The sequence below is a fragment of the Brassica napus genome, chromosome C4 (genome assembly GCF_020379485.1).
Source record: "Brassica napus cultivar Da-Ae chromosome C4, Da-Ae, whole genome shotgun sequence".
In the NCBI taxonomy this organism is placed as follows: Eukaryota; Viridiplantae; Streptophyta; class Magnoliopsida; order Brassicales; family Brassicaceae; genus Brassica; species Brassica napus.
In genome coordinates, this window is record NC_063447.1 from 46751028 (window position 1) to 46816240 (window position 65213).

Below are 65213 nucleotides of genomic sequence, written 5' to 3' on the forward strand. Positions count from 1 at the left end.
CCAAAATAGTGCACAAGGGCCTTATGAAGAGGTAGTCCTTCAACAGGATCCACTGGCATTTCAACGGATGTAGCAGAAATAGTTCCTGGTATGGTTATCGAGCTTTGTCCGATATTAAGGTCAACAAAGGTCGGTTTGCAACCATCTTTTGCTGCCCAACTAAGAAGCATCTTGGCTAATGTGCTCTTCCCAGAGTCAGTATCTCCGACAAAGATAACCCTTGGTCCCTGCATCATGCAAAACAGTACAAATTAACAAAACCACAACTCAATGTTGCTACATGGATATACTCAATTTTTAGTACGGAATAATAAAAGCACCTGTGAAGAAACATAATCTCTTGTTGAGGACGTAACCCGATGTCTTTGTACTTGTAGAGAGTTGTGCACACTAAGATAGCTTACCATGGGTGTCTACATCGGGGGCATCATTAGTATACATATATAATACTACTAAATTATATGAACAAATTGTGGATGAAACCATAACTTTACCTCAACAGATGTATTGTCAGTCTCTGTGACGCCATCTATTTCGAGTGTTGCACCATACCACGTAAAGACCTGAAAGGTGAGCACTCATCTTGATGAGATGTAATCATCAATATTAGAATTTACTTTCTATGCAACCAACTACCTAAGCTCGAACTTTTTAGAGCTAACCCACACGGACAGAGGATGAATGTTGTGACAGAAACTAATGAACCCATGAAGTAAAGATATTCTGAAATCTGGTTGTTACAACTTAGAGTTAGAGAAAGACTTTTATTATGTTTAAAATTACATAACCATATTATAGCATATAGAATTTTCTTTGACGCCACCAAGCTAGCTATTTATGTATCACATCTAATCATGTCAAATAAAAAAAAATTGTGACGCCTAACTACTTGATATGTAACTATATCATCACTATAACACTGTAAAAGGAAAGAGGATGAACGTGACAGAATCTCAAGAACCATAACAAAAAAAAATGAAAAATGAATAACTTGTACTTGTAACAGAAAGAGTTGAACAGAACATACGGCGAACTGCTGGAGAGGAGGAAACGTGAGCCAGACGTTTCGTGGAAGCTCGGAACCAAAAATCTCAACTTGGCCATGGAGAATACGGAGTTTCAGAGGCGAAATCTGGGTCACATGAATTCTGATTTCGCTTTGTTTCTCTAACTTCACTCGTCTTACTTGAGGACTAAACTCAGTAGAAGCCGTAGTTGCATCACTGTTCATCGACAGACCACAGTATGACATGTTTATCTCTAAGGTGTCGCACACTTTTTGAAAGAAAACAACTTTGATATCTTTTTTTCAACTATCTATTTAAAGAGGCTCCGTTTTCTGGAAGGGAAGACGAGAGGTTTGTAACTCTTTTTGATTTTCGACGTGGGAGAGAAATGCGAAGCGTTTTCATTCAATACCATTATGGCAATGACGAATTCTAGTTTTAAATTAAATGAGAAACGATTATTCTTTTCATTTAGAAAAAAATCAAAATATTTTCACTTGTTTCCTTTGCTCAAAACAAAAAAATATTCACCTGTACTCGACAGTCTTCTGACTTTAGAACATCTTCAATCTCACTCTATTTTTTTTTTCGACAACAAAAATTCATTCTAATTTAATTTTAAAACATAATTTAAAGTAAAAAAGTTTCAACTTTATTTTATCTTTTTATAATACAGTAAAAATAACTTATTTCATAAATAGAATAATCTATTTATTTATTATTTATCACTTTAGAGCATCTGCAACCCATCTCTATAATAGAGATCTCTAAAATAGAGGAAAAAATAGAGATAGTATTTTTGCTCCAATGTGTTCCTCTATAATAGAGGAATGCTATATTTACCTCTATAAATAGAGAAATGCTATTTTTTCCTCTAAATATAGAGGAAAAAAAAGCATTCCTCAATTTATAGAGGCAAATATAGCATTCCTCTATTATAGAGGAACACATTGGAGCAAAAACACCATCTCTATTTTTGTCTCTATTTTAGAGATCTCTATTATAGAGATGGATTGAAAATGGTCTTATTTCTAACTCCGAAATAGAAAACTGTTAAAATATAATCCAATTCTGTATTTTGAAAAAAATAAAGTGATATATTGGAGATGGTCTTAGAAGGAACGATGAGTTGGGAAACTTTTATAATCATCACCACCATCTGGTTTGCTTCTTCAATTGATAAACCGAAAGGGTTAAAGGGTAATAGTAACATTAAGAACCATAACCGAATGAACCTGAAATTAGCAAATCTTTTATGGGCATTGGATTATTGCTCTTGAACGTTAAACTTATCTTCTTCTTCTTTTGAACGAACCTTAAACTTATTTTTATATATGTTTTTAACATAAAAACAATACATGCGTAACTAAGACACCTTCCCAGAAACCTGTCTTACAGAAACATACTACAAAAAACGATGTATTGCAACGGTAAAAGCATGTTAAAAATCCGCAGGATTTTTTTTAATATATTTACCCCGACAAATCTGAAGTTATTTGAGCAAATCTGAAGTTATTTATGCATACAGTATAAGTATTTTTATCGATGGCGACCAGAATCTCTACGGATATAATGTATAATCAGATATTTGTCAAAATGATTCAAAATATAAATTTATTTACAAACTTATATTATAAATTTAATCAAATGCAATAAAAAACTTAAAACGATAGTGGAATTACAACTATCTCTTATGACTAAACAAAAAAAAATATAAACATTTTTTTTACAACTATAGCCCTACAAATTCTACTTGAGTCAGTGAAGTCTTCTAGAATAATTCTTGAAGAAGTTTACACATGTATTTATCCTTAAAAATAATATAAAAAATAGTGATTTAAAATAAATTGAAATCATGTAAATATAAAAAATTATAATCATGTTATTAAATTTAATAAAACTGAATTGTTTTATATATATATGAGTGAATATAGATTGTAAGTCATGATTTTCCACTAGTTAGGATTTGATAACATATGTCCAAGTAATGTTGATATTTCCAAGATTGGATTTTGAAATATTAAATATTTTTATACTAAAATTTGACATAAATGTGTTTAGTTTTGTATATATTTAGCATTTGATATGTTGATTTTATGTTTAATGAAATGTTTACTATTATCTAGTTAAATTTGTTGACTTAAAAGATTTAGAGGTAAGAGACTTGTGAAGAAGTCTGCCAAGAAACTATGTACTAGTAGACTTCTTTAGAAGTCTTCAATAACATACAGTAAATTTAAGGTTAGAAGATCTCTTTAAAACATTGTTAAACTATAATGCACTAGTAAACTTCTTCAAAAGTTTATTAAATTGTAATGAACTTCTTCAGAAATTTTTACACTGAAAGTGTTTAGCCTAATTTAAAATTTGTGTCTCCTCACTTAAAGAAAATTTATACACTTTCTCTCAAATGGATATAAGAAAAGTGCAATTTTCCTCTTTCTAATCTTTTTTAACTTGAAAGACACCAAATTTTATGTCAAATTTCATCTTTTTGTTTCATGTCTTTCTTAGAATTTGATCGTGTTTTCTGTGGATTTTACATTTCATGATTTTCATATTTCCCTCATAAAAGGTAAATCTACAAATTTGAGATAATTTTTTTTTATGTTTTAGTTTCGAATAAAACTATTATCTCAATCAAATGTGAATGTCTTCATATTATTTTAGCTTACAAGTTCTATTTAAATTTTTCTCTGTTTTGAACCATTTTAAATATTTGGATATGCATGTTTTTCAGATATGAGAAATGATGCTATGCTGTAAAAAATGGGTAAGATTTCATTTTTACCAATTATTTTTGTGTTTTGTAGGTTAAGTTTGAATAAAGGTATAGATAGATTCAAGTTAATGTGATTGTTTTCTTCTTATTTAGCTTAAAAGTATATATTTTCAAGGTTACATCTTTTTCTTTAAAACCAAATAAAACTACATATTCAAGCGAATTACCTTCTCTTTCGAGATCGTTTGCGGCATATTAAACTGTCACTTGCCGACTTGCGAACAACTAAATAGCAATACTGAGAAAGTGAGCATGCTTATGTGCATAAATGAGTAGAATGTTAAAATGCTTTCAATTTTTAAAAGTTTATATTGAAGAACGATTAATTAAAATGAAGAAGATGAGATGTGAAAAGGTTGTAACTTGTGTTATATACTTGTATGGGCAATTGATTATGACACAAGATGTAAGGTGTCATGTCCCCGATCCTAGATAGGATCGTCCGGACGGACCATGGTGCGAGGATACGCACCAGTCAGGTCGTGAGACCTTGAGACAAGCGTATCATGGTCCAAATTGATGGTTAAAGAAGTCAGGCAGCTGAGACATAACCTGGATACGATGGAGACAAGTTTAAGAGAGCTGGACAAGGTCCGGTTCAAGCTCAGTCAGCTAGGTGAAGCTTGGAGCTAGCTCACTTAGACTTGGTCAGCTCACTGGAGCTGGGAACAGCTGGTGGCCAGCTCATCTCAGCTTGGCGGAGTGTTCCGGTACGGACCAGTGTGGTCGGGATCGAGCGGTTACCAAGCCGTGCCGGCGGCTCGTGTGAGACGATGGGGCCGTGTGCAGCCAAGATCGAACCAGGACTTGGGCAAAGACCTGGGAGTTGGTTTTCGATTGAGAAAACTGTAAAGGGAGCAGTTGGGCGGTTATGGGCCGGTTATGGGAGGTTATAGGCGAAAGGGTGCAAGAGGACAAGTGGCACCATTTCGGCCAATCCCTTGCAACCGATCGCCCAAGCAGTTACCGGTTTCTCTCTCTATAAATATAAGTTTCTGGGATCAATTTTGGGCATCATATTCCCTAAGGAAAGCCTCGAAGAAATCGTGAGAGAGAAAGTAAGAGAGAGAGGCCGGCGGTGGAGGAAGAAACCGTGAGTGGTGGTGCTTGTCTGTTCCGGCGAGGACTAGACCATGGGAGACAAGGCTTGTGAACATGGATACCAGACAGGAGGAGAAAGAGAAGGAGAAGGAGGCGGTGCAAGGAGACCGCACGCCTAAAGTACTGACTTGGACCATGGTAAAGGAAATGCTCCATGAGGATTCCAACCTTGGGAAAATGTGTGGTGAATGGGCCATTCCTCGTAGATGTGAAGTATTGATAGTCTATTGTGCAAACTGTGAACTTATGATAGACTAGTATATAACTTATTTGTATGAACGAATAGATGATGTATGGATCTCATTTACTATCTATAAAATGTCGATTTGCCTTTACTTGAATCTGATTGTCTAAGTGTGATTGATTGAACCTCAGAACTCTGATAAATGATAAGAAAAATATTACACTTGAAATGGGAAGTAAAAGAATCAAACTAGTTAGGATGTTTAGGTAAGTCGCGGTCTAGTTGGATTGAGGAATTCAGGATCGGGTCTTACAAAAAGAGTTTGGTATAACAACAACATTAATATCAACCTGATGTACCCAAAGATGTGATAGGTAAAGAGAAATAAAAGATGAGTTTTTGTAGCTATGGAGATATGAGCTAATGTTGTAACATTTGTATTTCTTTTTGTCGGCAAGTTGTGACATTTATACAGACAGTGTAAATTTGGGACACGGAAGATCGATGAACAATCTTTAATAACTTTGTTACATAAATCTTTATTTTTTTATTGTTGGTGCTAATTAACTAATTTTTAGATGCAGAGGTCAGACTCAGCACTGTCCAAACATATACTCAAATTTATAAAGAGCATTATATCCAAACATATATTAAAATTTTTAAAGAGCATGTATATCATGTGTTCTACAATGCGGTGGTTTGGCCGTGAAAGCGCCTGGCCTTTACACAACCCAGAGACCCACCGTGGCCAAACGAGCTGATCAGAGATGAAACACGGCAAGTGATTTTTGTACGAGCTGGCCGTGACACCGCGTAAAAGGGGCGCTTTTCATCAGAAATAAGCGTAGAATAGATGCAGAAGGTTTTCGATCCAAAAAAAAAAAAAAAAAAGATGCAGAAGGTTAAGTAAATATGTGAAAAAGAGGAAGGCATATCTGTTTTTTCTTGTCTACAGAAATAATATGAAAAAAAAAGAAAAAAGGTGGAGCAGAACTTCAACCGAGGTTTGGTGAACATTAATAACACGTTGTAACAGCTGGACCATGTTACAATATGTTGTTTACATACCCTATATATTACTAAAAATGTTTCAGAATTATTCTTTGATTAATCTATTCATATTTCTTGGTAAGTTGCCATAAACACTCCTAACATATTTCCAAACACAGTGTACATCAAATGCAGTAGATTCCGAATAGTAAAAACAAATCAAGCAGATTATGCAAATTAAGCGAAACAAGTACAAATCAAGCGGATCATGCAGAAAAGATGCAGATCAAGCGGATTATCATGCAGATCAAATAAATCAAACAATTATTATACGTTTAAATGATAAAAACAATTCAAATAAAATAAATTATATGTTTAAATTAAAATTATAATAAAATATATCAAAACACATAATATAGAAATATAATACATAAACAACAATAAATCTTGCACTAAAACCATGTTACTACAATTTTTTTGAAATCAAAATATGAAAACATTAAAATTTAATGATATATATAGTATACAGATTTAAATTATATTACTATATTTTGCATAATGCATATTATAATTTAATACACATTATATAAATATAATAATTTAAATAAATGAAATTATATGACGGAAATAGAAAGAAAAATATATAGTCAATGATAGTTTTATATATATATTAAAATAGATAAATATATTTAAAAGGATTAATATATTTTAAAATTAAATGTTTGTAAAAAAATCATTTATTGGTTAAAAAAGAAAAAAAAAACAGATCAACACCACCATATGTTAGTGGGTGAGATTTGCATGCAGATCTCTCAATTTTTCCACAAAAAGACAAAAAATATTGAACTGCAAGCAGATTTTCTGTTAACTGTATTTCAAAAACAGAAAAATGTAAATGATGATTTTAATGCGGGGTAACTGCACTTCTCCCGCTGCCCCATTCGGAACCTTAGTATATATTGTGCTTATGTGTGGATGTAAATATTTTAGGAAGGTGAATATATAATTGTGGTTTAGAAACTAAAATGAATTTTTGTGATAGAAATAGGATTATATGATCACAAAATTAGCTGATGGGATGTTCTTTTTTTTTAGCGGTATGTTTTCTTTTACATCAAACCAATTATTATATTACTCAAACTAATTAGTAGGTTTGGAATTAATTGAATAACCAAGAAATACAAATTTCTATGAATTATATGTACAACTTTAGCTAATGAATCTGTAGTCATATTTTACGTTTGTGGTCGGTAGACAATTTTGAAATCATAGACCTTTAAAATGGCTAATTTCTTTAGTTCTGTTGAAATTTTTTGCCATGATGTTAATGTTTGAATCACTGAAACCAGATTCTTATATATAGTTTATTCCAAATTAAAAGTCAATGGGATATTATATTATATAAATAATTGTAATCCTATGTATGACAAACTCTTTCCTGTTTTCTATAAATTGACGTGAAATTTTTAGTTTTAACACACATAAAATATAGTTTAAATTTTTAAATAAGTAATCTTGTTATAAACCATTTAGTGATCACCCATTTATCAGCCCGTGTAGCAAGACGGGTCAAGCCCATCCGCAGGATTATACTGGCGCCTATCTACTCTTGTGTTTATCTACATTATAGTTGGTGTTTATCTTACGTATTGCTAATCATTCTTTAATTAAGGATAAATACGATCTCATGTCGATCCAGTACTTATACCGTCATTACCATATGTATATAAAGACCAGTTGGTCGACCTAATAATATACATAAGTTCTCCTCTTCATTCACAACACGTTATCAGCACGATAGACTCCAAAACCCTGAGACAAAACCTAACCTAAAATCCGTCACACATAAACCCTAATTCAGGTGTAACTTAAAATCAATCTATCTCTCAAACCCCGAGGAACCAGACGACGAGCTACATATCAAATTGAAGCTCTGGATAATCTACATATCAAATTGAAGCTCTGGACGAACCCTTGAACTCAATCCCGTCTTGCGTTCCCGTCACTGCCTCAGCTCGATCCGACGATTAGCCTCAACCCGTTCGCGAGAGACAACCAAGGCTATCGCGACCTAACAAACCTAACCCGATCGCATCCTCTCAGCTCGCGATCCCGAAGCAGCCAGCTCGCGTCCGTTCGAGGTTCATCTTGGTGGTCCGGTTTCTACAATCTGCAAAACAAAGGTAATTCTAATTCTGAGAACATGAATTGAACATGGTTGTTTTGTAAAGATTGAAACCCTAAAATCAGAACTCTAAAGATGAAAGCCATAGGGAAAATAGATCAAACCCTAAAGAGTAAATCGAAGCTCGAATAAGTCTGATCCCCTAAACCATAATTCGAGATTGATCCATTGATCAATTAAAATCAAAGTCTTAATGATTTTGAATCTCAAATCAAATCTCCTTGAACAAAGATCAAAGTTTTTCGAAATCTCCTAAAAACCCTAATTTTGGAAAATCGGTTTTAAATTGTTTGATTTAAACTTTGATTGTTTGATCACCTAGAGCTATTGATAAGATTGTTTAAATTCGAATCTAAATCACTCAAACTGAAACCCTAAAAGTTTAAATCGGTTTTAAAATGTCTTTGTTTGATGATTGATGATCTGAGATGTTAGGATTGATAAATTGATTAATAGATCTAAAAGATTCGAAATCCTTAAAGCCTTGAAACCCTTAATCTTGATTGATATTCCTAAAGGCCTTGAAACCTTAAATCTCTCATCACTTAAAACCTAAAAGATTGATTTAAAGAATTTACATATTGAATGAGAGTTAGGTTGCTAGATTATTTGATTGATATGGATCGTGTGGCATTGTGTTTTTGTTATCAATCATACTGAATGGTCGTGAGGAATAATGCATTGGTTCATACATGCGGCCTTGTGCCCTTGATTGAGATTAAAGCCGTAAGGCCTAAGCATCACAAAACATGAGCCGTGTAGCCTAAAGTATTATAGATATACTTATGAAATCATATGCACTAATTATTTGAATTGGTTTCAAGAATTCTAAATCATGAATTTATTAATGATTTCAGATGTCGAGATTTGAGCCTTCGGATTATGCTGCCCTAGATATCTCTAGAGATAATTATCCAGAATGGGAAATGAACACTTCAATTGCCCTGAAGTCTAGAGGACTCGGGAAATGTATCATTGAAAGAAATGATGAAGTTGAAAGTGAAAAGCATAGAGCCATAATAATTATGCGCTATCATCTCACTGAGGAATAAGTACGAAAGTATTGAGGATCCTTATGATCTTTGGATAAAACTAAAATCCATATACTCAATGGAATTATGGCGAAAGGCCATGAATGATTGGAAGATACTCAGGTTCCAGGATTTTAAATCCGTGGAAGAATACGATTCTGCTCTAATGAAAATCACCCATAGTCTTGAACTATGTGATGAAGTGGTTACAGATAATGATCTACTGTATAAAACATATTCCACATTCAATCCAAAGGATCGGTTGCTATCATATACAGCTAAAGGTTTCACAACCTATAATGACCTATTGTGATACCTATTGGCAAGTGAGCAAAGAAAGCAGAAAATTAAAGATACCATTGACAGATTTGAGAAACTTCAGAAAAGATGCATTGAGGAACAAAACAGTGAGATGAGATATCCTGAGGCATTGGATCAGGATGAATCCAAGAAAGTCGTGTGGAGTAATATAGATTGTGAGGCTGGCTTATACATTGACTAAAAGAAAGATCTCGACATGATAATTTTATTTTAAGTCTATGATTTTGTGATTTGCTTTTGACCTACTTGATGATTCACGATTTTGTTTTTATATATTATCTTGCTTGGTCTTGCTTGATGATTCTTGATTAAATAACAAATAAAACCTTAATAAAAGGATAATCAGTCCACTGATAGTTGATTTCATGCATGGTTTAACTTTACCTTGATTGTATAGGTTTAACTTTACCTTCCTGCAATCACATAAAATCAATTGTTGGGTGTAGACTAATGAGTCAGTTCACGGATAGATTGATTTCTCGCATAGATTTAACTTCATCTTGATTGTATAGGTTCAACTTTACCTTCCTACAATCACTTGAAATCAATTAATTGGTACTGACAATGGCAAAAGACACGACATTATTCAGACCCATTGAGTTATAAAGAAATCAATTAATGCCTATACCGATATTTTTTACTGATTTATTATATGCTAATGATCAGTATGAAAGAGGCATAAAGCAATGGTAACCAGTATGGTTCACCACGAAATAAACACTTATGGCATGACCAGATTAGCCATCTTGATCCAAAACATGATGAAAAATTAATTAAGGCACAAAAGTGATCCCATAAAATCTCACAATGTGTTATAAGTACACAAAAGGGAAAATCACTAAAATAATTAAGGCTCTACTGCCCTAAGCACAACAAAATTATGAGTATGTTCATGAGGGGGAGAGAGGACTAAAACCCACAGTCCATGATCATATCATAAATTCGGATTCCATGGTTTACAACCATAATATACACGGCTGGAAAGCTTTAAAGCTCTCACTAATGGTACATCACCCACGTCCAGCCTAAAGCTTAAGGACATTATGTATATAAATATTGATTTACATCAGGCCATACATGTAAGCATAGACATTTCCACCTCTGAATGATTAAGGGTCATAAACCAGACATATACACAAACCATCTTAAGAAAATACGAATATTCCACCACATATATGTGTGCCATTTAAGATGGAACCTCAGATGAGGATTGGGAATATATATTAGATAAATAAGACTTCTTCCACGAAACTATAATGTATCTTGTGCCAAACATGGATGATTTAATCAAGTGGCCAAGAACACAGATTACAAAAGATAGTAATCTGATTATCCAACTTTGAAAGGAGAAAGTTATCAGGCTGATAAAGAGTAAAGAGTAAAAGATAAATATAATGGTATCAACCATAGTTGTCTTGGCAAGATCCTCAGACCAAAGATTATGATCTAGACGTTCTAAAAGAATATGATCAAAAGATATAAAAGCTAGCAGAAATATATGCCAGACACACTGACCCGAAAAGAGAAAAATGACTATGTCATACCAGCTTAAGCACCACGAATTTGATGTCTAAGAGACACAATCAAGTTGCTACAATGTCTATTAGAGATAGACAAATAAGTTCCAAATAATAAGGAACCTCGGAAAGTAATGAAAGGTGCTCAGAATCGTACAAATCCGAGTTCATAAGAGAAACCAGTTCAGACAGAGAAATAAGGTTGCGCAACCACACATCTAAGGTACCAGACCATGTAGTTTGGGACGCCAAACTGCAAGGTATAATGGTCTTGGATAATAAGATCTCAAAATCTAATTAGATCATGTCTGGAACAGTATGAAACTGAAGATAAAGAGTGTTAACACCAAAGATGTATTTACATACATAAGAGCTCATAAAAGATTGTAGTACTTGGGATTTGAAGGATATAACCTGAGGATCATGAACCCACGTAGAGTACTCATAAAACCTATATAGGGACGTGGGGTGTTCAAAGAATTCAAAGTAATTATAAGACAGATGGGCGTAGTAACCATGTACATACAAAAAAAACATCTAAGAAAGAAACCAGTGAATGGATCTTGTGAGATAAGAAATTTCGTGAGATTATAGGACATGACCACATGGTATAGTGTGTCCATGTTCCTTCTAAATAACGTTCAAGTATAGCTTGATTACACAAGGATACTCACAACACTACAAGAAAACAGGGGGATTCTGATGGCCGAAATCGTCGGTAATTCGTCGGAATCGGTCTATTCCGACGAAATTCCGACGAACCCGTCCGTCGGTATCGTTTCGTCGGAATAAAAACGTTCGTCGGAATTTCGTCAGAAATTCCGACGACTTTCTGACGAATACCAAGAAACGTCATTCCGACGAACTTCCGACGATATTACGATGCGGCTACAGAAGACCGGAGTTCATCGGAAAACTACAATTCCGACGAACGTGGTTCCTCGGTTTATTCCGACGAACTGTAGGCGTCGGTATATTCCGACGAACCACGTTCGTCGGTATATTCCGACGAACCACGTTCGTCGGTATATTCCGACGGAAATGGGTTTGTCGGTAAATTCCGACGGATATATGTCCGTCGGTATATTCCGACGACCGTTGTCCGTCGGTATATACCCTTTTTTTTTTACAAATTAATTTTGCATTTTTATATATTTTTTGATATTAATAAATTTAAAAAATTGGAAATTTAAAACTAATAATATTATAAAATTTAAATTCATAAAAACCGAAATAGGAAAAAAACATTCATAAAGTTTAAAATTCATACAAACCGAAATAGAAAAAAAAAACATTCCGAAAGTTTTATAAAACCGAAATAAACTAAGAAGAACTCGAAGACATCAAACGATCAAGCTTCTGCATAATCTCGGTGTTGAACTTCTTCTGGGATGCCAACTCAGCAAGGATAGTGGCATTCTCCGAACGGATAGTGGCATTCTCCGAAAGGATAGTGGTGTTCTGCTCCTCCAATGCCCCAATCCGTTCATCTTTGTCATGTAGCTCCTCGAGAATCATGGGATCGGCATACGGAGCTTGCGAAGAAGATGCCGGATACGAAGAAGCACGACGGGCCAACCCAACTAAACGGCCTCCTTTCCTTTTAGGAACCGCCTACAAAAATATTTAAAGTAAGTAAATATGGAAAAGTAAGTAATCGACATTATAAAAAAAAAATATTAATAAAAAAAATTACCTTTTCAACCATCTCATTTATTTGCAATAGAGACAGGTTGGTTGAAGCTCCCGTGGAGTCGCCGTCATCAGAGAGAGGCTGAGATTGAGAAACTATCTCAGCTTCCACCAAATCAACTACACCTCTGATCACGGGGTCCTGAATTTGACCCGTCGTCTTGTTAGTGTGAGCCACCTTAATGAGTTGGAGACGATCAACGGGATTACCGTCATTTGCTTCGATCTAAAAAAACCGCCATTATTAGCCAAAAAATATATAAAATATTTATTTAAAAAATATAAAGATAAATAATAATAAAAAACTTACAAGTTCATCCTCCTTAGTAGACATGGAGCAAGCGCCGAGGTTGTGCACATACATACCTTTCCCGCCACGATCGCTCTTCCGGTTCCTGGAGTTCCTAGAAGACGTCTCTGCAGTGTCTTCCCTCTCCCAATGAGCTATCAACTGCTCCCACACCCCCCCGTTGATGAACCGTGGCTTCTTGTTCTTCTGCCAAACTGTCTTCCACGCGTTTATCTGCTTTGTGTAAGAGTCCATGGCCTTTTCGTTGAATTTCTTACGGACTGTTTCCGTAAGATCGGAGTGCCAGTTGAACTCTTGCTACAAAACAAACACAATTTAATAAGTAAATATATGTAAAAAAATGTAAAAACTTAAAAAAAATGAAGGGTTACTATACCGCAAACTGACGAAACCACAACTCTCGTTCGTCGGAAGGGATCACACTCCACTTTGGATATCCAAAACGGAGCATGGAGTACATCATCTGGTTGATGCTCCGGCTAATGCCATTTTTCGACTTGGTGAACCTTTAAAAAAAAATACAAGTTAGCAAGTTAATTAAAGCAAAAAATATAACGGTACAAATAAAAAAAAATACTAACCAAGTGCTATGGCCTCGTCGTGGGTTGGGTGGAGAAACGGGAGATGCTCTCGACCTGGTTGTTGAACCAATAGATGAACCGGCATGACCCCCGGATCCTGTTGAGCAGCAGCGTGAGGGGCAGCGTGAGGGGCAGAGGGAGCTGGAGCGGGAATATATACCGGAACCGAGTCATGAGACGATACCGATGCACGGGAACCGCTCACCGAACTACGTCGAAGACGGGCTGCGGGGCGGGCTTCATCCTCGGCCCTAAAAAAAAAAAATTAACCCATCAAACATATTTTCATTTATATATTTACAAAAGGTTTTATAAACGTTTTAAAAAAAACTATTAAACCTTTTATATATATATATATATATATATGTATTCAAAATTATAAAAAATTTATAAATATAGAAAAATGTTGTTAAAAATTTATAAATGAAGAAAATGTTGTTAAATATTTATATTTTTTAAAAAAAATGTTGTTAAATATTTATTAGTGGAAACTTAAAAAAAAATATTAAAAATTTTAAAATTTACTATACATGATTTACATATATATATATGTATACAAAATTATAAAAAATTTATAAATATAGAAAAATGTTGTTAAAATTTATAAATGAAGAAAAATGGTGTTAAATATTTATATTTTTTTCAAAAAAACGTTTTTAAAAATCAAAAAACGTTTTTAAAAATCAAAAAACGTTTTTAAAAATCAAAAAACGTTTTTAAAAATCAAAAAACGTTTTTAAAAATCAAAAAACGTTTTTAAAAATCAAAAAACGTTTTTAAAAATAAAAAAAACGTTTTAAAAAATCAAAAAACGTTTTTAAAAATCAAAAAATGTTCCAAAAAAAACTAAAACAACAATCCTAACTTATATATCCTAAACTATCCATTCAATCCTAAAATGTTCAATCAAACAACCTAAAATCCGAGATCAACTTCCAAAACCCTAAACAATTGAAAAAAAAAAAGGTTTGGGATGATTCTTACATGATTTGGGGTTTGGGGAAGAGATAGGAGGGTGAGGAGAGGATTCGCCGGTGAAGAGAGGCCGGAATCGCCGGAGAGTCGCCGGAATCGCCGAAATCGCCGGAGAGGATCTTGAGAGAGGGAGAGGCCGCGGAGATAACGAAGAAGAAAGGAGAAGGGTTTTTATTTCCGCGGATTCCGACGGACACGGGTTCGTCGGTATTCCGTCGGTATATTTAAAATATACCAAATGCCGATTCGCGAAAATTTTCAAGCGGTTTGGTTCTCCCGGGCTAATTGAAATTCCGACGGAACGTGTCCGTCAGTATTTTCCGACGGACACATTCCGTCGGTATTTTCCGACGGAATTCCGACGACTTAGTGTTTAGGGTGTTATTTTCAAGTTTCTAAATGCAAAATCCAAACCTTTGATAATATATATAGTATTTGCATAAAGATTTAACAATAAAAATGTTTTATAACACGATTTTACACAACAATATTTTTTGTAGTGTAAGCTTATATAAATATGATTGTATAAGTACATAATGTTAAGATGAGATGTTATGAAAACAATGATATGCATACATAAATATTTTAATGAGTTGTTATATTTGAACGGTTGCGATCTAATACTATACTAAACACTTATTATGTGTTATTTTCATAGTTTTGGCATCTAAATTTATAGATTTTTATGATTGAAACTTTATAGAAAAACATGTCGTCGGTATTTCGTCGGAAAATACCGACGACATTCCGACGAACTTGTCGAGTTCGTCGGAATGTCGTCGGTATTTTCCGACGAAATACCGACGACCTTTCCAATTTTCAATGAAACCCGTTGTCGTCGCTATGTCGTCGGTATATTGCGAGGGATTTCCGACGGACCATTAAAAAAAAAAAAAAAAAAAAAACTAATCAGAATCTTCTGAATCTTCATCAAACTCCCCAACCTCGGCTTCCGGCTCTGAATGTACGACAGCATCATGTCCAAACACAGTCAAATTCTCAACGAGTTGAACATTTTCCAAATCTTCAACTGCCTGGGCGTTGCTGGTAGACTCTGGTTGCAATGGTTCATCATCATCAGAAGTTCCATCCACTCGTCCTCTTGGGTTGATTTGCGTTACAGTAACCCATGGATCGTCTCTGTACGTCACCCGAGGGTAACTGATGTAGCACACCTATACATATCAATTATACAAAGTATTAGTTCAATATATAACATTAATTAATTATATTGGTAAAAAATTATGAATATATTGACATACCTGATCAGCTTGCGAACCAAGAATGAAGGGATCATAATATTGAAGTTTCCGCCGCGAATGAACTGATGTAACACCAAACGCATCAATCTTCACTCCTCTATCTGGGGTGGTGTCATACCAATCACAATAGAATACTACACAACGCAATCCAACACCAGAAGAAGATGAAACACCAGCATCATATGTTGTCTTAGAATGACCTTTCCTTGTGAATGCATATCCTCGCGTACAAAATTTAGGATATGATTTGACCACATAGTTTGGTCCCTGCACAAATTCGCGTACCCAATCATCGAACACAAGACCTCTGGCCAAACCATCATTCACCTATAAAAAAAAACATATATGATTGCAAAATTAATTAGTTTATATATATTAAATTTAAACTAATCATTTGCATAGGGTAATAGGATATATGACTCACATAACTACGAAGCCACGCAGCAAATCCGTTATCTCTAAGTTGTCGAAGCTCATCTTCTGTTGCATGCCTGTGAGTCATACGCAACTCCGCCATATATACACTATATACAAAAATATTATCAATATGAAATAAATTTATTGAATATTAATCTAACAATAAATGAATAAATATTTTTACCTCTCATATTGTAGAACATCTTCACAGTTGGTGAGCAAATATGTTTGCAAATGAGCGTTCTCAGTGTCCGTAAGTCTCCGCTTCGTGAATTTTCCACTAAGTCGTCCTATTTCCTTGAACATGCTTGGGACAGTAACATGATATGTTGCTCTCTCCCCTCTATCATCATGCCGAGCAGGTCTTCGGTGTTTTGTTTGCACTTCTGGTGGAAAATAATTTTCAGCAAAGATTGCAGTTTCTTCATTGATCACCTGTGCCACTATAGATCCTTCCACCCTGCTTTGATTTTTGACCATCTTCTTCAGATGATGCATATAACGCTCAAAAATATACATCCATCTGTACTGCACAGGACCACCAAGTTCCAATTCTCTTGCGAGATGAATAGCAAGATGTTCCATTACATCAAAGAATGATGGAGGAAATATCTTCTCAAGGTTGCACATGCTGACTGGTGCGTTTGTCTTCAAATTATTAATTCCCTCTTCAGTCAATACTCTGCTGCATAAGTCACGGAAAAAAACACTAATCCCTGCAATTGCTTCATGAACATTACGTGGCAATAATGCTGAAAAGGCAAACGGAAGGAGGCGCTGCATAATTACATGACAATCATGACTCTTCAAGCCAGTAAACTTTCCTTCGCTTCTATCAACGCAGTTCCCCAAATTTGATGCATATCCGTCAGGAAATTTCACTTTCTCTGTAATCCAATCAAAGAACTCTTCTTTTCTAGCACCATCTAGCCGATAAATGGGAAAAGGGGCCGTACCGTTCTCATCAACGTGAAGTTCAGAACGATCACAAATATCGACTAAATCCAACCTTGACTTCAAATTATCCTTCGTTTTACCTTGGATGTTAAGGACTGTGTTCATCAGATTATCGAAGAAGTTCTTCTCAATATGCATGACATCTAAATTATGCCGCAATAGATGACTCTCCCAATATGGTAGATCCCAGAAAATACTCTTTTTGTGCCAGTTATGTAGCTCTCCAACCGCATTGACTCGAATGTTTTCATGTCCACCTACATCTGGCGTCCTTTCTGCATCAAAATACCTAAACTGCTTCAACAAATCTTTCCCACTAACTTCCTCAGGTGGACCATCAAACACCTGCTTGTTCTTCGTAAACGAAGTCTTACTCCTGCGGTATGGATGATCAGGTGGTAGAAATCGTCTGTGACAGTCAAACCAACACGTTTTCCTTCCGTTCTTTAGTTGGAAAGCATCTGTGTCATCTTGACAATATGGACATGATAGCTTCCCATGTGTTGTCCATCCAGATAACATACCATATGCTGGAAAGTCACTTATTGTCCACATAAGTACTGCCCGCATCTGAAAGTTTTCTTTGCGCGAAACATCGTATGTCTCAAAACCATGCGCCCATAGTTGTTGCAACTCATATATTAGTGGTTGAAGAAACACATCTAGTGATCTTTTAGGATGATCTGGCCCGGGGACTAGAATTGAGAGAAACAAAAACTCTCGTCGCATGCACAAGCTCGGCCGTAAGTTGTACGGTGTCACAATAACTGGCCATAGAGAATACTGCCTTCCATGCTTTCCAAATGGGCTGAAACCATCAGTAGATAATCCAAGATAAACATTTCTTCTCTCTTCCGCAAATTCTGGATATGTTGACTGGAAATGTTTCCAAGCCTTTGCATCTGAAGGATGTCTAATCTCACCATTTGTGGAATGCTCTGCATGCCATCTCATTGCTTTTGCTGTGCGCTCACACTGATACAACCTCTTCAATCTTTCCGTCAAAGGCAAATACCACATTCTTTTGAATGGGATCGGAACTCTTCCCCTCGTCTCCTGATAACGAGGTTTCCCACAAAATTTGCATACATTCCGTGTCTCATCCGCTCTCCAGTAGATCATGCAGTTGTCAATACATACATCTATCACTTCATACGGTAGTTGAAGACCTGCAACAAGTTTCTGAACCTCGTAGTATGAACCCGGTGCAAGGTTATCCTCAGGTAGAATACCTTTGACAAAATCAGTAATCGCATCCATACATTCTTCAGCCAAATTATAGTCTGTCTTAATACCCATTAATCTAGTTGCAGATGATAAGACTGAATGACCATCTCTACAATTTTGATACAAAGGTTGTTTTCCTGCATCCAACATGTCAAAAAATCTCCTAGACTCGGGGTTTGGTTCTTCCCCTCTATAATGATCATGTACCATCTGCTCAGTACCTACACCATAATCTATATCCGTTCTAGATTCTTCTAACCTAATATCAGGCTGAGGTTCACTAACAGGCTGAGGTTCGCTAGTACTACCATATTCATAACCAGTTTCCCCATGAAGGTACCAAACTTTATAATTACGTGAAAACCCTTTCATATACAAATGAGTCCAAACATCAAATTCTTTTATAACCTTATTATTATTGCAAGAAGAGCAGGGACATCTTAACATACCACTTTTTGCATCCGGTTGCTGTTGAACAAGCCTCATGAATTCTCCAATCCCTTGAACGTATTCTTCCGTAAGCAAATTGGTGTTCGGATCCAAATGAGGTTTATCCATCCACGAACGATAATAAACTTCTGAAGACATGATTTTCACGGAATTGTTATGACTAAAGAGAATGAAGAGAGAATGAAGTGTGAATGAGTTGAATGAGGAGGGGTTGTATTTATAGGAAATTGCTTACGGACCTCCGACGACTTTCCGACGGAATTCCGACGGATGTAAAGAAGTCCGTCGGAATTCCGTCGGAATTGTCCAATCCCAAACGGCTATACAACGGTCATATGTATTTGTCGGCAACGGTCACATGGTTCGTCGGAATTCCGTCGGAATATACCGATGGAATTCCGACGACTTTGCTATTAATCGGAATGTCGTCGGAATTTCGTCGGAATATACCGACGAACTTCCGACGACTACAACGGTTACATTTTTTATCGGAATGTCGTCGAAAAGTCGTCGGAAAATTCCGACGAACCTAATGTCGTCGGAATTCCGTCGGAAATGGCCGACGGAATTCCGACGACTTAATTTTTTTGGATTTGGTCGGAAATTTGTCAGTATTCCGTCGCAAATGTCCGACGACCTTGGTGTCCGTCGGAAGATCCGTCGGAATTCGGTGTGTTTTCTTGTAGTGCAAGGACCAAGGAACAATTTATAAAGAGATATGCTCCTATATGGTGGATGCTACTACAGAAAATCAAGTTTGATTTTGTCTGGATATTTACTAAAAAAATAATGGTGTAGTAAGCAGCAAATGGATCACTGGATAAAAGTATCAACGTACCATAGAAATATGAGAAAGAAATTCTCATAGAACAAGCTTTGTTCCTAAGTTGTTTATGGATTGTAATATACAGCAGCTGTAAGTAATATGAAAGACTAAGTATTTACTTAGTGCAATCAGTCCATACAGAAAATATGATAATTCCTTGTGATCATAATAAAGACCAACTGAGAGAAAAAGGTTTAATAGTTCAAAGGTTCAATGATACAAGTTATCGATTGATTAAACAGGCTATGTTTTACATATAGAAAGTCTGTAGAAAAATCATAGCCGTGTGTGTGTGTATGATTAAGTCAGCATGCCTAAGTGAGAACCATAAACCAGGATAGTGACCAGAAGGATGTCTGGTCGTGGCTTAATGATTATAAGCATTGCTAAAGAAAGAAAAGATCGATAACCATGTACAAAGGACATGAGTGTATGACTGCGAATTCATTGTGTGATGAGTTTCATTGCAGCAAATAATTATTGATGGTATGACCTTAGACCCTCATGATTATGAACGAATATAGAAAAGGTCTATAGCTCAACATGGATCGACAAAAGAAAAGAAAGAATGATTGGTTACAATGGATAAAGCCATTGGCACATACGAAGAGATATAAGTCCGAATGAACGAAAGATATGAAGTAAAGTTGTTCGTATGTGTTCTGGGTCTATGACTCAATATATATTGAATGTCCACGTTTTGGGAAAGCCATATAACCAAAGATAATCTGTGGGACATGAAAAAGGACCTGCAAGTAAAGTTTTATTGCAGATTATAAAGTCCATCCGAGCATCGTTTGAAGCACCATCAGTTCAACCAAGACATGGAGTGATCAGCAGCAAAGATGTACATCCTGACCACATCTTAATGGAGTTCCAAAAGACATACCAACGTCCAAGACTTACAAGTTCATTCAAGGAGAATCCAGCTGATCATCTTCACCAAGTCATAGGCAACTTCAACGTTCAAGAAGACTCAGATACCAGATGGGAATACGTCTACTACAGTGATGCATTCATCAGGGGGAGTTCATGTGTTGTACTCTTTTTCCTGTCTTGTTTTCCCTGTTACCACATTGGGTTTTGGGTTTGTCAAGAGAGGTTTTAACGAGGCAACATCCAAAGCATGAATGAACCTTGACCGGATGTGTCGATCAAGGGGGAGTGTTATAAACCATTTAGTGATCGACCCATTTATCAACCCGTGCAGCAAGACGGGCCAAGCCCATCCGCAGGATCATACTGGCGCCTATCTACTCTTGTGTTTATCTACATTATAGTTGGTGTTTATCTTACGTATTGCTAGTCATTATCTAGTTAAGGATAAGTACGATCTCATGTCGATCCAGTACTTAGACCGTCATTACCATATGTATATAAAGACCAGTTGGTCGACCTAATAATATACATAAGTTCCCATCTTCATTCACAACAAATCTGTAATAGTAGCTTTATATTTTGAAATATTTATACGATCTTAACTAATTCTATGTAAAGCTAGAACTATAATTTTAAGTTTATAAATTTTTATCTAATTATATTGTTGTTTATTGTTTTCTATACCAATAATTAGAGATAGTAATCATGGACTTTGACCGCGGGCTTAGCCCGTAAATGACTGTCGTGGAACGGTATTACGACGAGGTTTTCTAGGCCCGTAAATTTGCGGGTCTTGCGAGACGGGTTTTTGCGGGACTGGACCTTTTGCAGGATGGGCTGAAACGGGTCATGCAGGATTACATGGACCCACATTTTTTTTCATTTCTTATTTTACCTGAAAAAAAACAAGAGAGAGAGAGTGAGAAGAAAATGATTCTTGTGACTTCTCCCCCAGAAAATATAAGGAGTTCCGGCGATGATGATTCGAGCTCCGGTGATGATGATTCGAGATCCGAAGATGACGACTCCAGCGATGACGATTCGAGCTCTGGTGGTGTTTTGATTTGGTTTACTATTTTTATTACACACAACTATGAATTGCTTTATTACAATATGAGATTTCTTGTCTAAATTGATTGGTTTTGTTTTCAGTACTGTGAAATGGTGTTTTTCTTAAATTAAATTTGGTTACAATGATGTTGTTTAGGAGAAAAGTTAGTTGTATATCATGTCACTTGTATAATTTGACAAAGTGATTCATAATTTTTTTTTGAAATCCAAAGAATTACAACGAGAGATGATTTGATGAAGACATACAACACTTGAGCCAAGTTATTACAAAGACAACAACTCAATCAGATTCAAATTTAATAAAATTTTATGCTGATAACAAAAAAAAGCATTTAACTCAATAACGCAAGCACAAACATAGCTTTATGACTTTAGTGAAGCTTAATGAGCTCTTTTCAACTCTCTTACACAACTCTTCCACTTGAATATTCATGAAGGAAGCTGTAGTAGGCGGTTTGATAAAGAGACATCCTGCGGGACGGTCCGCGAAGTCCTATATGTTATGTGGTACGGGTTTGGGCCGACATTCTGAGGACCGCAGCCCGGGCAGGACAGGCCCGCTGTGACCCGCTCGATGGCTAACCCGCCGCGGTACGGGACGGGACGGGATGGGATGGATAAACCTGTTTGACATCTCTACCAATAATTGGTGTAAATTAATTGAGTAATTAGTATTTGTTGTAATGTTTTTTTTAATGAGAAAACTCACTAACTATATATACACAATATTATCAATTTTCTTTTATGTTTATACATTAAAAGCCCATGGAATCCAATAATTTTTATTTTAATATTATACTCTCTCCGTTCCCGAAAGTAAGATTTTCTAGAGTATTCACGCTTAATAAATGTTTATAATTTAATTTATTTTTTATTTTATTATACATTTTCCAATAACTTCCCACCAATAAAATTTAATTAATTCAAATATTCTCAATTAATGTTTCTCAATTAATGTTTCTCAATTAATGTTTCTCAAAAGTATTAAAAAATACCTTAACAATATAGAAAATTTATCTTCGTGGAACAAGAAAAAAATCTAAAATATCTTATTTTCGGGAACGGATGGAGTATTATTATGTTTGAATGGGAGAGATATACGCTATAGATTGAATGAGCAACACAGAACACAATGCCACATTGCTGCAACAACCGTTCCATTTAATTCAAGCCCTTAAAACAATCGTCAGACGCCACATGAAATTTTGTAAGCTTTACGTTACAGATCATAGCGTGACGTGTTAATCTGTGAATAAATTATCTCAAGGCTTTTGAGTTTAGACGTAATTCATAACTTATAACTATTTAAAAAAAAACTAATAACTATATACAGTAAAACAATACCTTATATATGAATCACACTATAACGTGGACGATGGAAATAGACGTCGGCGTGATTAAGGAGAAGAAGAAAGAGACGATGTCGACGGGGGAGGAAGACGGAGAACCGTTAAGCCCGATGGCGCGTGTATTCCAGTCGCCAGGCAACGACTGCTGCGTTATCACCATGATCGGTTGCAAAACCAAGATCAATGCCGACGTCATTCGAAGTGGCTTGAAAGAGAATGTTTCCAAGCATCCTCGTTTCTCAAGCAAACTGGTATAACAGACACTTATTGAGTTATTGTACTATTCTCATACGAGTTGTGTGTATTTGACTTCATGTTATAAACTCCATTTTCAGTCACAAGATGGTTTAAGTTGGATTAAGACTCAAGTCAACATAGAAGACCATATATTTGTAGCAGATAAAGACCAGAATGAGATTGCAGAAGATGGAGAACTCTTTGTCGAGGACTACGTTTCACATCTCACAATGATTCCTCTCGATAAATCAAGACCTTTATGGGACATTCACATCCTAAACATCAAAACATCTGACGCAGACGCGGTATGTGTAATAAGATCTCACCATTCGTTAGGAGATGGAACATCCCTCATGTCTCTCTTAGCTGCATGCACTCAGACAACATCACACCGAGACAAAGCTACTATTCCTGCTCTTAAACGGCATAAAAGGGTGTATAAAGACAAAGTCTCATGGTTCGTAAGGTTGATACTAGCCATCTTTTCATCGGTGAGATTGATTTGGAACACTTTTGTGGATCTTGTGCTGTTCTTGGCGATTGCTTTGTTCTTGAAGGATACAAAAACGCCTCTAAAAGGCGATGTGGGCGTGAAGAGTATTCCGAAGAAATTTTGTCACCGGACTGTCTCACTGGATGACTTAAGAGTTATAAAGGAAGCTATGAGCATGGTAAGATTTCGTGTTGATTTTAATTATCAGTAACTTCTTTTTGTTAGAAATGATAGATTATGATGTGAGAGTAACGAAGAAACAGAGTATATGGTTGAATTCAAGAGATAGAGAATGAAGAAAACAAGTGAGAATAAGAGAGAGAAAAGAGTAAAGAGAAAATGAAGAAAGAAAACTCCTCTTTTCTTAGATCCGAAAAATATCATTACAATAGATTATAAGGAAGAAGAAAAAAAATAAACAAGAACTGTCTTACACAAGGAGCCATACACACTTGGCTTACTAGGGAATCTACAATAAAATATATTTCTGTTTTTTACTGTAGTTCCACGGGTACTGTTCATGCTGGCAGACCTTGTTTGTTTTTCTTTGGCAAGCTTTGCTAACATTAAACTTGACAGGCTTTGCTGGATAAATAATTCTTCATTTTATTTTCATACTCAACAATTTCTTCTGCATTCCAATACTCTCCTTCAAACTTGACCATAGGAGATTTTTGGACAAGCTTGGAACCTTGAAGAAGCTCCCTCATTAAAAACCTTAGCAAGAAAACTGTTTGGGACAAAACTTGTTAAGGAAAAAAGAGTAGAGTTCAACAAAGCATAGGGCTTGGCCAGTGAGTCTAAGGAACTTCAGATAACTCATGGTGGAGTCCTTAGACTCTGGATCATGGCCTAACTTGTGCTACAAGTGTGAACTCCACAACTTGCACACACCAACATCTCAGACTCTTCTTTAGGTCGGTTGTGTCTCCCCCTCTCTTATGACTACTCACCATCTTCAAAGAGGTTTATGGACCACCAAGTGCTTTGAAATCTCCATTGTAGCCTCTCTTGAAGCTTCATCAATCAGGTACAAGCACACGTGCTATGGGCTGATTCATAGCTTCCCAACTGAAGACAACTGTTCTAACTCCATGTAGAAGATGATCCATAGCTTCCTAACTAGAAGGTAATTGTTCTAACTCCATGCCTTGGGCTGATTCATAGCTTCCCCACTGAAGGTAACTATTCTAACTCCATGTAGAAGCTGATCCATAGCTTCCCAACTAGAAGGTAATTGTTCTAACACCAAGTTGTTGTTGTCCTTGTTGAATTCTTCTTGCATTGGCTTTAGAGGTAACTGAGACACTGGATGACTTGGACCTTCAGGATAGCTCACCATTACCTCTCCTCAATCTTGATCTGGAGAAAATGAGTGAAGGACCAAGCTTGGAAGTGAGCAACACTGAATTTTGAAACCAGGAGCGCATCACCCCTACAGTTGTGCTTAAGTCAACTGATTCCTCCCTTGATCTCTTCTCCACTGCCCCTTGTGTGTCTTTTGAACCAGGAGCTCAACAACCAAACAGTCTGCGCTTAATTCAACCGGTTCTTGCAATACATGAGGAGCTCCAGCTTGGTGTATGTGGCTGATCTTACATTGGTCTGCCTCTCCATCAATACTCCTTCCTAAAGTATCTTCAAAGCCCAAGCATGTTTTATTTCAGCCCCCACTTGCTACCACCTGGTCTCCTTACCAACAATCTATCCATGGTCAGGAATATACATCATGTGTAGGCTCTGGATCAAACATGAATATACATCATGGGTAGGCTCTGAACAGCATGGGCAAAGCCTTCTTCTTTGTCTTGATTTTATGATGGACAGAGAACAACACTTGTGTACCTGAAACATCACTCAAACTCCAGCAAGAATCAGACCACACACACTAGGATCAGACATTGATACCTCACCAATTCTGATCACAATGTTTTAAGAAAATGTAATGGACAAAATCTAAACAACTCATTCAGTTCAAATCCATGCACACAAACTCACTAAACGTTCAAGAATGATAACTCATCAGTTTCAAGACATTTAGGCTAATTTTACGAATTTTAATGACAAAATCAAAAACTAGACAACTCATCTAATCACCTTAAACAACATATAAATGCAATACAAGATCAGGAAACTCTCCTAGATCTTTAGCAATGCAACAAGACATAAATTGACTAAGTAACTCACTTAGGCCAGAGACAACACAAACAAATTAAAACAATTAAACAAGCTCATATTAAAATCAGGAGGATAGCTTACAACTCAAGGAACCTGAGCTGGTTCCTTGTACCTCCATGACCATGGTTCATCTGAACTTGGCAGGTTTGAGGTGTGGGTGAAGGACCCAACACTTCTCCTTGGTATGTCCATCTCGTTTGCAGTGCTCACACCTGAGTCTTTTCCCCTCCTCCTTCTTGTACTGAGCCTTATGAGACTGAAGAGAGGTGACTGCTTGATTTGCAAGAGAAAGAGACTCTTTTCCTTCAAATAAGCCTAGAGAGCCAAGTTCCTTTTGGACTTGGGAACACACTTCATCCAGAGTCAGAAGCTTCTCTGACCTCAAAATGTGCTTAATGAGGTCAGTGTACATCGGACTGAGGGTGAGAAGGAGCCCAAACACCTTGTCTTGCTCTCTTCTTTCATGGAGAATGATTGGGTATGTTGTAAATGGTCTCAATGAACAAGCTCACCCCACAGAGAGTTGAGCTTGCCAAAGTGATCATTAAACTCCATCTCCTCCTGAGACAGATTGTTTATGGCCTTCTTAAGCTCATACACTCTGCTTAACTTGGATGAGTTTCCATAAACCTTGTGGAGAGTCTCCCAAAGGTCTTTAGCACTCTCACAATGTGAGTAAGCCTCCATAATAGGAACTGCAAGTGAGCTTTGGAGAATAGACAAGACCAGTAGGTCTTCTTGCTGCCATTTGTCTCCACTGTCAAGTTTAGAACCAGCTTGCTTTGGAGCTGCTTGTGAACAATGTTCCCACAACCCTTGTCCTCCAAGTGCCGTCTTCATCAGTCTGGACCAGAGGAGGTAGTTTGACCCCTTTAGCACCATAGAAATCGCAAAGCTTCTTGTTTTCTCCATCTTGAAGAGTTTGGACCAGTGAGCAATAGAGAGCACCCACTGGTTTGCAAGAAGCTGAGCTTGAAACTGGACTTTGATGAAGCTTGCTTAACTGAGCTGAAGCTTTCTAGAGTTCCAGAAACTAAAGTCCTCATTTATCTTGAGTTCTGGTGAGTCTTTTTTTTCCTGGAAAAGCTTTGGACAAGAGGATACAAGGATGAACAGAAAGATATTTGAAAGAGAGATATGAACTCAAACAGATTTGCAGAAGTTTTATAGGTTTTCAGGAGCTTGAAGCTCTGATACCATGTTAGAAATCCCTTAAATATTAAAAGAGAAGCATTGTAATAAATGCGTTCACACTAAACTGGACACATGTCAAGTGTAGAAACATTGTAATAAATGCGTTCACACTAAAATGGACACATGTCACATGTAGAGAGCTTCTCAGCCAAACTCTACATAAATATGTTCACACTATGTACTTTACGTTTTTATAATATAAAACTCACATGCATGGTTATTCTTTACGTTATTTTTACTGTTTACGAATAGAGCTGGACAAATTATTCATAAATTTTGATTCGATTTGTTATCTGTTTTGATTCGAACCAAAAAATCTGGATATTCGTTACTCTACGAAGCAAATCAAATAATAAAATGCAATATCCGGAAAAAAACAAATCACAAATATCAATATTTATAGGACGGATATCCAATTTGATCAGTTATATGCATATATATATACATATATTTAAATAATTATATATAAGTTATATATTATAGTTTATATAAATTTTACAATATTTTTGCTTTTAAATAATTTCATTTTAAGAATTTTATTTTTCATGTATTATTTTGACGAAAATATCATTTAATATTAATTAACCAAATCTTTATATATTTATCAACCATCTTTATATAATTTTGCATACACATACATGTGAACATTGACGTGAGCACGTTATAACTAAGTATTTACCACAACTGAAATATCTAATTTTTTGGAAGTTAAAATATTCTTTTTCTTAATGCTTCTTTCAATATCGACCAAATTGTAGTCAAATGATTTGTCTTAAAAATTTTCTTTTCTTTTTTTAACTATTATCCGTTTAGAAACTATAATATGAAACCATTGGTTCGACATCATGACTATCTAAAATTCATAACATGAAAACAAACAAATAATAGTAATTTTTTATTATCACAGAAAAAAAACCAAAAACATCAAACATTTTAACTGAACAAACCAAATAAATATTGATTTAAAATGATAGTTATATTTTAGGAGATTAAAAACAAAAAAAAAACCTAAAACCGAACCGATATCCAGATTAAACAGATTAATGTCTACTTATTAAAAAATAACGAAACTAATAATCACATTCCGTGCAAGGCGCGGTTATTACCTAGTGATAGATTATGATCCGAGAGTAATGAAGAAACAGAGTATGGTTGAATTCAAGAGATAGAGAATGAAGAAAACAAGTGAGAATAAGAGAGAGTAAAGAGTAAGGAGAAAATGAAGAAAGAGAACTCCTCTTTTCTTAGATCTGAAAAATATCATTACAATAGATTATAAGTAAGAAGAAAAAAAAAATCAGAACTGTCTTGCACAAGGAGCCAAACACACTTGACTTACTAGAGAAGCTACAGTAAAATATCTGTATATTTTTACTGTAACTCCGCAGATACTGTTCATGGTGGCAGGTCTTGTTTGTTTCTCTTTGGTGAGCTTTCCTAACATTAAACTTAGTAGACCTTGCAGGATAAATAATTCTTCATTTTATTTTCATACTCAAGTTCCAACATTTTTTAGGGTTTCTCTTTTTGGTCTTTTTGTGTGTTTTTGGCTAGACTATCAACGATGTTCTACTTGGAGTTACACAAGCTGCTCTTTCACGCTACTTGAACAATTTTCCTGGTAAAATACGACTTACCGCAGGTGTTTTTGTAAACCTAATGCCCGACACTGGAATCCAGGTTAGAAACGTACATACTTCATCACCGAAATATTCGAAAAAGTCTTTTATGAGATAAAATTTGTTAATCTAATACTAATTTAATCAAATAACTAGATTTCGACCCGCGCAACAGCGCGGATTTTTGTTTTCATTTATTTTTATATAAATATTTTGTTTTCAATTATAAATTGGTATATATTATAATATATATGTGTCTATTAATTTTTAAAACATAATAAGTTTACTGTATATTTTCATTGAATAGATTGTTTCAAACTTTCACATGTATTTGTATATTCTTCTATATATATATTTTTGGATTATTATTTCATTATTAAAATCGTAACTATATATATAAAGATTAGTAAAATATTGTTTTATTGTCATATTCAAAGATATTGTAACATTTCACAAATTTAGAAAGTTTTTTAAAATTAAACTTTTCGCTTCATAGATTTATATTATCGAGTAAATAATTAAACATTTAGTTTTTGTTTAATTTTTAAAATAAACTATATAGTTTAAAATTTGTTTTCATTGGTTTAAGGTAGTAAAGATTAATCATTGTTAGATAATATGATTTTTGTTATTTTAAAAAAAATCATTATAATTTTAAAAGTTAACATCGACAAATATTTAAATATTTAGCATATAGAGGTATAGTATTACAACAATAAATTATATCTATTTAATTTATAATATCCATAAATCCAATGAATCATCTATTGTTTAAATCCAATTATTGATAGCCCAATAAAAATTTCTGGTATACCCAAAATTCAAATAATAAAATTAGGTATTAAATGTAATATGACTTTCTAGGAATATGTCCATTAGGTCCATTTTAAAAAAAATCACACATGAATCAAGGTTGTGACTTCTGTTTTAATATATAAAGACTAGGTGGTGACCCGCGCCTTGCGCGGGGTGATGGATTAAAAGAGATTATAACTTTAAAACTATAGAGACTAATTTATTGGGGTATTTTAATTATATTTTATGGAAATACATCTAAAAGAGTAAGTAAAGACTTATATAAATTTATTATGAATTTAAGATGAAAAAAAAAAGCAAGAGCATTATTGTTTTCATAATATAAATTATGAATATAAAATAAAATGAAACATATGCAACAGAATAATAAAATATGAAAGAAACAAATTTATAAAGAAACAAATAAAAAATTGATAAAACCACAACTACTTTTAGAAGTGTCTTCAGAACTCGTGGTTTGCAATTCTATAGAAAGTCATAACAAAGTATCAACTTACCAAACTAAACACATATATTTATCAAATTCAGTAAACGAAATGTTATACCTCTTTCTGAAAACATCGATTTCTGGAACATCGTTAGGTTCAAAAATAATTTTTGAAACCCATCATTGTTAATCACATTCTTTAATCGACCATATCATGGTAAAAAAAAATGTAAGCAAAATCAAAGACGAAATTCATGATTTTTTTTTGTATGTAGAAAAATAGTAGGTTTTGATGTGGATGAATTTCAGTCTACTGCTATATACAGAGATCACTTATAGGGTTTTGCTTATGAAAGATTAGAGAGAAAAGAGTATTATCTCGCCTAAATCAAATCGAATTAATCCCTAACTTTTACCTGCCAATTTTAAAATTATGGAAAGTAATATAATTAAGAAATCAACATATAGGAAACAAAATTAACTTTGTAAATTAATTTGATTGAATATAACCAGATTGACGTGTTGTGATGGGTTGAGTCCTTAATTTCAGAATCTTAGTGCTTAATCTAAGGAATTGAATAGAATTTGTATATGACTTTAAATTAATAAATAATTGTAGCACAAATTGTTCTAATTTCCATATGAATACTGGTCTGAGTCAAAACTTTCCTATAATAATTTTTCGAATGCTAATTTGTGAATATATAATGGAAAGTAAATAAATTTATTAATATTTGCCCAATATATATGGCATTCAATGTCGATCTTCCGCGTTCTCGTGTGAATCAAGAAATAATTTTTCGAATTCCCAATATATATGGCAATTAATTTATACATTCAATGATTTGAAATATTGGGCAAATATTATTAAATTGCATTGAAAAATTGCCATATATATAGTCACTAAATTTGTTTGCGCACCACCTAGTACATACAAGATTAAAAAGGATTAGATTATGCATTATATTATATATAATATTTAAACTATACGCTTACATAGTACGTATACCATTAAAAAAGAAGTTAGATTATGCATTATATTTATGTAGTAAACTATAGTTTATTAGAAATATAGCAACTTTCTACAACGTTGATCAATATATGGTCCTATTTTTTTCAAACTACGAAATGTGTTATCACTCCATATAAAACTCATACACCAATATTACATTTTATAGAATGTAAATCATCCAATAAGAAATATATGAAATAAAAACTTGTTTACAATGCGATAATGATTACAATACAGTTGACTATTATTGTTAGGTTGCAAAAAAAAATACAGCCAAGAAAGAATGAGAGGATATAAGTATGAAAGCAATAAATACATTTTTAAAACTCGCATGAAAATAAGAGATATACGTATAATCCATCAAAATCAATTATATTATGCATAAACATGAAACTTAAATGTCCAATGGCACTATATGTAATTAGTCTAGGCAAGTAAGGGTTATTCACTGAATGATATGATAAGAACTCTCATGATGACACATAAGTAATTGCAATCTTGATAATAACACGTGAGGCAAATGTTTATTATTTAGAATGCTCCTCGGATAATAGTAAAGGGATTTAATTTAATTTTGAAAATAGTTAGGCCACTCATGATGATTAGTACCGAGATATTTTCATAAGTTATAATTAAATTAAATTTTGTAAAACAGTTAGGCCACTCATGAGGACAAGTACAGAGATATTTTCATTAGTTTCCATAGCTTCTAAATAAACGTTTTCATCTTCTTCTTTTTTTTTGCTGAGATACTTTTTGAAACCTTTTAATTGAAAAGGTTTTCAATATATAATAAGAAACAAAATTTATTGTGACATAAGGTAAACCATGCGTATATACTATGTAGCCACTGGCGGATATGATGGCGAAGAATTCAAAATGTAGATGGGGAAATTACTTCAGTTCTATTAGCTTCCCCATCTCGATATGTTTAGAGGCTGATCCATTAGTGTACCTATCAAAGGCTAAATCAGCTATGGATCGGAAAAAAACACTCTCTTCTACCTGCTTTAGCATTTTCGAGTACAGAATTCATCTTCAATGCCTTCGGAGCTAAGGTATATTATATTAACTGATCAGATGAGCTCAAATAATTTTCACCATGTGGAGTTCTTATAAAAAAACTAGCCTCTTGTCATTGTAGTTAGGTGGGACATTACTCAAACGTCTTGTTTCGAACACAACCACATTCATCTCAAACATGATTGGGCCTACCGATGAAATCAGTTTTCATGGCCATCCTATTGTGTACATCGCCCCAAGTGTCTATGGACATGCTCATGTAAGTTTTTCTCCTTTTTTTGTTCATTTCTCTTTATCTTCTCATATCGAGTTTCTCTTCTTATTTTTGTATAGTCAATGCCCAGAGCCGGTCCTACACATTTTGAGACCACAAGCAAATAATAAATAAAAGGCTGAAAAATAAAACATTCCGTAAGGAGGTTTGAACCCAGCCTCGTTGCAATCCTTTGTGACAGCGTTACCACTAGACCAGAGGCACATTTATAGGAATATGTGGCCGATAAATTAGATAATAATATGACGGCCGAAAGCACATGCTTCCTCCGCTTGTGTCAAGGGCCGGCACTGTCAATGCCTATACAAAAATTTCTTAAGTTATGCGGAAAAGATGGTAATCTCCATTGCGGTCGACCCAAATGTCATACCAAGTCCCCACCAGCTTAGTGATGAAATAGAGGACTCTCTGAAAGCTATCAAAGCCGCTCTCCTAGAAAGAGGATTACTCTAGTAGTGTGGTATTATTTTTATTTTCTAATCTATATTTAAAAGTGGTAACGGGCAATAAGACTTTTTTTGTAAACATCATTAACTATTTGTTTGGACTGTATAAAAACAGTCATGAAATTTGGAGCTCTTTTACAATTACTAAAATTTGGAGTTGATAGCTCAAACACGGTACTACCATTTAACTATCAAAGAAAGTGCTGCGAGTATTCTAAGTTCGGAGTGAGAGTCCACTGGCATGGAACAATAGGTATGTAGAAACGCAAATTCTACGGACAAACTGATAATTGTAACATTTTACATAAATCTCTTTGTATATTAATTGAGAAATCAGTTTCATACAGACACTCTCAACAAAATCCTTATAATTTAATTGGTCGATTGTTTTTGTTTTTGTTTATTTTTTACATCACCGAACATTAAAAATTTGTTTTTGTCGTTCATTAAAGAAATACAGATTTATCTTTCTTCAATCTCTTTTTTTCTGCAACACCTAAAGCCGCCGGAGATTTGCAAGATCAAACTCGCTTCGTACAGCTTCGATATCTCTGATTCAGCAATCATCGAGCAGCCTCAAACGCCAGGTCCCTCCCTCGCCCTTCTGTAGACACTCGCGGTGTTTTGATTTGCGATGACGATGTGGAGGTAGACAAAAAGTCGCTGGAGTTCGCGCTATCCGTGTGGAAGTCGAACCTTGATCGTTTAATAGGGGTATGTTTGTGAGATCGCACGGTTTTGACTTCAGATTGTTTAATTGGATTTGGGGATTAGGGTTTTTGGGTTTAATTGGATTTGGGGATTAGACTCTCTTGTCGAATCTTGCTTATTATTTGGAACACGATTGTGTGTAATTGTTTTGTCTGAAAATCTTCTTTTACATTTCAAAAAAATGTTTTTTTTTTGGATAATGTTTGTCCTTTAGGTTTCATTGGATTTTAGATAGGTCTCGTGTGTCATTGATTTTGCTTGTTTGTCTGGAGACTTGAGGACATGATCTTTGATATAATTTAAAGTGTTTCAAATCTGTTTTGGAATTTGTTACAGGTTGGAAGTTTTTGATCATACGAAGTTTGATAAGTAGGTGAGGAAAGTAGCTGTCTCTGCAATAGCACCAAGCTTGAAGCTTTATGAAAAGGTTCAAGATTTAGGGTACTCTATGGTTTGAAAGTTCTTTATTTTGAAATGATGATTTGTCTTGCAGCTCACTCTTGGATGGAGCATTCATCTGAGCCAGGACAAGGACAATATGATCAAGATGGGGTTGGATATGAAGGGTTGGAGAGTGGTGGATGTTCTTTCTCCATAGAGTATGTTTCTCGGGAGCAAGACTATACCTAGGGCTGGGCAAATAAACCGAACCCGAAAATCTGAACCGAATCCGATCCGATAAAAACGAATCCGAACCGATCTGAACCCGACGTAAATACCGAATGGATCTTGTTTTGTGGTATTTCGGGTTATGGGTATTATCCGAACCGAACCCGAATCTAAATGGATATCCGATAGAACCCAAAACATTCAAAACCTCGAAAAGATCTTGTACCAAACATGATCTCAATTCCTAATATGTATCCAAAATACACTAAGAAATATTGAAAATATAAAATACGTATCTATTACATGAAGGTTGGTGGTTCTATTACATGAAGGATGATTGTTGAAGATGGCCGTTGAATTTTGAAGTATTTAGATTTAGATTTTGTTTTCGTTAAACAATGTTTCTCATTTCATGAGAACTTGGTTTTCGTTTTATGTTTTTATTTATTTGGTTTTCTTTTTATCAATAAATATATTTTACTTTTCGTTTGATTTTGAATGATCACGGTTGATATTGCTTATTTTTGAATCGATTTTACTTAAGTTTTGGTTACAAAATAGGTACAAATCAGGTATTTTAAAACTAAAGAACCGATTTTACTCATGTTTTGGTTATAAAATAGGTAAAAATCAGGTACTTTTAAACCGAAAAACCAATTGGGACCCGAACCCGAAAGTATATTGGGTTGTACCGGTTCTTTGAAGATTTACTAACCCCGACCCGAACCCGATAGAACCCGAACCGATCCCGAACCGAACTTTCATATAATCCAAATGGGACTGATTTTGATCAACCCGAAAAATCGAAACCCGATTGGATAAAACCGAAACCCGATTGGGACCCTAAATGCCCATGCCTAACTATACCTTTAGCATGGGGCAGTTAGAGGAATCGATTGATATTCAGGATATATCATCATTCTCCTCTTTCTTACCCGCGGATAACAACAGTGCACCGCCAACTTCTGGTTTTGGTGGGTTTTCTTTTGTTGGGGAACAACCTGAATCAACACTCCCATCTATGCCAAGCTTTACCTTCTTTAGTCCGAGCCCAGCGACGACACAGAACAACAACACTCATGAAACAAATGAGAAACTTTGAGGTACTTCCTCCCCTTTCTTTCTTCCTGGATTGCTATTTATAGTTTATATACCTTCTATAAATGGCAAAGACATGAGCTCAAACGTGCGAACTAAACTTTAGTAGACACTGAAATCTGTTCTGCTGATATTAATGGATAACTCATTTCCGGTTGTTTTTTCACTAAATTATTTTTTTCTAAACTGACCAGGTGCCTTATATGCCATTTATAGAATCATTTCCGTTTAACTCACTTCTGTTTATATGACTGATTTCATTTCACCACTTGTGTTTATCTCCCTCGTCTTTTCCTCATGTTTAGTGAAGAAAAGTTTTATATCCATGCTATGCTAATCACAAGGTGTTCTTGATGCCAGGGAGTAAGCAAAACTCCAGTGAAAATAACACTGCAGCTTGAAGAAATCCAGTGCTGCTCACTTATCCTGAACTCATTGATGCTGCAGTCATCCCGTAAGTCTTTTGTACCAGAAACAATATTAAGTGATTAGGATTACTTGCGCAAGTTGATTAACCATCTATAGCCTATTTCTAACTTAGTTTATTCGCGGACATGACAACGAATTATGTACGGGCCTAGATTACTTGGAAAAATATAAACGGGCCTAGGTTTACCTTAATGTTGGTACGGGCCTAAATTAGACAAACGAATTTATGTACATGCCTAAATTAGACACAAGGTAAAGGGCCTAGATTACTTGCGTAAGTTGGTCAACTTACCTTACTTAGGATTACTTGCGCAAGTTTATTAATATATCAATGATAGTTTCAATGTAATTTACCTTAATGTTTCTAATTTGTTAATTCATTTATTAATAACTTACCTTATTTTGAATTATAATTTAATTTCGCACCTTGATATCATATTTATTACATTGTTTAAATGCAAATTTGTTAATTCGTTTTTAATAACTTACCTTATTCTGAATATGAATTACTTGCGCAAGTTTATTTCATAATTATTGCAAATCATTTTATGACAATATAACTTTAATATCTTTCTTCAATTGTTTCATTATTTATTATGTAAAATATTTCCTAAACGTCATTTATTATGAAAAATATCCCCCTAATAACACAAAAAAGTAAGGTAGAGTATATATAAAGAATACCCTTAAGGGATGTCAATACAAACGTATTTCTCTCACTGAACGTTTTAAAAAAACAATGGCAATGGTTCTAGCCCCCAAAAACAGAGTTTCTTATGTTAGAGAATTAAAACCGCGTAGAGATACATGTCGTATTGAAGTTAGGATTCTTCGCTTGTGGAGAAACTATAACAAAGAATCCGGAAACACCTTCGAAATGGTTTTCGTTGATGGAGAAGTAAGTAATGATATTACTACATTTTTTGCAACTCAGAATCGTCTCTTATTTTATTTTTACTTTACAATGAACTCAAATTTACAATTGCAATAATGTTTCATACTTTCTTATTCTGTTTTCACGCCACTATTATCATTTAGTTGTCTAACTCATATAATTTTTATATGTTCAATCAGGAGACAAGAATTCATGCTTCAGTTGGTGAATAGCTCATCAAAAAGTACGAAGACAGACTAACTGAGGGAGATGCAGTGGTCGTCCATTTATTCAAAGTGTATGATGCTATTGGTGATTATCAGACAACCACACATCCGTACAAAATTGGATTTTTTCAGACAACTTTTGTTGGAAAAGCCGATGATATTATAACTTCTTATCATATTTTATCAACTTTTGTCGGAATATTCCATAGTCAACGGTATGTAATTTTAACCTATTTTGTATTCGATAAAAAATTTAAATTAATAAATTCTTACATTTATTTGTTTCTTCTATTAACAGGTCAATAACAGAGATAAAAGATGGATTATAGTTGACTACAAAGCCATTTTCAAACTATTTTGATAATGGTATGTGAATTTAATATTATTTTATATTCAATAGAATTTAGAAATTTAGAAATCTATCAAATTATTTTATAACGTATAATTGCTAACATAATTTAATAATTTTTTGCAGGTTTCTATTAGATTTTTTTAATCAAGAATTGTACTTTTAATTTATATTACTTATGGATTATATTATAACTTTTTTATCATATTTTAGTTGACTGGTGCAAACTTCGTCAGTGTTTATGGTTCAAACTTCCTCAGTGTTTATGGTTCTTTCCGTTTTCTCAATCCGAAGTAACTAATTAAGGACCAATCAGTTGCTCTTGGTCCGTGTAGCCCCCAACAGTGATCGTATTTTTGTAATATTATAGCGACAAGTAACGGGTTAAAAAAAGGAGAATCTTGAAAATGGAACAATAATCCAAAGCAATTTTAACTTCAAAAACACTGCAATTACTAATATTCTTGCACCTTGTCCCAGAAATAGAGTTATAATCACCAGCTCTAAAAGGAAAAAAAAAGGTAGGTTTTTATTATGCCGCAACAAGATCTGGTGTCTCAGCCTCAACAGATAGCAAAGTGGTGTGAACTTTGTCGACCCAACTGTCCAATTGATCCCTCAAAGACTTGATCTGTGGAATCCCCAACACTCTCGGTTGCGCCCATGAGATATAAACTGTTCCATTCACTTGATCTATAAACCCCTCAATCAGATGCACCTGCATCATTCATTCTCACTTTTTTAGATTCCACAGACTTCTAAGCATACACAAGACACCATCCTTCTATTTCGATACGTCAGGAATGTTCCCAGCCCTTTGTTAAACAATGGAAAGACTATATAGTGATGTTTCCTATGTTGTTCCTAAACTAGGGAAGATTACTATGTTAGTCATTAGACATAACTCTCCTCCTTGCCCATAGCAAAATGCAAATGGTAACTGCACGAAACGAGGGAGAAATAGACAAGAAGAAACTACTTACAGAAAGACTCTTCATGAGAAGGTGCTCAGCATCTTCAATGGAAAGTTTAGTACGCTCAGCAATGACAGTCAAAGGAATGGTCCTATCTTCAGCAGGTCGGCTGCAGTAAATTTAAGAGTAACTGTCTTATAGCACAAGATTTTCTAGACACCTCTATTAACAGATCAATAACAGAGATAAAAGATCGATTGTAGTTGACTACAAAGCAATTTTCAGACTATTTGGATAATGGTATGTGAATTAAATATTATTTTATGTTCAATAGAATTTAGAAATTTAGAAATCTGTCGAATTATTTTATAACGTATAATTGCTAACATAATTTAATAATTTTTTGCAGGTTTCTATTGGATTCTTTTAATCAAGAATTGTATTTTTAATTTATAATACTTATGGATTATATTATAACTTTTTATCATATTTTTTTAATATGTCACTGTTTTTTAACAAAAATATAAAAAAAACTTAAATATAATATTTATTCCTAAAATATACAATAACAACATATATACAACACAAATTTCACTTTCTGGCGATATAAAATTTGTAACTTCTAAAACTATACACTATTATTGTATATACATATTTTGAATCTTTTTATGCCCGCACAGGGTGCGGACCAGTCACCTAGTAAATAGATAAATATAAATACCAATATACAAATTTGGATAGGAAAAGGGTTTTCATAGGAAAAATACTCTTTTTTTTTCAATTCTGTAAACGCCCCATTGTGTAAAAGTTTGCATAGAATTATAAAATTTCAGAATACAACTGCATATATTTCCATTTCACATCACTAAAGAACAAAACATGTAGAACATATTCTGTGTTGTACTCTTAAACATAAAAAAATAAAAGAATATTTGTTATGTTTGTTCGTATGAATTTGCATGATATGAGAAAGATACAAAGACTTTTTATAGCCTTATGCCCATCATATTCATAAAGTGGAAAAAGACCAAATTATAACGGCCACGAGAATTATTTCTCAAGTAATTGTCATAATTGATTTATGTTACAAAAATCAAATTTACATTAGTTTGTTATTAATGAAAATAATAACGAGATGTTATATTTGTTGACATATCAACAATAATTTACAAATTAGATGACTTTCCGCGATATCGGAAGATAATATTATTTAAATACTCTCTCCGTTCCCGAAAGTAGGATTTTCTAAATCAATCAAAAGTTTTGTATCAATTTGTATTTTTTTTTAGAAACATTACTTGTGAATATTTGAATTGATTAAATTTCATTGGTGGATAGTTATTGCAAAGTGTATTGAAAAATAAATTTTAAAATAAATTGTAAACATTTATTGTATTCTTAATAAACGTGAGAACGCTAAAAAATCTTACTTTCGGGAACAGAGGGAGTATTACTTAAGCAAGTTTTGTATATATCTGAAATTTATAAAAAATTTGATAAACTAATATGTTAATAAAAATTGATAAAGAACTTTCGATTGATTAAAAATGTAAGAGCAACATTAAATTTTACTATATTATATTAATCATCTTAACTCGTGCATCTCATAATTATGAAAAATTAAAAATTAAAAAGAGAAACTACCATATATGAGTTGTGATTTAGTATTTGTGTCAAATTCAAAAATCGTAAGTTTGAAAATCAATAATATTAAAAGAGAATCATTCTGAAAAAATTTACTTTTAAAAGTAGTTTGGACCTATTAATTATTTTTGGTCCTACAATTAATTACTTTATCTATACACCATTAATTATTCTAACTATAGTTTATATATGATATCCAAATTGTTTCATACACCTCCACGAACTTATGTTATTGGTCAAATGCTTATGTGAAAGTTTTGGAGATGATATTTTGCAACACTATATTACTCATCGTCATATTAGTGCTTTCGTATCATGTTTTAATAATTCCGACTCTTTGTATGGCTCCGCCACCGTATTCGAGAGATCTCCCTCTCCAGCTTGTGCCCTGTGGTGCTATGTGTCGATCATATCCGATCGAGCCGACGAAAAGACAGAGAAAGAGAACCGAAAAGGAGATAAGAAGCAATTCCTCACTAGAACTCAAATCGAAGAAGAAGAATTTCCAACATCCAAAATCTTATTCACCGAAAAACCTTCTTTACCAAAAAATTCTTATTCACTAACAATAAACCTCGCTTAGCGAGGAAAATCATGGAAAGTCATGTACGATGAATACGATGGATTCAACGGTTACAAAACATATAATTTGAAATGCATAATATAAATACAATGCATTTACTTTATATGACAAATCAAATATTTTATTCTTTTATTTACTATTATAAATTATATGAGAAACTAACTTCAATTTTAAAAATATTATAAGATTTTCTAGGGTTTTTCCGGATCGACTGTGTTGGTTCATAGGTTAATAATGGGTTTTTGGTTTTTCTCAGATTTTTAATTAATAATTTTTCATTAAATCTTATTTTTTTTGGAAACAAATCAGCTGGTAGAATATTTGATAGAATGATATATGAAAAACATAAGCCAGTCGTAATTATATACGGCAACTGGGTTTTGCGGTTCGACCGCGAGTCCGGATCGAATATAAAAACACTGCTTATATATTATTTCATCTATAACCATATATCTACCGCCAGTAAAAAAAATTAAATAAATTGTAAAAATAGAATGTTTTCTTCGCATCATTTAAATGTATATTTACTATTAGTTCTCAACACTAGGTTTCTGTTCGGTATTTTGGTTTTTGGTGTCTTGGTTCTAAAAATCTAGAAACTGTTCAATTATTTATAAAATTTGGTTTGGTTTCAGTTGGATTATTTTAGTTTGGTTCAGTAGAAAAGTTGAGAACCGGCAAATATGCAATAAAAATTGGTCAAACTCAGTTCCAGTTCGATTCAGGTTTTTCTGGTAATTAGGAATTTATAGATAAAATATCAGATAATTTGGATCTTTCAGTTAAATATTAGGTAATTCAGATTGTTCGAGTAAAAATATCGGATAGTTAAAATACTTTTTAATATTTTGAATAAAAAACTATTCGGGTAATTTATTTTTTTAGGTAGTTCTGTTTATATATATTATTTTTAGGATATTCAGTTATTTATAAATTGAATATATTTAATATTTATAAGTATATAATTTGTATTTTAAAATTCAGGTACCCATTAGGCTCTCGGTTTGGTTTCAATATTTATGCTCTAGAGATATATGATATGCACGGTTATTTATGAAATTCCTTTCAATCCTGGTTTTGATTTTTTTTTTCAGTTTGGTAAGGTTCAGTTTTTAGTTCTAAATAAATGTGTCCGGACCTATACACTATCTTATATAGAAATTCATTAATAATTATCTAATTTTAAAAAGAAACCCGCGCTTTTCAAGCGCAGATTAAAATCTAGTATTTTATTATATTACTTGGATATAATTAAAATGTTTTGGGGTTTTAACAAATATTTTTTTTGTCATCAACAAATATTAATTATTAGCTACAGTTTAGTTGTGAATACAATTAATAAATAATATAAGATTAATTTCCAAGACATTATGAAATATAATATAAGAGATCCCGTAAACATTCTCACAGCATTTGTATTTTTATTTATTTTTATATTAAAAATAATATATTACTCAATAAATTTAAGCTCTAATCAAAAATATATATATAAAAATTCGGATAGTTTAAAAAATTTAAGATATATATAATTTTGTTTGTCTTATAGCAACATATTCACATTGCGATAAAGATAAAAATCATATAAACTGCAATCAAATATAATATTATTTCATTATAACAAATTATAAATTAGTTATTTAAAATAAACTAATACATATTAAAATATTAAGCCAACTATTATCTTAAAGGCTGTCTCAAGCAAAATATTTCATATAATATAATACATAATTTTTTTTGAAGATGAAGATGTATTCTTAGAATTAATTTTATAAAAAATATAATTTTAAAGATTGCATCGAGCAAAATATTCTAATTTCTATTTTAATTATTATTTCTACTTATTTAATTAAGTTTAAATAATATGATAAGTTTAAATTGATGATTCCTCGGTCAGAATCATAAAAAATGATAAATAAACAAAATTATCTAAGATCACTGAGAAGATGACAAGTAAGAAAATTAACTTGACTTATCAACAGTAATTTACCAATGACTTTTGGTAAGAAAAATTAATCTTTTAGATCAGAAGCCTATTTTTTATATATTTTTTTACTATCATTAAATAAATCAATTCAATCAATAAGAAAAATTGATATATTATGTAGTTAGTCACAAATGTAAACGATATCAACAATTTTATAAAGAAAATTGAATTCTTTTTACTTATACTGCAAAAAAAAAACTCTTATTATAAAACTGAGGGAATACACAATTTCAAGATTCTAAAGACAAAACAAAAAATTTAAAGACGAAAGTGAACCATGAATGCAAATCGATCTTTCTTTTGGTGAGAACAATAATGACATAAATACATTTTAAGGGGGAGTTATTGGAACCAGAATTTGAAAAGTTTTTAGTGATTTTAGAAGTTGACAAATTTTTAAAAGTTTAGTAGATTTAACAAATGTTTTCTAAATTTCTATCAAATAATTTGTACTGATTTCTATTGATTGTTATTGATTATTAAGTATTTGCACAATGTATATTTTCAAAATGTTTCTCCTTCTAATGTAATATACAAAATATTGTAGAAATTTTCAACAATGAATCTCGATGAGACACTAGTGTATTATTGTTTGGTGTGTTCACATAGGCAAATGCATTTTATAGTATTGGTTCTTTGTGTTATGGTTTGCTCTTTGCTTTGGTATGAAAATAGTCATTTTTATTTTCATATTACGCGATAGATTTTTATCAGTCTTAGGGGGGGTTATTGGTTTAAGAATTCTTAAGGAATTATAAAATTTTAAAAATTCATTGTTATTGGTTTATGAATTTTTAAAATCTTTCCAAAATCCATTGTTATTGGTTTAAAGACTTTTAAATTCCATTCAAATCTTTTGTTATTGAAAAAGTTTAGTTTTTATTGATTTTGCTATTCTATTAAATTCTATGGTTATTGGGAGCTAAATTCTTTATATTTTTACTCATAAACCTAGACTTTGAAAATATCATATCTACTTATAAGATTTCTGAAATTTGTGTAGCTATAAAAATATTCACATACCGTATGATATATTTTTCTGGTTTGACCTGTGATTTTCAGAAGATCTCTTTGTCGGTTAGTTTCGTATTTGGTGTGTTCAAACATAATCTTTTGTTTGTAACAGTGATGCCTCAAAAAAATGTCAATGAAAATAAGACTGATAAAAATCTGTAACGTAATATGAAGATAAAAATGACTATTTTCATAACAAAGCAAAGAGCAAACCATAACACAAAGAACCAATACTATAAAATGCATTTGCCTATGTGAACACACCAAACAATAATACATTAGTGTCTCATCGAGATTCATTGTTGAAAATTTCTACAATATTTTGTATATTACATTAGAAGGAGAAACATTTTGAAAATATACATTGTGCAAATACTTAATAATCAATAACAATCAATAGAAATTAGTACGAAATATTTGATAGAAATTTAGAAAACATTTGTTAAATCTACTAAACTTTTAAAAATTTGTCAACTTCTAAAATCACTAAAAACTTTTCAAATTCTGGTTCCAATAACTCCCCCTTATTTTCAAATTCTGGTTTTCAAATTCTGGTTCAAATTCTGAAACCTTTAAATTTATTTTATGTTTTTCATTTGCTGTTTTAGGACCGGCATTGGACTACTAATATTTAAATTAAATTAATTCATGTAATTAAAAATAAGTGTTTCCTTGATTTCAATCAGTACAATTAAAACAGTATCTCTTTTTTAGATTTACCCCTAATCTTCACTGTGATATTACTTTTTGCGTGATTATGGATTTGCATAACAATTAAAATCTCAATTAAGGATATAAATCGGAATGAAAAAGACACCAACTAATCAGCAACGATCGTCTTGTCTCTCCGTACATTTATTTATCTCGCCTATTAATATACAGTCAAACATCTATAAATTAATAATGTTAAGACTATAAAAATTTATTAATTTACAAAAAAAAATCCCTTTTTAGATTTCTCTATTTTAGAATATACTTTTTGTAAAATAAAAAATAGTTCATTTTTCGTATATATATATATATTAATTAAATTTTAGAAATTTGACTTTTACATTGTTTTTGTTATACTAATTGTTGAGTACGAAATATGCCTCCTAGCATTTAAATGTAGTTTTAGATTTAACTTTACTAAATATATATTACCAAAATATACTAAAATGGTACACTGTTTTATTTGTACTTATATAAACCTTATATATAAATTATTAATTTATGATTTTAGTGGGACAATATATTTACAAAGGATTTAAAAAAATATATTATCTTATTATTTTATTGATTTGTGTCATATTTTGAATGGTCCAACTCGAGACCGATTTTTTTTATTAATTTAGCGTGTTTATTAAATTATCGAGTATTAATTTATAAAGTTTCTATTGTACTACTAATATCTTGGTATATTTTTTTTATTTAAAATACGACGTCGACAACTATATATTGCTTTCGTTATGGCCATTTTTAACATTTGATTGATATAACTTCTCTTTTGTTATGAACATCTTTAATATTGAGAAAACGTGACACATACTATATATGTTCATCTACTCCTACTTTTCTTGGGATGGATCAGATCACCTCTTACGGTGGCCAAGAAAAGGCGGTTCAGCGATTGTCCAAGTTAATGCTTGGTTCTAAAGATTGTTAATGTAGGTGATCTCAGCTTTTAGGCCAGGCAACGTCGACGGCATCCTTTTCTGGAAAATGATTTAGTGTCGCCATCTTCGTGGAAGGAGAATATAAATGATTGTTCATAACTTTGAGGAAGTTGGCTGATCAAGCTATCATCACCACCTCTGGAAACAGAGGGAATACAAAGTTCACAACTCTGTCACATTATCACCTATTAGTCTCCACAGGCTAATAGACAAGGAAGTCCGGATCGGAATGCCATCACAGCAAAGCGCCATAAGAAGAGTTTCAGGAACCTAGTGCCTTTGGTGGTTGAGCTGATTATTTCATCTGCTCAGTCGTACTTTTGCTTCACCTTGTTTTTTCACGTCTTTTTGCCAAGGTTTTGCAAGTTTTAGATTTGCCTTTGTAAATCAAACCTTTTATTTTATGATATTTACAATTTAGAAAAAGAAAAAAAGAATAAATGAAATACATCTGATCTAAATGATGTTTTTCTTTTCTTTCTAATGGGTTTTAGTCTGAAACATTGATGTATATCTTGGCCCATTTGATATCAATATTAATATTGATGTACTGATATTGTAACCGTTATGAAATTATATAATAGGTTTTATATCATGCTTAATACCATATAACTGGATGATAACCCGCTCGCATGCGCGGGGTGAGTTCATATAATAATATTTGTTTATGAAATGGTTTTAGCATTTGAAACACTACAATCTTTATCGATTATAAAATGACGAATACAAATGTTGGTCTCTTAAATATACCATCGTTGTTGAAGAGTTAACGTATTACATCTCATTTAAATTATTTTAAGACTTCATATGCACAAAAAGAAATTAAGTTTTACGGCTGACACAAATCACCAAAACCAAATTGGCAACATCGATTGTATAATGACGAAAGAGAATTAAGTTTTCTGCTCTCGAATTGTTTACTATTGACTCTCCATAAGTGATTTCATTTTTTACCTCTATAGAATTATGCTTTCGTTCTCGTCTTTGTTTCATTGATATGAGTAGGGCTGGACAAATAAACCGAATCTGAAAATCCGAACCGAATTCGATCCGATAAAAATGAATCCGAACCGATCTGAACCCGACGTAAATATCAAATGGATCTTGTTTTGTGGTATTTCGGGTTATGTGTATTATCCGAACTGAACCCGAATCTAAATGGATATCCGATAGAACCCGAAACATTCAAAACCTCGAAAAGATCTTGTACCAAACATGATCTCAATTCCTAATATGTATCCAAAATACACTAAGAAATATTGAAAATCTAAAATACTTATCTATTACATGAAGGTTGGTGGTTTTATTACATGAAGGATGATGGTTGAAGTTGGCCGTTGAATCTTGAAGTATTTAGATTTAGATTTTGTTTTCGTTAAACAATGTTTCTCATTTCATGAGAACTTGGTTTTTGTTTTATGTTTTTATTTATTTGGTTTTCTTTTTATCAGTAAATATGTTTTATTTTTCGTTTGATTTTGAATGATCACGGTTGATGTTGCTTATTTTTGAATCGATTTTACTTAAGTTTTGGTTACAAAATAGGTATAAATCAGGTATTTTAAAACTAAAGAACCGATTTTACTCATGTTTTGGTTATAAAATAGGTAAAAATCAGGTATTTTTAAACCGAAAAACCAATTGGGACCCGAACCCGAAAGTATATTGGGTTGTACCGGTTCTTTGAAGATTTACTAACCCCGACCCGAATCCGAAAGAACCCGAACCGTCCCCGAACAGAACTTTCATAAAATCCGAATGGGGCTGATTTTGATCAACCCGAAAAACCGAAACCCGATTGGGACCCCGAATGCCCATGCCTAGATATGAGTTAAGTTTCTTTTTTTTTTTAATTTTTTTTTATGAATTTAGTGAATTACATAAGTGTCAATTAAAGAAAATGGACATCTGTAAAAATTAGTTTCACTTCATATACATATCTAAGAATCAAAATTTTGAAAAAAAATCACCGGCAAACTATATTAACAGGTTAGTGTTCAAATCTAATATCAAGATGTTATAGAATTTAAGTGCAGACTTGAAATATAAATTTTTGTCTAGTATATATTCACCAGCTCGGTCTAAAAATCATCTAATTAGAACAACAAAACAAATTACTTATTTCACCAATTCAAGTAATATCTGAATCCGAACGAGCAATATCCGAACCCAAATGGATATGCGAAGATAACCAAACATAAGTATACTTAACCTTATATTTCTAGTTTATTTCTCTTAGTTTATTCAAAATATTTATATTAATGATGCTTATTGCTCAAAATTAGATAATATACATATAATTATGGATAAAATCATTTGCTACTCACTTAAAATACATATCAAGCTCTTGTTTCTTACATTAACAAAAGTTGCATCTAAAATTTTAAAACAACAACTAAATTTGTGTCTTTCTATTTTTAAAGTTTTAGCTCCAAACCTATTAATAGTTTAATCTTTTAAAAATTAGAAAACCTATTAAGTTATAATATATTTTAAATACAAAAAAATTTAAACAATGAATAATTTATTTACTTTTTTTTCAACATTTAAATATCCGAACCCGACCCAAAATATCTGAACCCGAACATAAAATACCGAACCCAACTCGAAGTGTAGAAATACCTGAACGGGTTCTATAACTTTATACTGAAATATCCGATACAAACCAGAACATGTATCCAAACGCCCACCCCTATGATATATTATCATTTGTATCTTGGTTGAACAAAAAAAAGTTAAACCATTAATCACAAAATTTTCAATGTGGGATTTTTACCATTTTTAGTAATTTATAGTTGTTTTTTAAAATTTTAAATATAACATATAAGAAATCTAATTTTTTTTATTATATGCTTAATGTGATTGTTTAATTTCTTTTAATAGAACAAAATTAAACAAAAAAAGATAGAGGTTATAAATTTTTTTTATCAAATATGTATTATTCATAATCATTAATTGTCATATATATGTTAATCATATTAGGTAATTCTGTAGCTTTTATTTATGGAAAGAAAAAAAATATTCTTTAGTAGACTATTAATTAATTTGATAGTTAGCTTAATGAAAACCATAATGTATGTTTATAAGGACCAATTTATTTTTCTAACAATTATAATAATCATTCTCGTGATGACACGTGGCTACGAAAACATGTTGTAATACTCCAGGATTAATATATAGGAGATATGTACATTCCTCGTATTTTATAGTTTAGATTATATCTCAATATCCAATATCTAATACTAGAGTTGATTTAAATATGTGGTTGTTTTTAAAAATATACATTATTAAAATTATTATACAAAACTAAAATAAATTTTCAACCATTTTACTTATTTTAAAATATTAAACCCCTCGATATTATAACATTACGTAAACAAGATTTCAAAATTGATCCTTTTAAAAATAAGATCTTTTAAATATCTAAACAAACAATCTAACAAAAGATCGAAACTGATTCTTTAAAAACAATATTAATTTAGTTAAAGAAAGTTGAAGTAATCATTTATCCTGATAATTTATTTAAAATAGTTTTTTATAATTTTAACTCTATAATTATAAATTTCCATACGATTTTATTAGAATCATCAACTTATTGTACATGTCTTTTTTTTATAAACTGATGCTAGACATACTATATAATATTTATCTTCTAAAGGAAAACAAATCACAAAAATTTAGCAATATTTTTAATTATAATTTTAACCTCCTTAAAAATTAAATTATTTTTATGTAAAACTATCACATACTCCCTCCGTTTCATTTTAATTGTTGTTTTAGGTTTATGCACATAGATTAAGAAAACATTTAATTTTGCATATTTTCAAAATAAAAATATCATTACTTATAAATCTAACTATATTTCAACCAACAGAAATATAAAATAAAAAATTTTGTTAATAAAATTTGCATTGGAAACATAAAACGACACTTAAAATAAATCAAAATTTTAACTCTAAAACGATAACTAATATGAAATGGAGGGAGTAATTTATTTGTAAATATAATATTTTGAAAAATTCAAAGCTTATAATTTAATAAACTATAAGTCATTGATAACTCTTCGAAATTAACTTTTGATATATTCCACATTTTCAAATTCCATCTCCATATATATAAACTATAAATTATTGATAACTCTTCGAAATTAACTTTTGATATATTCCACATTGTCAAATCCCATCTCCATATATACATCTTTTTACAAACATACATAATCAACAAAATTATATAAATATATATAATTAGGTTACACATAATTTGAAACATATAATTTTACATTTAACAAATCTTTATATCTTTCAGTGGAATTATTCAAAAATAAAAAAATCCCGCATTTTTAAAGCCCGGATCAAAATCTAGTAAATGATTAAGGTTCAGGTTATTGGTTCAGTGGTTTGATTAAAGATTCATTAATACTTCTATACCAGGAGTACCGTCAATTTTGAATTTTGTATCTGACATGAAGGCTCAGGTGATGCAATCATACGTGAATCTTCATAAAGCAGGTAGAATTGTCGAAAAAATGGCTAGAGATTTTAAAAGGGATCTAAAGTCCGTATGTTTATTATCTTAATTTCCATAAAACCCAAAAATACAATAAAAATGTATATAGATTAATTATTTGACAACAACAAAACATTCATAAATAGGTTTAAATGGATTATCTAATAGATACTAATAGGTATAACTAAACCAGCTTTAGGTTAACCAATTTTTTGGAATTGTTTTTGTTATATAAAGAGAAGAAAGCCGCTGTTAGTAGAAAAAAAAAAAAAGATCAGAAATGATGAAGCTGCGTTTGAGACGTTACGAGACTAGGGAAACCCTAGAATTTGAATTGGCTAATACAAGCAACCTCCATGATCTCTGCCATCGGATCAGTTCATCTACGCCTTCCTCCGTTCACTTCTCGCTGAATCGCAATGACAAGCCGTCTCCCGAGGATACGCTCCGATCTCTTGGTATGACTCCCGGTGACCTCATTTACTACTACTCTCTACCTCCCTCTTCTCCGTTGGACATTGAGATCGTTGCATCTGCTGGAAGCAAAAGGTTAAGCGTACCATTCTTTCTGAAAAAGGTATTACTCGAGAAATCTGGTGATGAAAGTGGCTTGACTACCTTGGCTACTTCAGTTCACGCCGTCATGTTAGAGTCTGGATTCATGTTATTAAACAATCGTGGCTTCTTTGATAAGTTTACCTTTTCTAAAGATCTGCTTACTGTATCCCTAAGGTATACTCTCCCTGAGCTAATCACCAAGACGAGGGTTGAGTATGTGACTGTTACGTTTCAGAGCTTGAGCAATACGGTCGTGGTCTACGGATCGCTAGGAGGCCGTGGGGGTATGGTGCAAAGGGTTAGTCTCAATAAGAATAAGTTTGTGTCCGTTATTGATTTGGTTGTGGATACTTTGAAGTTCGAGAAACAAGCCTCTTGCAGCAGCTACCGCGATGTGTTCACGTTCTGGAAGATGGTGAAAGATGGTCTTTCTATCCCGTTGCTGACGTGTCTTTGCGAGAAGTATGGTTTGGAACTTCCACCTTGCTTGATGCAACTACCAACGGAGCTAAAGATGAAGATACTTGAGTTGGTTCCTGGCGACAGTGTTGCCAAAATGGCTTGCGTATGTGCGGAGATGCGGTGTCTGGCTTCAGACGATGGCTTGTGGAAACACAAGTGCTTGGAAGAAGCCAACCATCTCGTTGTGAATCGATCAAGTGTTTCTTGGAAGGCAGAGTTTGCTGCTTTTTGGAAGCAACGCCAAAAAGTTAGAAGTGACATGGAGATAAGTCGTCGCAGCGTGACTAGTCCTGGGATCATTGCACAGTTCCGTAGACAACGCCGTCAACGCTGATGCCCCTTTCTTTCCCTTTCCGAATGTTTGGTGTTTTCCATGTTAGAATAAATCCCTTGGATATTTTTTTATTCTTTAAATAGGTATTTTGTTTAGGATTAGTTTTCTTTTCTCTTCTCCTTTGTCCTGCTTATGCTATCTGGTTGCTATTCTATATCTTTAAATAAAGCTTTTGACCAACTTATGATTAACATATTGCATCCTATGTTTTGCTAGTGGTTCCTATATCTATAATGTTCCTTGGATTATTCACAGGCGAGATTCAAACTTTCATTTTGCCACTATCTAGGGAAGGTCATCATTAACTATTTTTTTCTTTGGAATAATCTTTTTTTTTTAGGTTAGCCTAATTATAGAATATAAAGTTGGTTTACTTTATGTGAGAAACACTTGTATACGTGATATTTAATATTTTCTCCGTTTCAAAAATATTGATATTCTTTAAAAAAAAATTGTTTCAAAAATATATATGTTTTACATTTTCAATGCATAAATTAATTGTAAATTGTAAATTTCAAAAAACATAATGATGTTTATACAAATTTTATTGGTTAAAAATTGTGGGGAATAATTGATAACGGAAAATAATGCATTGGTTACTAAAATCTTATATATTTTCTTAATAAGTGTGAAAAACCTAAAACATGCATCTTTGTGAAATGAAAGGAGTATTAACTAGGTATATATGAATTAAATAACTATATAATCTGCTCCATTACTTTGTGAATTTCTATTTAGATAACAATTTGATTAAAAGTTCTTCGTCGTTTTCTGTGAATTAGCTGAAAAAAGGATCAAAAAGAGAACATAGAATTAGCTGAAAAAATGATCAAAAAACAACATGGAAATTTCATGATGAAATGCAAAGTTTCTGCTTCATAGATTCTTTCTGTATATTAAAATCATGGTACAAAGTAATAATCATGTGAGCTGCTCAATGCAAAGTAGCTCTCAGTTCTGTAACTCTTCTTATGTTTGCATTATTAAAAAAAATCAGTATATCATCCTCCTGATGATTCATAAGATTATGTCGTCTTGAACACTGGCATTGAGAGTCTTATTCTGAAGAACAATGCTTCCTATGACAGCAACTTCATCTTCTACTGTCACAGCCTCACCTGCATAACACACAAATGCATCAGAATTTTTTTTAAAAAAAACATTAATTGAAAAACACAGGATTTTAAAGAGAGTGAAAGTTACCAAGAATGGTAATCCCAAGCCTCTCATTGTCATCTCCACTAGCTTGAACTCTTGACCATCTTCCTATCGAAGATTTCCAACCAATGATCGAGTTTATAACAACAGCATTGTCCTGCATTACAACATCAAAAAAAAAAAACATGTATCATTATTCTACATTTTTTACCATTAAGGAACATTACAAACTCAGTTACATTACCTTGATTTCAACATCATCCAAGATTATGCAGTTTATAAGCCTTACACCAGGTCCAACACGAACGTTTGCTGAGATTGACACGTTTGGACCAATCTAGTTCCAATGACAATTCAAGATTTTGTTTACACGAGAGATGCTTAATAAGATTTCATGAAAAAGGGTTTACCTTAGCGGTTGGATGTAGTTTTACGGATGGGTGAATGTAAACATCACCAACAATCATCGGTTTCTTATTAGTACCATCTCCTGAAGCCAAAAGATGAGGAGAAGTTTCGCGGAACTGAGAAAGATACAAGTCCGAGCATTTCAAAGACTTCCTGTTTACAAAACAGAACTTGTGAGCAGGAGGGGGAGAGTTTGGTCCAAAAACAAACAAATCCAAAAAGTTAATTACCCTGGAGTCTTGATCTGTTCCCAAAAATCCTTATTCTCATAGGTGTATAGTTGCTTCTTTCCAGCAAGTGGTGACAATATATCTTGATCTAGCCTCACAAAATCTGCAGGAGCAGACCTTGTAGCATACTGGAAGTGGTTGTAATTGCTAGCTGCCAAGTTTCGTATGAAGTCAAAAAAAGAAAGCATGTCTCTTGAGATAGGGTAATAGTGAAGAAAACTCACAAGTCTCTCTCATTTGGTTGTATACTCCTTCAATGGCTTTGAAAATATCTGAGGTAAACACATAGACACCACAGTTGATCAAGTCACTCACCTGCACCAGCAGTGAAACATCTATAAGCTTTAACAAAGTCCAGAACCAAGTGAGGGAAACAGGAAACTTGTAGGAGAGAGTTACGAAAGTCTCTGGTTTCTCTGTATAGTGCAAGAGTTCTTTAGTATCAGGATCAGCTATCAACTCTCCAAATTGGCTTGCTGCTTCTGCAGAAACCTGAAAGCAAGAAGAGGAGATTCATGAACCAGAACACTTGATCTTTTTTATTTGTTTCTTCTGAGCAAAGTTAGAGAAACCGAACCTTGATTACTAGCATAGTCCCAATCCCACCATATCGACGCTGTGCATCTACCAAATATTGTTTTAAATTAAAGAAAATGAAAGTGATAGAAGAATAAAGAATTAAAAAGAGAGATTACCGAGAATGTCTTGGAGAGGGAAAGAACAGCAAACATCACAGTTTAGGAGGAAAACATGCGACTATTCAAAAAAGACAAGAAGAAGCTGAATCAAGAATAGATATATGAGGGAAGCAAAGAAGAAAGATTCATTTAGAGATCAAACCGGTTTTTCTTCCATGATTTTATCGCGAAAGTAATAAAGAGCACCAGCAGAACCATGAGGCTTATCTTCTTTCAAGTATCTAAAAATAACATGAGAAGATTTGTAAAAAACCAAACCGAACCAACAAAAAGACAACCAGTGCTATGAACTTTTACCGCACGGGGATTTTGAGCTCGTTAGAAATGGAAGAAACATACAAAGCGAACTCTTTTTCCTCGTAAAACCCAATCAGAAAAATCTGAGCCAGGTTTGATATCTGCAACTCCAACACACATAAACACAAAGAAGCATTCCCAATTAAGTATAACAAGAAAAGTTCACTATTTGGAGATGACACATTCCCAATTCTCAAAGATCAAAGTTGACAACTTTCCAAAGCAAAGTTGAGATTACAAATCATACAGAAAAATAAAAAAAAGCAAAAACCTTTTTGCAAGCAGAAATAGGATGATGAATCATTGGCTGGCCAGCCAAAGGAATCAGCGGCTTCGGCGTATTGAACGATAATGGGCGAAAACGAGTTCCTAAAATCGATCCACATTCAGCAAAAAAAAAAAAAAAAAAAAAAAAAAATCAATTTCGTTTGGGAAACTAGAAGTTGAGATCCATAAAAGAATAGATGTTGTTCACCTTTGGTCGGTCCTCCGACCATGATCACGGCGACGACTTTGTCTTCCGACATCTCGACGATCCGGTTTTGTGAAAGTAGAAACAGACAAATTGACTTTGAGGGTCAACTTAAGAGCACGTTTGTTTGTTCTTTTATGTCTCTCGGCCGCCACTCTCTCATACTCGGCCGACTCTGTCTCCTCTACTTACCAGTTACGAAAATGATACCACACTGAGCGTGACTTGTACAAAAAAAATAAAGGTGGTGATTTTGCTAAATGTATATAATGTCTTGGTATAAAATGAAATCTAATTTTTGTGATTATACAGAAACATAAAATGATACAGTAAAATCAAAAGAATACATTAAAGATATATTTTTATTGATTAATCGAGCAATATTATCCCCTATATATTAATTGAGAAACATTTGAAAAGATGTAACCTTAATTTTGTATTAATTAAAATAGGTCCCAATGCATAGGTGGCACTCAATTAGCTAGTCAATTACATTCAATTGAAAAATAAGTAGGTCCACATTCGATTTTTATATGTTGTTAGATACATAAGTTGGTCAAACTATATGATATAATGATATGATATGCTATTTTCTTTCCTTAAATAAAACCTACGGAATTACCATAAATGACTAATATATATATGACAATTAATGATTTTAATAATAAAGATTTGATAACAATTTATATCTCCTCCATTATTTTTTGTTTAATTTTATATTATTAAAATAAATTAAACAATCAAATTAGCTATAAAAGTAAAATTTAGATTTTTTCGTATATGTTATATTTTGAATTTTTAAAAACAACAATAAATGACTAAAACTATTATGTTAAAAATTAATGATCAATGGTTTAACATTTTAATTATAAGAAGATACACATGATTTTAAAACCATATGAGTAAAAAATATTATTTAATAATAAAATAAATATATATATATATATATTAAACACTATATACCATAAGATTACATAAATATTTTAATATTAAAACTTTCAATGAATTTTCAAGAACATTTATAAATTATAAACTTATTAAAGATTTCAGATTGAAAATTTTGTTATCGATGATGTATTAAAATGATATGAATGATCATAGAAGCGTATGATTATAAATTCTTATTTAATAAATAAGTATATAAAATATACTATTCTTAGAAAAATAGGTTGGTCCATCTTAACTTATATTACACTTTTTATTAAACTAACTATCGAATTGATAAATAATGTACCAAAAAATGTTTTGCACTTTCCTTAAATAAAAGCTACGAAATTACCTAATATGATTAACATATATGTGAAAATTAATTATTATGAATAATAAATATTTGATAACAATTTTTGTATCTTAGTTCTTTTTTAAAATTTTATATTATTAAAAGATATTAAAAATCACATTAAATATATAATAAAAAACATTTATTTTTTTTTTATATGTTATATTTTGAATTTTTCAAAACGTCTATAAATTATTAGAAATTTGAAGATCCCCACTCTTAAAATTTTGTGATCAATAGATTATTTTTTTTGTCATAATAAGTTACAAATGATCATAAAATTGTATTAATATGAACTTTTATTTAATATTATAAGAAGATACACATGATTTTAAAACCATATGAGTAAAAAATATCATTTAATACTAAAACATATATATATAGATTAAACTATATACCATAAGATTACATAAATATTTTAATATTAAAACTTTCAATGAATTTTCAAAAACATTTATAAATTATAAACTTATTAAAGATTTCACATTGAAAATTTTGTTATCGATGATTTAAATATTCAGTTATAAAACGATATGAATGATCATAGAACTGTATGATTATAAATTCTCATTTAATAAATGACTATATAAAATATATTATTCTTAAAAAAATAGGTTGGTCCATCTTAACTTACATTATATTTTTTATTAAACTAACTATCGAATATTCGAATTGATAAATAATCTACCAAATTTTGTTTTTGCACTTTCCTTAATTAGAAGCTACGAAATTATCTAATATGATTAACGTATATATGAAAATTAATTATTATGAATAATAAATATTTGATAACAATTTTGGTATCTTAGTTCTTTTTTTAAATTTTATATTATTAAAAGATATTTAAAAATCACATTAAATATATAATAAAAACATTTATATTTTTTCTTATATGTTATATTTTGAATTTTTCAAAACGTCTATATATTATTAGAAATTTGAAGATTCTCACTCTGAAAATTTTTTGATCAATAGATTATTTTTTTTGTTATAATAAGTTACAAATGATCATAAAATATAAAGCATATGAATTTTTATTTAATAAATATTCAAACTAAATAATATATATATATATAAATACTAATGATTTAAAGCAACAAGATTGGCTGATCAATTTAGTTTTCCAGTTGAAATCTTTCAAAAGTATGTGAAAGATTAAAGTCAAAGTAAATATGAATTTAGAATAGTAGTTATATTTTACTAACCAAAATACCGAAAAAAACCGAATCGAACCGAAACAAATCCGATATCTGGATTGAACACCCCTAATCCAAATGAAGCCAAACTATTGTTTCATTCTCCGAAATATAATAAAAATAATAACTTAATTCCGCGCAAGGCGCGGATCTTATCCTAGTAACTTATTAGTTTGAAAAACATAGTTTTAGCTATGTGATTCTCTATAGTCGAAAGTGAATAATAGTTGATCGGCCTCTTACAAGATTTATAAGTCCCTTTTATAGCTATTTGAAGTATAAACCTAGATTCAATCATTTCATATTTTTGAAATAAAGAAAGATTCCCATTAATATATAAACTTTCCATTTTACCTAAAGATAGGAAAAAAATATGATATGTAGCAATGGCGGAACCAGCTAGACTTTCTAGAAGGGTCAATGTATAATAAGCATATCACATATGGGTCAATAGCTAAACTTTGTAACATTTTCTTAGTTATTAACTTCAGAATACATGTAAATTTTTTTTTTGAAAATCCACATGGGTCATTTTATACCCCCTCACAACAAGCTACCTCCGCCACTGATCTGTAGACCAAAAATCATTTGGGCATGAGAAAAATGATGGCTTCTTGCTCTAAACAAGGTTTTTGATATATGCCCGCCAAACGCATAAACACAAACCACATGAAATAAAAGAATTAACTATTTATATTAAGTTAAGTGATGTGACATTGTAGATTCTCCTTCCCAAAAGAATCTCATGTATTCACATATACATCTGAGGAAATTTTTTAGTTAAAATTTGAGGAAATTGCAACGAACCTTCCTATAAATTTCTCTTGTCCGTCGCATATCAAAGAAAGATCGGTGGAAGGGATGAACCTTTTTTTTTACTGAAAAGAAGAGAGGGGGAGGGATAAAACTTGAAATGAGATAGGCACTATTGTATTGAGGATAAAACTTGAAATGAGATAGGCACCATTGTATTGAGTTCAAGTTAATAAAAAAATATAAGATAATCTCTGTTTGTATATATATAAATAAAAGACAATTCTGTCAATATTTTTTATATAAAAAGAGAATTTCAATTTGAAATACGCATAATAAAATCATATTTTAAATATATCAACTTATATATATTGGAAAATTTTCTAATTAGCCTCTTTTTAGTTTTTTTTTGTTCCCAAATACCACTGAAAAGTTAAAATGACTAAAATAAATTTTATTAAAGTGTTAAATGACAATTATAAGAATTAATTATAATTTTATTAAAGGGTATTAAAGGGTTAAATGACTAAAATAATTGTCATTTATAATTTTATTAATTATTTATTAAATATATAAAATAAATCAATGTTAAAAATTCGAAAATACTAAAAAAAAATCAAATTTTTGTTTTCAAATTTTCAGAAATTTTTGTGGAAAGCAACTTTTTTTTTAGAAACGCTTAAGATAACCTTCCTAAATATGTATGATATCTTTCTGAATTTAAATTTTTAACGCTGGATATATTATGCTATTACAAACTCTGAAAAATATTACAACATCTGACAATTTCTACCTGCCTTATGAGGATTCATGTCTGATTGCATCACCTAAACCTCCCTATCGTATCCACACTTGACGGTACTGCTTGTCCCTAATGTTTCTCCATTAATTCGTATAATATTGTTTTCTCTCGTCGAAACTCAAACTTTTTGGTGTAGAAGTATAATGAACTATTGGTCAAATTACTGGACCACTGAGGCTTCCACCTCTGAATTTAAATTTAAGATGACCTTCTTGTACGTATGTGATATCTTCCTGACTTTATATAAAAAATATCAAATTCATGAATGATTTCATAAAACTATAAATAAAATTCTTCAATGTAACTTGTATGTATATTTAAGAAGTTCTTCTTAAATATGTATGTCATCTTCTTGAATTTGATTTATATGCATATTTTAAAAAATTATTCAATACATAACATCTCACAAAAACTTCCAAAAATGCTTTTAAATATAATATATATATATATATATATATATATATTGATATATAAATATTTATATATATATTAATATACTCTTAAATTTTAGGAAGATAATATATTTATCTGGAAGGTCTTCATAAATTCAAATTCAGGAAGATATTATACATATTTAATAAACCTTCTTAAACTTTAATTCATGAAGATATTATACATATTTGAGAACTTTTTCCCAAAATTTTAATTTAAAGGTTCAACTCATGAAGATATCATACATATTTAAGAAATCTTTCCTAATTTTTTTAAATCGTTACTTTGAAAAATTCAAAGAAATAACTTTCAGAAACAAAAAAATTCAGACAAAAAATTTGATGAAAAGAACAATTTTCATAAAATAAAGAAATATTTAAAATATATCTATAAAGTAGGAATATCATTTATCTATTTAATGAAACTTTTTTTGGTATTTCTGACACATGTATACTATTTGTGATAAAACGTTTTTAGGATTATCATAAGGCATTTCTCATTTATATTTGATTGTATATTTCTATTTATTTAATATGTTTTCGTTAAGAAACATATATTTGTTTCTCAAGTAATCTTTGTTGAAAAAGCCTTGGTGAAAGATATTCTTTGTTAAAAGCAACATGAGAAAACAATATTATAGGAGCTAGATTTTGCTTTCTCCTAAAAGTGCATTAGACAATGAATAATTATAGTTTATACTATATAAATGACATTCATATTCATGTAAACATATCTAAATTTTTTGAAATGAGAAATTGCATTTCATATTCACTTCTAAATTATTGACAATGATAAATGGAATTTCATATATATAGAATTCAGATTTTTAAGTATTAAATGATATGATATACAGATAGATGCTGTGTAATCACTAAAAGTGAAAAATGTAATAAAAACATAGCTATAAGATAATTAGAATTAGATAATTTATGTTCTCTCAAATGTTGTGTTAATATATTTGGGTTAAATAATAAAAATACATATAAGAATATTCATATATTTTATAAAAATGTGCTGATGTGTCAATTTTTGGTGCAATTGAGAAAAGAATATGTAACTTTATATATTTAGATTTTGACATACCTTCTTCACTAGTTCATTTACACTAACAGTATCAACCCTTCAAACTATTTTTTATCCAATGTGAACATCATATCATAGTTTTCTAAGAAAATTTTAGTAGTATATTTAGATTAATATTTTCTTACTGAAATCATAGTCACCTAGTAAACATAACTACTCAAAAATAAAAAAAAACTAAAATTTTGGATTTTTTGAGTTTATCATATATTTATGCTATTTTTATCGTAGATTAAATTTTCCAAATATTTTACCTATTTTAAATCTTTTACATTGTTCTAAATATTTTAGCATATCACATTTAAAGTTTTTTGCATTTTCTTAATTAAGGAAACTACATTTTGGAATTGTCTGAGCTTATTATTTACCATGAATAATTATATTTTGTATATTTAAACTTTAAACTTTTACACTCATATACGAAATTATCTTTTTTCTTATTTAGGTAATTAATATTTTTTATTTATCTCTATATTTACTAATTAAATTAAATTTTATTATTTACTATACAAAAAATAAATGAAAATTCACCACAAGTGAGAATAAAATGGTAGATTAAATAAAGCAGTTATGTAATAAGTCTTTGGAGGAATTTTTACCTGTAATTGGGATAGTAATTTGTTATCTGGGGAAGTATCGTTTGCTCAAGAATAGATAAACAGAGTCGTGAGTACCATGTTACAGATAATATTTTGCAATATATCCCTATATTAGAGAATTATTTTGGGATCTCAAGAGATCTGGCTTTAGCATTGTTGTTTTAAAGAAAAAGTCTCAGTCTTTACGACTCATGTTCGATTCTTTTATGGCTTAGTTTCTTAGCTAGTTTCTTAAAAGAATATTTTGTGGGTTTATTAATATATCTATTTTATTGAATTAGGGTAAAAGGAAATATCCTGAGACTCTGCTTTTCATTACAATCTTTCATTTTTATTGTTATAATGTTTTGTTTCCTTTCTAAGGATAATATAAGTTATATATAAAATTAAATGAAAGTATGAAGAACCATTTTTGGTTGACTTTTTTTTGGTTCTTAACATGTAACTGTTGCATGAAAAGGAAACCTGGGCTTATAATAATTAGAACCTTTAACGTTGACGCCAGTATAATGATAATATGATGGATACCTTTTTGTATATACATACTAGCACGTGTGGTAAATCAAACATTATCATCCAGCAAAATGAAGAATATGTACAAACAGAGTGGAACGATAAATAAAGGAAACCACTAATGTAATAGTTTTTTTTATAACGTCGAGTGTTTTTTTTAACGTCAAGTGTTACTCCTGAAAATTTTCAAAAAAAAAAAAAAAGTGTTACTCCTGAAACGAGCAAAGATGTAAACAATAGCTACAACTAGGAGCATAATGATAGCAACGTAGGGAGGGAACATGGGCATAGAAGCTAAGTAAGCTGAGATAACGATTAGAAAGAATGAGAGACGGTCTAAGACGAAAGCCAGAACTGGTCGTGTTCGGGGAAACACCGCGTTCGCCAAAAGGAAGAGAGAGAAAGCTGCCTGGTTGAGGAAGCATTGGATATGGATGCTGGTACTTAGGTTTGGGCGTTGAGACCACGTCGATGTGTAGCTTGGTCCACCAGCAAAGAAATAGTTTAGAACGCATAAGCTTAGACGGTCCATTGCGTGGAATTCATGTGGAAGTGGGCCACGTGATGCAGAAATCCTAATGGAAGAAGGAGACGGTGGTGGAAGTGAGTGAGCCGCCGACTGAAAAAATAGCTGAAACATCTGAAATGGAAGAGTCTGAATACTTTGACTTGGTGGGTCCGACCACTGAAAACGTTGCTGGATCACCGGACATGGAAGGGTTAAGTTCCTCTGGCTTAGTAGATCCGACCAGTGAAACAATTGTTGGATCATCGGAAATGGAACGGTCGGGTTCCTCTGACTTGGGTGAGACGGAACTGAAGGAGACTGATTACTATTCCAACCTGGTGGAGGTGGATGAGCGGGAGATGGAGGACCCCTCATAGGAAACTGAGGATTCAGGTAGTTCTGACCGGGCAGAGTTGAGTGCCTGGGCGAATGAGTGTTTTGTTCTTGCTGGGTTGGGTAAGCCGGAGATGACGAAGTCTGATTGCTCTGACTCGGTGGAGTTGGGTGGCCCAGCAACTGAGAACCTATTTGGTTCACCGGAAATGAAGTGTTCGAATTGCTCTGATTTGTTGGTGGTTGATGACTAAAACAGAGACGACCATACGAACCGAGTGCAATGAGTACCAAAATGATAATATGAAAAATCATGTTTGGAAAATGTTTAGAGAGCCGTTTTCCCCAAGTAGAAGAGAAAATTGAAAAGTTTCAAAAAAAAAAAAAAATGTTTAGAGAGAGTTGATTGAAATGAATGTGCAATAGAGTTTTTTTTTCCTCCTTCTATATATAGCCGCGTGGGGACACGTAGTAGCTAGCACATACGAAACTTCCTACTCGGCTACTCCTTTCCTTGACAAATGTTTGTTATTTTTGAGAAAGGGCTTCTTTCTTTTCTGGAGTTTTTTCTTTTCTGAGGCCTACTGGTTCTCATTTGTTTTTGGTCTTATTAACAAGCTCTGCCTTGTGATACAGTATTTGAATTTTCAATGACAAAAAAAGAGAGAAAGGGCTTCTTTCCTGCACGAATGTTTGGATGATATATTCTTCTTTTCGTTAATTGAAACCAACGCTGCAGTTTCAATTTTAATAAATTTACTAGATTATCATCAGTTTTTTTAAAAACACGAAATTATTTTCTTACAAAATTTAAGTTTAATAAAAAAATATTTAAAATTTATGTTTATATATATAAATTTTTTTATTTTTTGTTGATAAATATATTTATTTTTTATGAAAAAAATAAGTTCTAAAAATAAAATATGTTCATTTTGTTGGATTTTAATAACTTATTACAATACTTATTTGTTAGAACTTCATAACATGATTATGTGATGTAAGAAAAGATGTCAAATGTAACATGATTATGTGATATTAAAAGTTTTTTAAATGAAAAATTACATTTTTTATGCATACAATAATGTAATTATTTCTTTCTCTTGATATTTTTTTAAGACAAGAAAATATCAAAATATAATTAATTTTAAGTTTAATATATTTAGAAACTATTTCGAATTTTAATAAATATTAGTTAAAAATATTAAAAATATTTTTAAGATCTTGTTATAATAGAAAATAAAATTCTTATTTATTTTTGAAATGGAATTTTTTTAATATGTTATAATTAAATTTTTTGACCACAGAATTGGCATTATTAGTTTTACGAAATTCAAAAAAAATCAAATAATTTTAATGGCATATTTCGTAAATAACAGTTTAGGTAAATGTTAGCTATATATGATGATTGTTTTGATAAGATAGATAATTTAAAATTTTTTAGCAAATTTATAGTCTCAGCTGACATATTATTTGTTCAAAAGAAAAAAACTGACATATTATTTGTCTAAAATAAAATAAAAACTGATAATTTATCATTTTGTCCCCAAAAGTTAGCTTCGTACAACAAAGGACTGCTTCCTGGTAGATGACAACCCGAGGTCACCTATTAGTAGGAGATTTGAGGTAAAAGCTGACGTTTTTTTCTCCTTCGAACTCCCCCTCTAATTTATGCATATGCTATACCAATATTTAAATATATTTACAAAAGCAACGATAGAAATATGCATAGTAAAGCTTTACGACTTGTCTTTTATTAGAGCATCCACATGGCTTACAATCTTCGACTGAGTAGGAAAACTAAAAAATACTAATATTATAATGAATATAATTAGTTAATTAAAATTTAATGTAAATAAAAATCTGAACTATTGGAGTGTATGCAGTGAGAATATAAAGATGAGTTTTTTGGAAAAAAAAGAAGAAAAGTTGAGAAATAACATAAATTTGAGAGAATAATCCCACTACATGACATTTTATTATTGGACTGATTTTAAAATTTAAATTATATCATTAAATAAATTATACCATTATAATATACTTAAATACTATGTTGAGATTCTTACATTATATGATGATGTTCTTATGCATAATGATATAAACACAGTATCCGGATGGCATTTCAAAATTTCTCCCTTGAAAAATTCTTGCTTTTTTCTATCCTGCTATTTATTTTTAATCTTACCAGGTAAGTATCGAGCATATGTCCTTTCCTTTGCCATCTGAACTGCCCTGGTAATTGTTTCCTCTTCTGATATCTGCTTATTATTAAAACATAGACTGTTTCTAGAGATCCAAATTTGCCACAAGATCCATGGTGCCAAGGGTCCCGCCGCTAATCCTGTCGGAGGAAGACATTTGCGTTGACTTGGACCCTTAGAGTAGGAGATTTGAGGTTAAAAGCTGACGTTTTTTTCTCCTTCGAACTCCCCCTCTAATTTTTGCATATGCTATACCAATATTTAAATATATTTACAAAAGCAACGATAGAAATATGCATAGTAAAGCTTTACGACTTGTCTTTTATTAGAGCATCCACATGGCTTACAATCTTCAACTGAGTAGGAAAACTAAAGAATACTAATATTATAATGAATATAATTAGTTAATTAAAATTTAATGTAAATAAAAATCTGAACTATTGGAGTGTATGCAGTGAGAATATAAAGATGAGTTTTTTGGAAAAAAAGAAGAAGAAAAGTTGAGAAATAACATAAATTTGAGAGAATAATCCCACTACATGACATTTTATTATTGGACTGATTTTAAAATTTAAATTATATCATTAAATAAATTATACCATTATAATATACTTAAATACTATGTTGAGATTCTTACATTATATGATGATGTTATTATGCATAATGATATAAACACAATATCCGGATGCCATTTCAAAATTTCTCCCTTGAAAAATTCTTGCTTTTCTCTATCCTACTTATTATTTTTAATCTTACCAAGTAAGTATCCAGCGATGTGGATCCTCTAACTCTAAGGGTCCAAGTCAAAGCAAATGTGTATGAATAAGACATTTTCTTATCATCAACGTAAATAGAATTTATCAAGACCCCGCTAGTTAAATTGAAGATTTCTTGTCTATGTGAACAAAATAATACGTTTGAAGCATTGAATGCAAGGCTATCCGCTCTTTGATTTTTGAATTTGGAATACCTGCATGATTGCAAAATGTAAAACTTTTCTTTATGTTTTGTGTTTCTTCAAGGTTTGTTTTAGTTATTTTTGGGTTATTCATCGTGGAAAAAAACATATATTAATTCGTAACAAGGACGTAAGCTTTAGAGAGATTTTGTTAAAATAAAAAATACACGATTAATTTAATAATTTAATAAATTAATAAAATTATATATATTTTTTAGAAAATTATTTAGCTAAAGTTACTGGCATTAGAATTCAGAGTTTTGATTATTTAATAAACCGAATTTCACAAGTGGTTAATTATTATACCGTAAATTTAATAAACCATTACTTAACCACATGCAACCACTTTCCTACATTTATTTCTATACATTTGCTAAAACACATACGTCTTTGTCTTACTACTTATGGATCAATTACAAACCATTACTAAACATCTAATTACAAACCAATCAAAATACAATTGCTGGTTACCTACATATCTTTGTATATCATTGTCAAACCATCGAATTAAATTG

General features: G+C 31.9%; 3 protein-coding genes, 2 long non-coding RNA genes and 1 pseudogene across 8 annotated transcripts; 3 read left to right on the forward strand and 3 right to left on the reverse strand.

Annotated features, from left to right (window-relative positions):
• LOC106393215 overlaps positions 1-1827 on the reverse strand; it is a 2942-nt pseudogene extending 1115 nt beyond the window's left edge.
• Positions 1828-21646: 19819 nt separating this feature from the next.
• LOC106435903 (wax ester synthase/diacylglycerol acyltransferase 10-like) lies at positions 21647-29110 on the forward strand. 2 transcript variants are annotated; one of them, XM_013876839.3, is made up of 3 exons: positions 21647-23365; positions 23450-24022; positions 28771-29110. In XM_013876839.3, the coding sequence occupies exons 1-3, from the start codon at positions 23117-23119 to the stop codon at positions 28951-28953; spliced, it is 1005 nt and encodes a 334-aa protein (XP_013732293.3). In that variant the 5' UTR covers positions 21647-23116; the 3' UTR covers positions 28954-29110. The 2 variants fall into 2 exon arrangements, with proteins under 2 accessions (XP_013732293.3, XP_022569468.2); XM_022713747.2 differs by lacking the exon at positions 28771-29110 and adding an exon at positions 24512-27464 and having other exon boundaries at positions 21654-23365.
• A 983-nt stretch (positions 29111-30093) lies between these two features.
• On the forward strand, positions 30094-37401 carry LOC106435905. 3 transcript variants are annotated; one of them, XR_007322801.1, is made up of 9 exons: positions 30094-32148; positions 32235-33086; positions 33286-33547; positions 33881-33971; positions 34038-35256; positions 35612-35705; positions 36755-36996; positions 37080-37147; positions 37257-37401. It is a non-coding gene; the product is annotated as an uncharacterized LOC106435905 (long non-coding RNA). The 3 variants fall into 3 exon arrangements; XR_007322802.1 differs by having other exon boundaries at positions 30095-32148; positions 33336-33547; XR_007322800.1 differs by lacking the exons at positions 30094-32148; positions 32235-33086 and having other exon boundaries at positions 33158-33547.
• A 261-nt stretch (positions 37402-37662) lies between these two features.
• LOC125586298 lies at positions 37663-38226 on the reverse strand. Its single transcript, XR_007322803.1, has 2 exons — positions 38114-38226; positions 37663-37848 (listed from the first exon to the last, which is right to left on the reverse strand). It is a non-coding gene; the product is annotated as an uncharacterized LOC125586298 (long non-coding RNA).
• Positions 38227-48910: 10684 nt separating this feature from the next.
• On the forward strand, positions 48911-50879 carry LOC106435907 (F-box protein SKIP22-like). The gene has a single exon (XM_013876842.3). It carries the CDS (start codon positions 49711-49713, stop codon positions 50782-50784), a length of 1074 nt encoding a protein of 357 aa, XP_013732296.1. The 5' UTR covers positions 48911-49710; the 3' UTR covers positions 50785-50879.
• A 731-nt stretch (positions 50880-51610) lies between these two features.
• Positions 51611-54286, reverse strand: LOC106435901 (mannose-1-phosphate guanyltransferase alpha). Its single transcript, XM_048756246.1, has 13 exons — positions 54051-54286; positions 53847-53944; positions 53576-53676; positions 53421-53499; positions 53276-53336; positions 53158-53204; positions 52980-53072; positions 52805-52895; positions 52581-52731; positions 52353-52503; positions 52187-52279; positions 51988-52099; positions 51611-51902 (listed from the first exon to the last, which is right to left on the reverse strand). Exons 1-13 carry the CDS (start codon positions 54100-54102, stop codon positions 51802-51804), a joined length of 1230 nt encoding a protein of 409 aa, XP_048612203.1. The 5' UTR covers positions 54103-54286; the 3' UTR covers positions 51611-51801.
• Between the last annotated feature and the right edge of the window lie 10927 nt (positions 54287-65213).

Coding starts and splice junctions, on each gene's coding strand:
- LOC106435907 (XM_013876842.3), top strand. CDS start 49,711: ATGATGAAGCTGCGTTTGAGACGTTACGAGACTAGGGAAACCCTAGAA.
- LOC106435903 (XM_013876839.3), top strand. CDS start 23,117: ATGAATCACACTATAACGTGGACGATGGAAATAGACGTCGGCGTGATT. Junction 23,366..23,449: donor CTCGTTTCTCAAGCAAACTG/GTATAACAGACA, acceptor CTCCATTTTCAG/TCACAAGATGGTTTAAGTTG. Junction 24,023..28,770: donor TAAAGGAAGCTATGAGCATG/GTAAGATTTCGT, acceptor GTTTTTGGCTAG/ACTATCAACGATGTTCTACT.
- LOC106435901 (XM_048756246.1), bottom strand. CDS start 54,102: ATGTCGGAAGACAAAGTCGTCGCCGTGATCATGGTCGGAGGACCGACC. Junction 53,205..53,275: donor CCCTCTCCAAGACATTCTCG/GTAATCTCTCTT, acceptor AATATTTGGTAG/ATGCACAGCGTCGATATGGT. Junction 52,280..52,352: donor AACTACATCCAACCGCTAAG/GTAAACCCTTTT, acceptor CATTGGAACTAG/ATTGGTCCAAACGTGTCAAT.